Source organism: Asparagus officinalis, chromosome 1, assembly GCF_001876935.1.
Source record: "Asparagus officinalis chromosome 1, Aspof.V1, whole genome shotgun sequence".
In the NCBI taxonomy this organism is placed as follows: Eukaryota; Viridiplantae; Streptophyta; class Magnoliopsida; order Asparagales; family Asparagaceae; genus Asparagus; species Asparagus officinalis.
This window is the reverse complement of record NC_033794.1, coordinates 17182218-17254295: the sequence shown is the minus strand read 5'-3', so window position 1 is coordinate 17254295 and position 72078 is coordinate 17182218. Positions and strand designations below refer to the sequence as shown.

General features: G+C 35.9%; 6 protein-coding genes across 6 annotated transcripts; 2 read left to right on the top strand and 4 right to left on the bottom strand.

Annotated features, from left to right (window-relative positions):
* LOC109831202 lies at window positions 15116–15526 on the bottom strand. The gene has a single exon (XM_020398541.1). The coding sequence runs from the start codon at window positions 15524–15526 to the stop codon at window positions 15116–15118; it is 411 nt and encodes a 136-aa protein (XP_020254130.1).
* Window positions 15560–17218, bottom strand: LOC109831194. Its single transcript, XM_020398533.1, has one exon. The coding sequence runs from the start codon at window positions 17216–17218 to the stop codon at window positions 15560–15562; it is 1659 nt and encodes a 552-aa protein (XP_020254122.1).
* Window positions 21719–25657, top strand: LOC109838152. Its single transcript, XM_020406619.1, has 5 exons — window positions 21719–22210; window positions 22713–22955; window positions 23736–24041; window positions 24361–24549; window positions 25056–25657. The coding sequence occupies exons 1-5, from the start codon at window positions 21877–21879 to the stop codon at window positions 25580–25582; spliced, it is 1599 nt and encodes a 532-aa protein (XP_020262208.1). The 5' UTR covers window positions 21719–21876; the 3' UTR covers window positions 25583–25657.
* LOC109838139 (putative uncharacterized protein DDB_G0287975) lies at window positions 26452–27297 on the bottom strand. Its single transcript, XM_020406608.1, has 3 exons — window positions 27055–27297; window positions 26747–26942; window positions 26452–26656 (listed from the first exon to the last, which is right to left on the bottom strand). The coding sequence occupies exons 1-3, from the start codon at window positions 27199–27201 to the stop codon at window positions 26613–26615; spliced, it is 387 nt and encodes a 128-aa protein (XP_020262197.1). The 5' UTR covers window positions 27202–27297; the 3' UTR covers window positions 26452–26612.
* Window positions 35073–39734, top strand: LOC109819855 (elicitor-responsive protein 3-like). The gene is made up of 6 exons (XM_020385805.1): window positions 35073–35138; window positions 35303–35429; window positions 36342–36407; window positions 38180–38309; window positions 38517–38631; window positions 39434–39734. Exons 1-6 carry the CDS (start codon window positions 35088–35090, stop codon window positions 39482–39484), a joined length of 540 nt encoding a protein of 179 aa, XP_020241394.1. The 5' UTR covers window positions 35073–35087; the 3' UTR covers window positions 39485–39734.
* On the bottom strand, window positions 40669–61190 carry LOC109819848 (methyl-CpG-binding domain-containing protein 13). Its single transcript, XM_020385796.1, has 7 exons — window positions 60872–61190; window positions 54781–54909; window positions 54569–54670; window positions 52149–52280; window positions 51936–52043; window positions 44743–44889; window positions 40669–42343 (listed from the first exon to the last, which is right to left on the bottom strand). The coding sequence occupies exons 1-7, from the start codon at window positions 60971–60973 to the stop codon at window positions 41042–41044; spliced, it is 2022 nt and encodes a 673-aa protein (XP_020241385.1). The 5' UTR covers window positions 60974–61190; the 3' UTR covers window positions 40669–41041.

The following is a 72078-nucleotide window of genomic DNA, read 5'->3' as shown; positions in this document are numbered from 1 at the left end:
AGTCCGATGGATGACATAGTTTCTGAGCCCTCCACTTCTGGTAGAGCTGCAACTGCTACCGCTACTTCAAGATCAAGAACCCCGCAGCAGAGCTACAAGAAGCCCAACAGCATTGGCAACAAGAAGCTGAAGAAAGCATTGCTGTCCAAGCTCAGAAAAGTCATGGAGGCTCCCAAAACTTTCAAGGAGCAGCAAGAAGAGGTTGCCTCGTTGGTGGATTTGTGCTTGAGGCACGTTGATCAACAGGCCGAGAATGTCCCGGCCCCAGCAGGTCCCGCCGACGATGATGACGGAGCTACTGATCATGAAGACGATCGTGAAGGATCGGATGACGCTTGAAACTTAATAACTGGGCTAGCTCTTATTAGAGAGATATTGTGAGGATTTGCGCATATTCGGTTAACGTATCTTTGGTTGATTAATTCTGTTGGACATGCAATTTGGTTAATTTGGATGAGTTCAATTGTCTGCTTTTTACTTACTTCTGCAGTTTAAACTAGTTCTGTGCGATATTAATGAGTAATTCTCTCATGGGTTCGATTACAGAGTTCAGTAAAATTGATTGGTTGTGCTCGTTATTATCATTTACTTGCCTGTTATTAAATTATGTTACTTAATGGTGACGTTCAATTTTAAACGTTATAGCTAGGTGTATTATCGTTGGATGTATGTGTGGGTCTCTCTCCGTTAGCTTTACAAACGTTCTTCGTTATGGAAAAGCAGGAAAATGTTAGTTACAAAATCTTGGTTGTGTTTTTTCTATCTTTTTTGCTCGTTATTATCACTAAGCTTCCGTGTCCTATGTATTGTGATCTCCAAGTTCCATTTATTTTTTTTACTTTATTTTTGTTTAGAGGGTTTTTGTTAGATTTAGTTGATAATCATTAATCTTTTTTTTAATTAAGAGATGAAATATAATTTTTTTAATATAATTACTAGCATTGCGGCATATACAAAATGCATGTGCAATAGATATTGAACTATTTACTCTAAATTTCATGTAAAAATTATTAAATTGCATTTAACCACCTTAAGGCTTCATCTTGTTTAAGTTTTATATCCTGAAGTTTGAATTTGCTCAAAAATAAACCTATATTTCTCGGATATTGTTTTTTTAATATAATGATGTAATATTCTTATAATTTTGAGACCCAAGAATGAAGTTATTGAAGCATGAGAAAGTTTATTTTCCATTATTAAATATCAACTAAAAGCAATGTAGATAATACATTTTCCTAATAATAAAAAAACTATAAGGCATTGTTTCGAAAAACTCAACCATTTAGAATAAAAAAGGATTTTAGATTTGATCATAGTCAATTTTTTAATTGTTATATTTTGCATTGACATATATCCAATACTTTTTAAAGAAAATATACTTACCATTTTATATTTATATTTTTTTAACATCTATAATAATATATCTTTTTGCAAGAGAAATAATTGTTTTTTTTTTTTTCATTTCCTAGTTTCTAGTACAGTCTAAGTCATGACATGAAAATAGGATTAAAACTCTCATAATTAATAACATACTAATTATGTGACTTTCAAATCTTATTCACATACCATGACTTAGAATATTCTAAAAATAAGAAAAGAAAAAAGTGATGAAAAATAGTTTTCTTATGAAATTACAATTCTACCCTCATGATTATAATAGGAATGAGAAAATGTCCACCATTCCTTAAAAAATTCACTACTCTCACTAAACCTTTTAGATATAGATAAAATAATTTATTTTCGAAATACAGTTACATTGGAAAAGAATGACATATTTTACACTCACCTTTCTACTAAATTTATAGTAAAAAAACCAAATTAGAAATCCCAAAATTGTTTTTGTTGGGGTTGAACACACAAACGATAACCCATGCCCTTCCAGATCTTGTGTCAAGAGTAAGCAAGCAAGAAATCACAGCAAATAAAAGAAAAACTTAAAGGAAAGAATAACTAAAACAGGAGAACACCCAATTTAACGAGGTTCGGCAAACGTGCCTACGTCCTCGGGAGCCACACCAAAAATTCTTTGATTAATTAAAGAATATTACAATGCTCGCAAATAGGCTTTTTTCTCTCTGAGATTTCTCTCTCAAAGTCCTCTCAAAAACCCTCTTTTTCATGTATATATTTAAACCCTAAAACGTTCAAGGTATATATAGTATCACAGCCCAAAACAATTTCCAACCCGAACTAGAAAACTAAAAAATCTGACATCGGTCGATCGATGCATTGGCGTTGGTCGACCGACCAGAAGTTGTTTTCTACAGGATCCTTCGTGCACATTATCAGTTGACTGGTACCCTTACATCGGTCGACTGATTTATCACTATCGGTTGACCGATAGCACTTGTTATGGTAATTCTCTATCTATCGAGAAACTGTCTTTATAGACCCAAAAGAGCTATGGCTTAAGCCAGCTTGGCGGTCCAAAGCCCAGCCAAGAACAAATCTATCGACCCACCAAGCGACGAGTCATCTTTACCGACACGAAGTGTGGGATTAGTCAATGCCTCATAATCGAGACGACTCCTCAAAATATTCGGCTCGACCATCTACTTGGCTACCTCCTCGGCCAAAAACTCACTCGACTATTTGGTCGGCAAATCGTAGGGACGACTCGGAAACCAATCCGTCTCTACTGAGGGGATAAGATCCAACTAAGCTCCCTTTAGATATATATCAATCAACACTACAGTATTAATCAATCCCATCAAGATCTCAACTCTGATAAATCTCAGGCATAAACAGCTTACTCTGCTCACAAGTCACTTCCCAGATATCACTAAGATATACTCTACTATGCTCGAATGACTTCCCTCCAATCGCCAGCCGACATCTGTAAGTGGAGGATGACTCAGCAACCTGTCTACTCACCCCGCCACCTCTCTCTTGTGCATAGTCAAAACCAAGGGTTAGAATCTCAGAGTGAAGGACTATAAAAGGGAGGAAGGAAGGTAAGGTGAAGGGGGGATCTTCTTCTTCTTCTTCTTTTTATTTGGACTCTATGAAGAGGTTGGACCTCCATTAAACTCTGGGGACCATTTCTCCCTCTTAGGCTACTTCGTTTTACTAATAACTCTAAAAGAGTACCCCCTTTACAAGGACCTCAATGGTCCCGGGACTCTCCCTCAAAATATCACTCAAGCTCACCAGCTGACTTGACCGTCAGAGGTATCATGGGAGAAACAAGCCCAGCCCTCTTACAGGTTCGTTCTTCTTGTTTATGCAAAAGAATCAGAAATTCTAGTCCAAGGATCAGACATAAAGTCGGAGGAAGATTCGACCCCATCTCTCATCCTCTCACTCTTCGTCATCAGCGGATAGCTCTCATCGACTGTGTGATATCAGACATCAACATCACTGAATCGGTCGAGCGGCCAGAGCGAAGTTTTTCTAACTGCTTCCTACAGTCGATTCGGTTGATCGATGCTGAGTTTTTCAGCTTTGTTGATTTTGATTCAGGTTAGGGTCTACACGCTCAAAACCAACAATCTCCCACTTAAAGACCAAACCATCATCAATGAGCTCTCCCGAACTCCCGCCATCTTCGCAAGCACCTTCTCCTACCTGAAAAATTTAGTTCTTCAATCAATATCATCTCAGTGATCCTACCAATCCTCTTAGTGTGGTTTCGCCTTCATCTCCTATGCGTGAAGGCCAAGTGAAGTTGCGCACAACTCTAATTTGTCGATGGTCACTGCTTTCTTCAATATATCCGTAGGATTTTGGCCCCTAAAATCTTCTCTAACTGTAACTTCTTGTCCTCTATCAGTGAGCATATGAAATGGTAACATGCGTCGATGTGATTCATTCTGGTATAATATACTGGATTCTTAAAAAGATGTATAGTACTCTGGCTATCATAATAAAGAACGTCATTCCCCTGCTTCAAACCCAGCTCTTCCAGGCACCCGGTTAACCAAATCATCTCCTTGCTGGCTTCAGCCACTGCGACATACTTTGCTTCAGTCGTGGACAATATTACTATCTTCTACAAACGTAAGACTTAGCTCACTGTTGTCAACGCTAAGGTATAAACATACCTCGTGGTACTTCGCCTCGTATCTGTAGCCATAAAAAATTACCTATAGATTATCGTACATAGCTCAAGATAGATAGAAGGCAATAAATATCATCACTTGAGTGGCAGAAGATCATTCACAGCTAAAGATCAACTAAAGAATGCACAAAAAGTGCATCACTCAAGTTTCGAGGCACAAGACGTATCTCAGAAGCATGAAAGAAATCAAAAGTTTCCGAGACAGTTACAACTGTCTCGGAAATTCTGAGACACTTACAACTATCTCGGAACTTCCAAAGCACTTACGACTGACTCGGAGACGTCCAAGGTACTTATAACTGTCTCGGAACTTTCGAGACACTTATAACTGTCTCAGAACTTCCGAGACACTTATAACTATCTCGGAACTTCTGAGAAACTTATAACTATCTCGGAAGATAAGCTAAACTAAGTGACGATTTTCTCGAGATTTGAGCATGCCACGTGGCTCCACAAACTGCCAGAGATCGTGTGGGAACGTAGGGAATAGTTACAAGTTAAAACCACGCCCATAACTGTAGGAATAATGGCAATTGAACATGTTAAAAAAGCAGTTACAAAACTGCCAGGAGGAAGCTGTGCTTTCGAGACAGTTGTAACTGTTTCGGAAATGAGAGTTCAAGTGTGCTTCCGAGACAGTTACAACTGTCTCAGAAATAGAAGTTTATCGACACGACTTATTTTCAACTTCTGACTTCAGTTACTGTTCCTAAGGGATATAAATACCCCCTAGGACCATTACTGACGAGGGTTGAGCATATCCAAGCAGAGAGAGCAGATTGAGCAGAGAACTTAAGCATTTTGGAGCGTTCTTCTCAAGAGAGAGAGATTCTTCATCAAATTCAAGTATAAATAACAACTTTGGGATTCCTTAAGATCTAATCTCGACTTGATCTTGAGAAGAGTGTTCATCTTACATCGATAATATATTCACTTACCTTTTTCTCACTTCTAAATAAAGATCCTAAATTACCTTCATGATTTAATCAGAATTTGTGAATCGGTGGTCCACGGGCTAGCGCACTCCCGCCACAGGAAAAGATCTCGCGCAAGCAGCGATTCAAACATCAATCCTACGTGTGTTTCTAAGGAGCTTATAATTTGATTTTTATTATAAAGAGTAGTTTTACAAAGCACAAAGCTTACTCCTTTGTATTCATTATAATCGATAAACAGTTATAATAAATTCTACAACAGAACTTGTTTCTAACGCAAACAGTATCATGATCACAGGCAAAATATGCATCCACATATCCTTGCAGTACTAATTTCCTCCTCCTGAAACACAATGGTATATCTGTAGTCCCTCTTAAGTATCGTAATATCCATTTCACGGCCTCCCAATATTGTTTCCCTAGATTGCTTGCAAACCTGCTCACAACTCCCACTGCATGCGAGATATCCAGCCTCGTGCAAACCGTCACGTACATAAGACTATCAATGGCTGATGAATATGGCACTCTGCTCATGTGCTCTTTCTCTATATCTATCTTGAGTGATTGCTCTTCATATAACTTGAATTGACTTTCAAGGGGCGTGCTGACGGGCTTGGTATTCTCCATATTGAATCTCTGAAGTACCTTCTCGATGTATTCAGCCTGACTCAACTTCAATATCCCTTCGGCTTTATCTCGACTAATTCGCATCCCACAAATTTGCTTCGTTGCACCCAGATCATTCACAGAAAAGTCTTTCGTCAACTTCTTCTTCAATTTATTTATCTCCTCTAAACACGGTCCTGCAACTAACATGTCATCAATATACAATAATAACATGATATAACTAGACTCGAACCTCTTGAAGTAGTAACAATGATATGAATTGCATCTTCTATAGCCATTACTCTGCATAAAATTATCGAACTTCTTGTACTACTGTCTCGGAGCTTGTTTTAAACCGTACAAGCTCTTCTTGAGCCTACACACAATCTCTTCCTTTCCTTCTTCTATAAAACCAACAGGTTACTTCATGTAAATTTCTTCATCCAACTAATCTGGCATTGTACCTCTTGCTTCCATCACTTCCTGCTTGACTTGATAGATCCACTTGTTATGTAAGGCTTTCTTCTGTGCAGGTAGTTAGGCTAACTCCCATGTCTTGTTCGAGTGAAGAGAATCCATCTTTTTTTCTTGCATTACCTGCTCCCACTATTGAGATTCACTAACTTGTATAGCCTCCTCATAGCACTTCATCTCCGCTATCTATCAGAAGTAAGTAATCAAGTGATGAAAGATATTTAGGATTCAGTTTGGGTACCCTGGATGGCCTCCTAAGCTCCACGCCCTGGGTAGTAGTCTCTGCACCTGGAATCTCTTCCGTTCTTTGGTCAGAACTGACACTGTCTCCCCTCATCTGGAAGCTCCTTCAAATCCATGTACTCGGATCCACCTACATTCTTAGTGTTGCTCCCATTGCTTTAGCTATCATTAGCATTATCCCTGTCTTTGTACACACATCTTTATTGAATATCACATCTCTGCTCCTGATGATTTTCATGTTCTTCTCATCCCAAAGACGATATCCAAACTCATAAATCCAGTATCCAATGAATATACACTTATGTGACTTAGCTTTTAGCTTGTCCCTGATATGGTTACTGATATGAACATATGCCATGCAACCAAATACTCATAAATATGAGAGATTAACATTTTTGCCACTCCAAACCTCTTCTGGAATCCCAAAATCCAATAGAACTGATGGCCCGTGATTAATCAGATAAGCTGCCATATGCACCGTGTCTGCTCAAAATATCTTAGGTAGACATGTATGTAAACGCATCTCCTTATGCGCTTTGTCAACGTCATGTTCATCCTCTCTGTAACGCTATTCTGTTACGGTGTCCCTAGAATAGTCCTCTCCAAACGAATCTCATTCAGAGTACAGAACTTCTCAAACTCATCCAGCTCATATTCTACACAATTATCCGATCTCAGACACTTCACCTTCAGATTTGTTTTGTTCTCTACTATGGCTTTCCACTTCTTGAAGATCCCAAACATTTCTGACTTGTGCTTCATGAAGTATACTCATACCTTCCTTGAGTGATCGTCGATAAAGGTGACACAGTATGCCGAACCGCCAAGAGAAGATACGCTAGTTGGACCCCAAACATCTGTATGAACAAGCTTTAGCTTTTGAGCTTTAGGTGGTCTTCCACTCTTCTGAAAGTTGACTTTCTTCTACTTTCCGTAGATGCAATCCTCGCAAACACCAACTTTGACTAAATCGATATCGGTTAGCTTTCCTTATGAATGTAAATCTTCATACCCTTCTCACTTATGTGTCCCAGCCTATTGTATCACAGATATGCACTCTCCTTGTTAGCTGTAATTATAAGGGTGTCACTCGTATGTGAAGTAACGTAGAGAGTTCATGTTCTGTTGCCACGGGCGACCACCATAATACCATTAGAGATCTTCCACGAATCCCCGGTGAATGTTAAAATATAACCTTCTGCTCCAAGCTGGCCCATCGAAACAAGATTCCTCTTCAGCTTTGGTACATGTCTGACATTCTTCAGATTCCATTTAGTGTCATTCATCTGAATCTGTACGTCGCCTTTTCCAATAATACTGCAAGGCTCGTTGTGTTAGGAATATTGACCCCAAGATTAGTTTATTTTGATGATAACAAATATTATATGTTATGTGTATTATGTGTTAACATTTGTTTTGTAGTATCAGAGCTATATCAATAATTATATTCAAAGAGATACTCAAGACATAGATGAATTCAAGGCAAAATGAAGCAAAGAAGAAGAAATACTTTATTGTCAAAATGTAATTTTACATTTTCTTTGTTTAGAAATTTATACAAGCCTTGATCACTCACACACATACACACACATAGTGTTATAACACACTAACACATACTTAGTGTGTTGGTTAACAATAGAAATCTCATATGTTAGCCATTAGAGTTTATAGATATTGAGTGAGTCTTAAAATATTTTATTTATACCCCTTAGAAATTAGAATCTGTAAAAACTCAAAAGATCAAAGTTATAGGTCTCTTCAAGATCTTTCCAACAAATATTAAATCACCTCATTCCGATATCGGATGAGAAAGTTACAACCAAAATACTAAAAAGAAAATTTTAGAATCTGTGAGATTTCAGTGTAGTCAACTACTATGCCTTGTAGTCGACTACTAAGCAATTTTCTGACTTCACAGAAACTGTTTAGACTCAGTGTAGTCGAATACTATGACTTATAGTCGACTACAGATATAGTTTTTCTAGATTTCAGGTTTTGAATAAGTGACTGTTTATAGCCGTTTTGTAGACGTTAATTGGGTTTAAAATTATGTTATTTCAGATGCTATAAATAGGTTTAAACATCAGGAAATAAGCACCAAGTTTTACACTTGTAAGATTCATATATTGTGCAAATTAACTCTCTAAACTTTTAGTTTTTTTATTTGTTTTTCCATAAAAGAGAGTTTCTGATATTGTCTTTGATCCTATCATTCTTAGAGCTTGTTTAGGCAATATTCAGAGAGTTAAAAAGATTGATAAGCCATTGTTATACGTTCACATCCACATCAAGGCTTATAGGATTGGAATTGTACCTAGTTTCAAAAAAAAGGTTCTCTCGGTTTATGAGAGGGGTTGATCTCTTGGTCTAGAGGTCAGTTTAACAATTGGCATGGTCTTGCCAATTGGGTTTACAATTTGCATGGTCTTGCAAATTGGCCAGGTTTACTTTTTATTTTGTAAGGTTTCAAAATCATAGTGGAAACTCTCAAGCGGGATTTGCTTGGGGACTGGATATACACCGGGGAGGTGGAACCAGTATACATGCTTGTGTTTGTGATATTTATTTTCTGAGATTGCCATTCTTTCTTTGTAATTTATAATCTATTTTGCAAACTCACCCTCTAGTGTTTAAGTGTAAAGCTTCCGCAGATTTTTATAAGAGCGCATTCTATTCTTAAGGGTCACGATCCTACACTTGATATACATAAGCAAAAACAGGACCCTACATTTGGTATCAGAGCAAGGTAAAAGATGGCATCAACAAATACATCACAATTTAAAGAAGGTCATTCTACAAATCGTCTAGCAATGTTCGATGGATTGAACTACAACTATTGGAAGTGTCGAACGAAGATTTACCTTCAATCAATTGGCTACGAACTTTGGAACGTTGTGTAAACAAAATATGAGAAGCCAACCACACCTTTCATGGAATGGACTACATCTCAAAGGAACAATGCAAGCTTGCATTCTAAACCAATGAATGCCTTATTTTGTGCTCTTGACAAGAATGAGTTCAATAGGGTATCAATGGCCACATCCGCATATGATATTTGGCACACACTCGAGGTAACTCATGAAGGTACAAGTAATGTTAAAGATACTAACAATAATTTTATTTGTTATGGTTGCAATAAACCAGGACATATGAAGAATGATTGTCCCCTTCTAAAATCAAAGTCAAAGTCTACAAAATTCAACAAGAAAAGGAAGGTTTTTGCGGCTACATGGGATGATAGTGATGATTCGTCTTCGGATGAAGAAATTAAAGAAAAGGAAAGCGCTCATATGTGTTTTATGGCACAAGATGAAGTAAGTGACAATGAAGAGCTTTTAGATGCTTTTAATGAATTATATGAAACATTTTTGAGATTAAAGGCTTCACATAATTTTCTTAAAGGTGAAAATAAAAGATTACTTGAAGAAATTTCTGATTCCTCTACTAATTCATGGCACAAGAAGATGAGGTATGCAATAATGAAGAATTATTAGATGCTTTCAATGAATTATATGAAATATTTTTGAGATTAAAGGCTTCACATAATTTTCTTAAAGGTGAAAATAAAAGATTACTTGAAGAAATTTCTGATTTTAATTCTTCTACTATTTCTAATTCTTAAGTAATTGAATTAAAAGAGGAAAATAAATCCTTGTTTAAAGAAAATCATATTTTGACTAATGAGAATGTTTATCTAAAATCAGAATACAATGATTTAAAAATTCACATTAATGTTTTAGATAAAGATATTTCTTCTATTAAATTAAAATATGATGATATATGTTTGAATGTTAGTAAATTCAATAAAAGTAAAGAAAATTTGAATAATTTGCTCTCATTTAAAAATCTTCAAACAATCATTTTGGTATTAGATTTGTTCCTAAATATTTTACAAAGAATGATTATGTTTTGAAGAATAATAATAAGAATATTCATGCTAAACAAAATAAGTATATATGGATTTCTAAGAATTTGAATATTCATGATAGGAATGATTATATTTTATCTTATATGTATGCGAAGTTTGCAATTCAAAAAATTACACTTATGTTAATAAATGGAAACCAAATTCCAAGTGGATTTGGATTCCTAAGGGCTAATCCTAATGATATAATATAAAAAAGGTACCAAAGTGCTTAATATTTTTATTTAAGGTACCCCGGAAAAAAAAAATTTAACTAGAATAATGTTTATTTTTATTTTTTATTTTTTTTGTTAATGACAAAGGGGGGGTTATATAGAAAATTTTAAATTTTTTACTATTGCTTTGATGCAAGGGGAGTGAAAGATTTTATTTAATGATTTTATGCAGGGGGTTAAAATTTTTATATCTTAATAACATATATTTGTCATCATCAAAAAGGGGGAAATGTTACGAATCTTGACCCCAAGATTAGTTTATTTTGATGATAACAGATATTATATGTTGTTTATATTATGTACTAAATTTGTTTTGTAGTATCAGAGCTATATCAACAATTATATTCAAAGAGATACTTAAGATATAGATGAGTTCAAGGTAAAATAAAGCAAAGAAGAAGAAATACTTTATTGTCAAAATGTAATTTTATATTTTCTTTGCTTAGAAATTTGTACAAGCCTTGATCACTCACACACATACACACACATAGTTTTAGAATACACTAACACATGCTTAGCGTGTTGGTTAACAATAGAAATCTCATATGTTAGCCATTAGAGTTTATAGATATTGAGTAAGTCTTAAAATATTTCATTTATACCCATTAGCAATTAGAATCTATAAAAACTCAAAAAATCAAAGTTGTAGGTCTCTTTAAGATCTTTCTAACAAATCTTAAATCACCTCATTCTGATATCGGATGAGAAAGTTACAGCTAAAATACTAAAAAGAAAATTTCAGAATCTGTGAGTTTTCAGTGTAGTCAACTACTATGCCTCGTAGTCGACTACTAAGCAATTTTCTGACTTCACAGAGAATGTTTAGACTCAGTGTAGTCGACTACTATGACTTGTAGTCAACTACAGATGTAGTTTTTTTAGATTTTAGGTTTTGAATAAGTGACTGTTTATAGCCGTTTTGTGGACGTTAATTGGGTTTAAAATCATGTTATTTCAGATACTATAAATAGGTTTAAACATCAGGAGACAAGCACCAAGTTTTGCACTTGTAAGATTCACATATTGTGCAAATTGACTTTCTAAACTTTTAATTTTTTGATCTGTTTTTCCATAAAAGAGAGTTTCTGATATTGCCTTTGTTCCTATCATTCTTAGAGCTTGTTTAGGCAATATTGAGAGAGTTAAAAAGATTGATAAGCCATTGTTATACGTTCACATCCACATCAAGGCTTATAGGATTGGAATTATACATTGCTTCAAAGAAAGGTTCTCTTGGTTTATGAGATGGGTTGATCTCTTGGTCTAGAGGTCAGTTTAACAATTATCATGGTCTTACCAATTAGGTTTACAATTTGCATGGTCTTGTAAATTGGTCAGGTTTGTTTTTTATTTTGTAAGGTTTTAAAATTATAATGGAAACTCTCAAGCGGGATTTGCTTAGGGACTGGATGTACACCAGGGAGGTGAAACCAGTATACATGCTTGTGTTTGTGATATTTATTTTCTGAGATTGTCATTCTTTCTTTGTAATTTATAATCTACTTTGCAAACTAACCCTCTAGTGTTTAAGTGTAAAGCTTTCGCAAATTTTCATAAGAGCGCACTCTATTCTTAAGGGTCACGATCCTATTGTTCACTGAAATCCGCAAGTGCATGGATATCGTTGTAGCGATGCAAGGTCGTATCCTCAGGGACTTCGTTGTTAATTACTGATTTTCACTGTTTTGTGACTATCTAAACCAATTGTGTTAAAAAGTATGATTTTTGATTATCAATATCAAACACGCTAGCTAGTATCAATGACGAATTCACTCAATTAAAAGGATCTAGGATTGAACTTCGGTTTCAACTCTGGTTCGAATCAATAAACTAATCAATTGCTATCGAATCTCTCAATACATTAAGAACGACCAACCTATGATAACTATTAGTCTCTTTCGACGACTAAAAGTCGTGCCTAATTCAGCCTAACAACCTATTTTCATAGTGTTAAACCAAATTAAAGTTCTTGTTAATCTCTCATGTTCTCAAGAATAATTAACCTACTTTCATGATCAATTAATTCTTGTTCAATTACTATTTTCCGGCGTCAATCTAACCTTTCAGTTCAAATCAACATCCTAAAAGAATTAAATCAGTGGCCAATTGAATTAACCCTAGGCAATTAGATACTAGTAATTGAATAATGCAAATCGAACAGTCAATAACAACAACAATCAGTTCATTAATTCATAACCACAGCCGAACCTTGTTCAATCCCAGATAAGACAATTACTCACACATAATTGAAATAGAAAACATGATAACAATATATAAGATCATAATCATAAACTAAAAATTGAGATAGATCAGAAAGATAAACCGTAGTGTTGAAGTTGCACACAATTCTCCACAAACAGCAGGTTCCAAATCAAAAGAAAACCTAATCTAAACACGCCTGTGTTGTTGAACATTGGGTGACTGTGTAGCCACTTTCCTTGCATTCCTTGACTCCTTCTTGACTCCGAATCCGCGCTAAGCTCCAGTAATTCCTACACAATATATAAATAGAGAAGTAAACAAGAACTAGGGAGCTTAACATGGACAAAATGCAAGGAAATACATCAAATAACAATGAATCTGTAGGTGAAACATAGTCAAAATATAGATAATATTCATGTTTATCAACTCCCCCATGCTTGAACTATTGCTTGTCTTCAAGCAAAACAGATGGAAACACACACATGAGAGGGTACAGATTCAAAGAAAATAGAAATTAAGCACAAAGGTATCCACTATTCTCTAGTTCACATGCAACATTATTCCACTCAACTCAATGTCAAAATAGAAATCTTGTCTCAAGTTCAAAGTTGAAGAAAATGTATCTGTAGGCGTTCATGTACAGTAGTGCAAGTGACTCGACTCATAAACGTTGGAAAAAGAAATGGCATGACAAAGTTAAAATTTTTTAGTTGATTGCCCAAAACTCCTCGTGACAGACACATATCTCATCACAATGGGTCATACTCTTCCTGCTTAAGGTCTCAAAGGAGCACTCGGTTTCCTTGCATTTTATTTATTTATTCAATTTTTTTTTGAAAATCCCGTCATAGTTAACACCTACTGACGTGACAGCCATACTTCTGAGGGTGCGGTGCTAGGTACTCGGTGCAACAGACTTTAGGACTTTTTTTTTATACAAGGCCGAGTGTTTCTCCAGTAACCTAAAAGTATTCCAAGTCACCAAAGAAGCTTAGGTTTTAATTAGATGGGTTGAGCCAAAATCCATTCCTATCTCTCCAATGTTTAGAGTTAAGTATTCGACAAAGTGGAACTCGAACAGATAACATCCTAACCAACTGAACATGAAACAAAGATTTTTTTTGTTTTACAATGGGGCATGTGAAATAAATGATGCACGTGTTAGAAGAGTTTTCAAATAGTGGTACTCTTTTTCTTTTCTTTTTTTCTTTTTCTTTTAAAAGCTAAATGAAAAATCCCAACACATAAAACAAGCACTCAAAAACACCAAAGCATACATGAAACATCATCCCAACAAACCAACTCACTCCCCCATGCTTGAATTGCACATTGTCCCAAATGTGTAAATAACTGAAAAAAAAAAGAAAAGGGACGTACTGCTCATTGTGGTGGTGGAGGAGGTGGATAGACATGAAGTAGTGACCATTGGTGCATATGTTGCTTCTGGTCATTCATTGTTCCAAGTGTATTGCCAAAATTGTCCAAGCGGGTGTCCATGATGAGAACAGATCTGGAAGTTTCAGATGTTGAATGAAAGAATTTGGTCTATGAATGTTGGCGTTGCTCTGGGCGTAACGACAAGGGCGGTGTCTTGGCGCTGGAGGCACGCCTGGCGATTTGGTGGTGTTGGATGTGATGAATGAGAGAGAGGCGGAAGTGTTGAGTGGTGGAATTAAAGTTGGGGAGGGAAGTGGTTTTGGGGAAGTTGTGAGTCGGCGATTTTGATGGTGAAGGATGAAAGAGGACGGTGGTTTAGGATGGTGAAGGGAAGGGATGCGGCTGTTTGCTCGAAGAGGTGGGGTGGTCAGTCGGTGGTGGTTTGTAAGGGGGGGTGTAGAATTGGCAGAAAGTTCGGGTTTCAGCAGAATTGGGTGGCGGTCGACCGGCCCGGTCGACCGCATTCGTGCACAGGAGTTATTGGGCTTCAGGATTGGTGGCGGTCGACCGAGTAGACTCTGGAAATGAGATGAAGACTGTCCCGACTGCTACACGGCTGTGTTGGTGGACACGGCCTAGCTGTGTTGGTGGACACGGCCGAGCCGTGTAAACTGTGTATTCACTATTTTTCCTTCTGTCCTCTTTAGCCTTGAACTCTCTGTTACCTATTTTCCTTTTGTCATTCACCTACACACTAGTTCACGGAAACTTGATTACATGTCATGAAAACTAATAATTTAAAAAAAACTAAAAGTAAAAATAAAATGAAAGAGAAACTTGGGTTGCCTCCCAAGAAGCGCTTGTTTATGGTCATGAGCTTGACCCCTTCAATGCTCACAATGAAAACTTGGGTTGCCTCCCAAGAAGCGCTTGTTTATGGTCATGAGCTTGACCCCTTCAATGCTCACAATGATGATGAATCGGGAAGGGTAAAAGTACCCAACTTCTCGATCAGAGTTCCTGTGAAATAATGCTTTAATCGATGTCCATTGACCTTGAAGGTTCCCGTGGCTTCACTCTATACTTCGACAGCCCCAAATGGGTATACTTTACGCACTTGGAATGGTCCAGACCACCTCGAACGAAGTTTTCCCAGAAAAAGCTTGAGTCGAGAATTAAACAAAAGTACCAGGTCCCCTTCTGTAAACTCTTTACGGAGGATATGTTGATCATGCCACTTCTTTGTTCTTTCTTTGTAAATCTTGGCATTCTCATACGCATCCAATCTCAATTCATCAAGTTCATTTGGTTGAAGCTTTCTCTGTTCCCCTGATTCTTTCAACTCTAAATGAATGCTCTTGATAGCCCAATGTGCCTTATGTTCCACTTCAACTGGTGGAGATGGACTGGTTCTAGACTTCTTCTGCTGCTTTTTGACACGACTGTGTCTACGGACACACCATGGCCGTGTAGAATCATTATTCAGCATCTTCCCAGGTGCAGTTTTCTCTTCACAAACCTGTTATGGGCTGTTTCTGCTGCTTTTTGACATAGCTGTGTTTACAGACACAACCTGGTCATTCAGCCCCCTTGCAATTTCGACCACTATATCAGGTTCCTTGCTGTAGGTGGTTTTGGTGTAGTTGGGGCTTTCATCAAGCATTGTAATATAGGAAGTTATTTCCTGATCATCATCATCTGGTACCCCATTCTTTACTAAACATTTCTCAAGTGGATCACTTGAGATATTTCTGGTAAAATCTTCTCTAGCCACCATGTCAATCGTGTCAATCCTGCAACAAGTATCATCAATTAGTGGAAACTTCGTAGTAGAAAACAAATCAAAATTCACCTGTTCATCCCCTATATTGAGAGAGAGCTTTCCATTCTTCATATCAATTATCGCACCAGCGGTAGCAAGGAAAGGTCTTCCCAATATAATGGGGATTTGAGAATCCTCCTTAATTTCAAGAATAACAAAATCAACCGGGATGTAGAATTTACCAACCTGGATAGGTACATCCTCTAATATACCTACCGGACGTTTAACCGATCGATCCGCCAATTGGAGGGAGATAGTAGTAGGCTTCAAGTCTCCCATCTGTAACTTGTTACATATAGACAATGGCATAAGACTGACACTAGCACCGAGATCACATAGAGCACGATTAATTGACATATCACCAATTGTGCAAGGGATTGAAAATGAGCCAGGATCTTTAAGCTTAGGTGGTAGCTTATTTTGTATGATGTCACTACACTCTTGGGTCAAGGCTACAGTCTCATATTCCTCTAATCGCCTCTTATTTGATAGAATCTCCTTTAAGAATTTGGCATAGGATGGCATTTGGGAAATGGCTTCAACAAATGGGATGTTAATATGCAATTTTTTAAGGATTTCTATGAATTTCCCAAACTGTTTTTCCAACTTAGCTTTAACTTGCCTTTGAGGGAAGGGTAGTGGAGGCTTATAAGGTGCAGGTGCTACATATCTCTCAACCTTCTCCCCTTTCTCACCAATATGCTCTTTCTCACTTGTCACCAACTTCTCACTCTCATCACCCACATCCCTATGATCACTCCTCATCATTGGTGTCTCTAGCTCTTTTCCACTCCTAAGTGTAATGGCATTGATAGATTCCTTGGGGTTGGTTTCAGGTTGTTCAGGAAACATACCCAAGGACCTAGAAGAAGAGTTAAATTGTTGGGCTAGTTGAGTGACCTGATTCTCTAGCATTTTGTTGTGGGTGGCTAAGGAGTCAACTTTAGAGGCTAGGTTCTTAATGGCATCATTCATGATCCTATTCTGATTTCTAAATTCTTCATTTTGCTTATTCTGGGATGTCACGAAATTTTCCATCAAGCTTTCTAAGTTGGACTTTTGGGGACTAGGGTAAGGGAGTCTAGGGGTTTGAAAACCTGGAGGTCGAAAATTTGAGTGAGGAATCGGGTTCAGGGGTGGATTTTTATAGGATAAATTAGGATTATTTCTCCACCCCGGGTTGTATGTATTGAAAAAAGGGTCCCCTTTCTGATTAAAATTATTCATATAATTAACATGTTCAGATAATGGTGCATCAGGGGAAGAGGAGTTTCCAATCTGACATTCCACAGCAGAATGTCCAATGATACCACATATTTCACAGTTAGTAGAGTTAGATGCTACTGAATTCATGCTCATCTTGTCAAAGCATCTACTCTAGAAGCAATATGGTCTAATGCATCTACATCATACCTCCCGCTCTTTTTGGGTAAAGAGCGCTCACCTGACCATTGGAAATGGTTCTGTGCCATATCTTCTATGAGTTGTTTTGCATCTCGTACACTTTTGTTCATCAATGCACCACCCGCTGCAGCATCTACGGTCATCCTTGTGTTGTAGAGAAGATCGTTGTAGAAAGTGTGAATTATGAGCCAATCCTCCAACCCGTGATGTGGACACATCCTTAGAAGATCCTTGTACCTCTCCCATGCATCATACAATGACTCCCCTTCTTTTTGAGTGAAGGTTGTTATCTGATTTCTCAATTGGGTTGTTTTGCTCGGAGGGAAGTACTTAGCAAGGAACGCTTCTGAGAGTTGGTCCCATGTAGTGATGGAGCCCGGTGGAAGTGATTGTAGCCAAGCCCTTGCCTTGTCTCTTAATGAGAAGGGAAACAACCTTAGTTTGATTGCATCATCCGACACTCCATTCATCTTTAAGGTGTCACAATACTCCAGAAAGATTGAAATGTGGAGGTTTGGGTCTTCGGTTGGAGTGCCTCCAAATTGGTTTTGCTGAACCATGGAGAGGAGCGAAGGCTTGAGTTCAAAATTGTTGGCAGCAACATTAGGCTTCAAGATGCTAGATTGGGAGCTATGGGTGGTTGGTGATGCAAACTCAAGGATCGGTCTTGATTGCATTGGTTTTCTAGGTCTCCCATGGTGTTTTTGCTTTTCAAATTATCCTTTGTTTCTCGTGCCTTCTTCCTAATATGACGCAAGGTCCTTTCAATCTCGGGATCACACTCGATTGGTTCTCCAAGTCGTAAGGATCTGGGCATACAAGGGTGCCTGCACTAAAAAAAAGAATAAGTCAAACGAAAAGAGAGGAAAAATAAAAACAAAATAAATGAAAGAAAATGTCTAGTCTAGTCAAACAATGAAAAAGTCAATATTAACAATGCCGAAGTCCCCGACAACGGCGTCAAAAACTTGTTCACTCAAATCCGCAATTAATCAATTGTTATCGAATCTCTTAATGCATTAAGAACGACTAACCTATGATAACTATTAGTCTCTTTCGACAACTAAAAGTCGTGCCTAATTCAGCCTAAGCAACCTATTTTCATGGTGCTAAACCAAATTAAACCCATTAAGTTCTTGTTAATCCCTCATGTTCTCAAGAATAATTAACCTACTTTCGTGATCAATTAATTCTTGTTCAATTACTATTTTCCGGCGTCAATCTAACCTTTCAGTTCAAATCAACATCCTAAAAGAATTAAATCAGTGGCCAATTGAATTAACCCTAGGCAATTAGATACTAGTAATTGAATAATGCAAATTGAACAGTTAATAACAACAACAATCAGTTCATTAATTCATAACCATGGCCGAACCTAGTTCAATCCCAGATAAGACAATTACTCACACATAATTGAAATATAACGCATGATAACAATATATAAGATCATAATCATAAACTAAAAAATGAGATAGATCAGAAAGATAAACCGTAGTGTTGAAGTTGCACACAATTCTCCACAAACAGCAGGTTCCAAATCAAAAGAAAACCTAATCTAAGAGTTTTTAGAGAGAAGAAGAGAAGAAGAAGAAAGAAAAATCAAGATCTCCAGCCTCTGGTCCCTGGTCAGGTGCTTCAGGGCGTCTCCCTTTTAATTCTGGGAACAACGTGTTGAAAGATAACTTCAAATATTGCTCCAGATCGCATGATAACTGACTGCTGTTAACCAACATGGCTGTGCAGATCGATACGACCAAGCCGTGTTTAATTCTGTTTCGCTCTGCTTTCTGGGCTTTTCTTCTGTAATCAACACGCCTGTGTTGTTGAACACTGGGTGACCGTGTAGCCACTTTCCTTGCATTCCTTGACTCCTTCTTGACTCCGAATCCGCGCTAAGCTCCAGTAATTCCTACACAATATATAAATAGAGCAGTAAACAAGAACTAGGGAGCTTAACATGGCCAAAATGCAAGAAAATACATCAAATAACAATGAATCCGTAGGTGAAACATAGTCAAAATATAGATAATATTCATGTTTATCACCTATACTTGATATACATAAGCAAAAACAGGACCCTACACGTTGTCCCCCAAATATACTTTTCCAAAGTCCCATGCTACATAGTTTTGAAGAAGCTTCCTATTAGCAGTGGCGTAGAATGAGGCTCCTGAATCAATAACCCATGAGTTGGAGTCGCTATCCATAGCAAGGATCAATGCATCTTGCACGATATGAGCCTCCTGCTCATTCACATCCTTCTTTAGCGCTTTGTAGACTGAAGACATGTGGCCCTCATGACCGCAGTTCCAACACTTTCCTTTGATAGGCCTAACATTTGAGTTCGACCTCTTCTTTTCTGATTTTGATCGATTCTTGTTCTGGTTACCCTTCTTCTGGCTTCGACTCTCTGCTCGAGATTTAGGGCTGAACCTAAACCTTCTGATTCATACGACTTCCTTCTAACCTCCTTGGATAGAATCATACTAATAAGCTCGCTCAGCTTTAACTTCTTCTTCCCTGCTGAGTTGCTAATTGTTGTCACGCAACCAGCCCAACTATCTGGCAATTGCGGTAGAATCAATAGGACATGCACTTCGTCATCAAACGTGATGTCGACGGAGATAAATTGATCAATGATTGTGTTAAACTCGCTGAGATGCAACGTGAAGGAGTATCCTTTTGTTATTTTGAGGTTGAAAAGTGTCTTGACGAGATGCATCTTATTTGCGGTTGACGGTTACTCGTACATCTTCGTGAGCGCTTTCATAAGCTTCACCGTCGTCTTCTCCTTCAAAATATTATGGGTGACTAATTTAGGGAGCGACAACTGAATCTGCCCTAGGACCTTCTGATCCAGTATCTCTCAGTCCTCGTCAGATTCCTCTTTCTTCTTTCCCTTAGCTTTGCCAATCAACGGACAGTAAAGATCCTTCTGGTATAGATAGTCCTCTATCTGCGACTTTCAGTAGGCAAAGGCTGATCTGTTAAACTTCTCAATCTTTGATTTGTTCTCTTCTGCCATCTCTTTCAAAACACAAACTTTTTCCGAACGAAGCTCTAATACCAATTATTAGGGTTGAACACACAAACGATAACCCGTGTCCTTCCGGATCTTATGTCAAGAATAAGCAAGTAAGAAATCACAGCAAATAAAAAAAAACTTGCAGCAAAGAACAACTAAAACAGGAGAACACCGGATTTTATAACGAGGTTCGGCAAACGTGTCTTTGTCCTCGGGAGCCACACCATGAATTATTTGATTAATTGAAGAAGATTACAATGCTTGCAAATAGGCTTTTCTCTCTCTGAGATTTCTCTCTCAAAGTCCTCTCAAAACCCCTCTTTTCCGTGTATATATTTAAACCCTAAAACGTTCAAGGTATATATAGTATCCCAGCCCAAAACAATTTCCAACCCGAACTGGGAAACTAGAAAATCCGACATCGGTCGACCGATGCATTGGCGTCGGTCGACCGACCAGAAGTTGTTTTCTGCAGGATTCTTCGTGCATATTATCAGTCGACTGGTACCCTTGCATCAGTCGACTGATTTATCACTATCGGTCGACTGATAGCACTGAATCGGTCGACCGACCAGCGCGAAGTTTTTCTAACTATTTCCTGCAGTCGATTCGGTTGACCGGTCCATGCCCTTCACTCGACCGATGCTGAGTTTTTCAGCTTTGCTAATTTTGATCCAGGTTTGGATCTACACTCTCGAAACCAACAGTTTTATATAGCTAGCAGTCTTCTTATTCCTCCATTTCCTTTTACGTGTAAGAAAACGTGGCCCCTTCCTTCAATCTTCTTTCTGATAATCAAGAACCCAAACGTAGGTGACTAGTTAGTTTAGCATTAATCGAGAATTAATTGCTGACAATTACCCATATGATCAACAAAATTACTTGGACTGGATATATGATGATTCTTTAAACATAGGACTTACAACAAACATACCATGATTCTTTCCCTTTAAATCCATTACTCTTTCAAACTCTTTCCAATAAATTAAGAATTATATTCACACACAACGTTTAAATGGAAAAAAGTAGTAATAATGCTTGCAGTGTATAGTAGTTTATCAACCAACTTAAGGAGTGATGAAAGAGAGTAAATCCCTTTTACACTTTTTCCAAACATACAAAAATAAATAATAATAATAATAATAATAATAATAATAAAGAAAAGAAACACAGAGTGAATGAAATAGATCAAGCAGTCTTAATTTATCAAACATAAAAATAAATGGCTAAATAATACATTAAGTAGAAGATTTAATCCATCTACAAGAATTATCTTCTTGTTTTCATATTATCTTTATAATTAATACAAACAACTCATTTTACTTCATATTTCGTATGTGATCATTAATTAAATCTCTCTCCTTTGCTTCTTATTTAACCTGTTGCCAAACAACAAGTTAAGCCTATAACTCATTAACAAGTATATATACTTCTATTTACCAGCTGACCACCTATTTTGTGTAGACCCATTTCTCAGAGAGAAGCATTTCGTCTTTATACCTCAATAACTTAGACAAAAACAAAGCTTCATTCAGAAAGGCAATACAGAGCAACAACGAACTGGGATCTTCGAGCTGCAGAGGAGAAAATGGCAAGAGAGCAAAAAGAGAGGAGAGAGAAGGAAGCAGCCAAGAAAAATGAAAGGGATCAGAGGACCGCTGCCAGAGTCCAAGCTGAGGCTGCTCGCCATCAAGAATCATCGAGCAGTAGTCCGTCAGTTTACAGACACCGAAATGTGAATCCGCCTCCTCGTGAAGATAACTTCATCCCTTTGGAGATGAAGACTAGCTGCAGGATCGAACTGACCGCGTGGAAGATGGATGAAGTTATGGATGAGGCTGCTACTCTGGAGAAACAGATCAAGCTTGTAAACTTAGCGGAGGTTATAGTGACTTACTTGTACCACAGAAAGACTCGAAAGGGTAAAGACTTCTTGAAAGAAAGACGCTATTCAATTGTCTAGGATGTTTTGCTGAATAACAATTGATGTTCTTGACAATTTCGCTTTTTTCCTGAATTTTTGCTCCTTTTTGTTACGATTTTCTTTAAGTTCTGATATATTTTTTTGATCAGTGAACGATGTAGACTTGTTCATCACGTAAAATTTGATGATTTTCTCCATAAAATCTCTTCTCAATTTGATTATGTTTAAATTCTTTAGGTTATCACATTAGTTCTTGATTTATTGTTATTATTGTTTGTTTAGATAATTTCCTGATTTCTTAGCATTTTTGTATTATTTCTTGTGTGTTCGCATTCCATTGTCCAAACTCCTGCAAGTTTTCTTGAGCTTTCTTTTCATCAGGAAAGGATTAGTCTGAAACTGGTGATAAAAGTTGATTAAATTTTCGGTCAAAATTTTCTTTTCATCTATGATTTTCTGTTATTTCTGACATTCACTAATTGATCCCTCTCCGCATGAAGATAACTTCATCCCTTTCGGACTATTTTCAAAATTGGCAAAGGCACTGCGTGATGTACTTGAGAATGATGCTGCTGCCTACGAAATTGTTTTTAAATTGATGGAGGCACCAACTCAAGAAAGTTGTCATGAGAGTGAGGATGGTGATGATGGTGGTGATGATGATGATGATGATGATGATGATGATGATGATGGGGATGATCTTGATAAGAAGAAAGATGGTGAAGACATCCTGAAAAGAAAAGGTAGCTAGTATTCAGTTATCTTAGATTCTTTTCATGCTGTTGATTATTTTCAGTGTTTTTCTTGAAATAGTGTTCTCTTTTGTTGCAATTAAGTTCTTGATCAGTTTATAGTGTAAACTTGTTCTTGAACATAAAATGTGATTACTGTGAAGTTTTTCTCTATAGAATCTCGTCTGATCAATTAGATTATCTTTATATTCTTAGATTTTCACATTAGTTCTTGATTTTTTTTTTGTTCAAATAATTTCCTGATTTCTTGGCATTTTTGCACAGTTTCTGGTGTGTTTGCACTCCATTATCTGAACTTTTGCAAGTGTTTTAAACTTTCTTTTCATTAGGAAAGGATTAATCTTATCTTATGGTAAAAGTTGAGTTGATTTTTTGCTTGTGAAATTTTCTCATATCTATGTTTTTCTGTTACTTCTGACATCGGCCATAAATCGATCTTAATCAGGAACCTTAAAGCCTAGTCTTGAGATGCCAGAATTCACTTTGCCCGAATCAATGATTGAATATAAAACCAGGACAAATCTTACTGAAGGAGATGTTAATTTAACCTTCTCTTCCTTACGAAAGGGTCAAGTATTTCCGATCTTCTTCATGATCCAGGTGTTTATCTGAGTAATGATTTGTGTCTACAATTTCACATTTAAAATATCAAATCTTATCGAAATGGCGAGAAAAACACAATGAACGTCATGGCAACTTCAGATTTAGTGGCTTTATGCTGCAACTTATTTTTCATCCATTGACTAATCTGATCATATTTTTTTCTTTCAGAATCAGCAACTAAAAATATAATCAGGAGAGATCAACCACCATCTTCGCCCTCTGGAGTTCCAACTCGGAAAATTGCTGAGCTTGCTGAGCGGGAGGCAAAGGGAAATAGGCATGAGAGTAGTGGCGATAAAAAGGCCTTCCTGAAACCATCATCTTCAGCCTCTGTGACTTCAACTAAGCATATTGTTGACAGAAATAGAGATGACAACAATGGCTTCAATAAGGTTCACAAAAAATATTATGCTGAAGCAGTTAAGGGCACAGAAAGGCCGAGGACTGAGAAAGAAGGCGGTTATACTAATAAAGGTATTAGCAGTGAGCTGAAAAGATATATCTGAATTTACAAGGATTAAATAGTTTGTTATATTTCGAAATCGATCTTAACAAGCTGTTAAAGAACATGTTTATAGAGATTGTTAAGTAGATTAAACAGCTGCAGTGTACGTACTAGTTACTACTTTGTTTATGTAATTTTTAGCATATAAATTATGAATTGGTTTTGACTGTTTCATGTTTGTTTTAAGACAGCATGTACACAAACCCTGTATAAGTTTATTAATCTGTGATGCTTTTATTGCAAATTTTCTATGACATTTAGAGATTGATCTTGATCCTTACACCTCAGGAACCACCAAGCCTCCTTTTCGACTGCCAGAATCGCCATTTCAATCACTATCAAGGAGATGCATACCGAGGAGGTATCTACCTCAATGTTCCAATTCAGAACCTTTAACTGGACATTCATCTGGGTCTGATGACCAAGAGGTCAAAACTGGAGAAATTGGGATGAGTAATAATAGAAAGAGAACTGAAGGTGATGATCAAATTTTTTTCTCCTTTAGGAAGTAATGATCAAATGTTTTTTGTTAATTTTTTTCCCCTTTGGGAAATGATCAGTTATCTTTGTTGGATTATCTTAAGATTCACTAATTGCTTCTTATCTTGATGATTTCCATGTTTTTTTCCCCTGCTATACTCATTAGGGTATATTACACATAACCCCCTTTAGCTATACTTTCAGTTGCACTAAACCCCCTTCAGCTCATTTATAACACCTAGTCCCCTTGAATTCATGAGGGAGAGGGATGTTACATGCAATTTACCTTTCTGAAAATGACATTACAAGGATGGTAAGTTCTAGTAAATGAGTTGAGAGGGTTTACGCAACTGGAGGTATAGATGAGGGGGGTTAACTGCAATTCACCCTTCTTGTGTTATACTAGAATCTTTTCAATAGTGTTTACATATTCATATTCCATGTTTCAAGCATTCTTCAAGTGGACATAAAATGCAATGACTAACATAAACTTCTCTTTGTAGAAGTTTGTCCCCATTCAAGGATTGATCATGATCTCGACAGGTCAAGGACCAGCAAGCCTACTCTTCATTCATCCAAATATTCAATCAGAGGCATACTCAGCAGAAACCAACCTCGATCTTCAACCTCTAGAACTTGGACTAGGCACACCGCTTGGCCTAATAATCGAGGAAAGGAGAAGAAATGGATAGACGACAGATACGGAAATAATTTCTACAAATCTAAAGGTTTCAGATCATCGGAATCTTTGGACAAAACAATCACTGACAGGTTTTGGACCAAAGAGAGAAGCCTGAAACAGCTGCCTTCAGCTTCTGGAACTTCGAGAGGCGACTACGCCTCTGAGGGAATGCAGAGAATAGGAAACAGAAAAAAAATTGATACGAGCCCGGTCTTGAAGCATTTAGGGCTACAACAGTCGAGTACTTACGAAGAGAAGAAAGAAGAAAAAGAGAAGCATTGTGGTGGTGAGAGAAGTGAGAGAGAAGATGGTGATAGTGATGAAGGTGATAATGGGGGAGTGAGCTAAAAGATGCACTTGAAATTGTTCTTTTTCCTTCCCCGTTGTTTAATTTCTGTGAATGATGTATACAGATTAATTAGTTAGATCCATTAAAGCGAAAATTTAAAGGATTTTCAAATGCTAGTAATCAATAAATTAAATGATTAAAGAGAGTTAATCCTTTTAGGTGCTCCAAATGCAGAAAACTCACACTGAGTGACATAGATTAGGCCATCAATTTATCAAATATAAGAATAAATGACGCAGGCACTACCAGAACTGGACGACTCAAGAGGCCGACCAATCGTGGGCCGACAACTGTCACTTATGATTAGTGTGTAACATCTCCCAAAAGTTGTTGCTTTGTGTCTCGTACAAAAAGCTCTCTCCATATGAGCACCAAGCATGCAGAGACTGAAGAAAATTTTCTTCATTGATTGATTATTGCTTAGTGCCTAATTACATTTATTTATTGATACTAGGAGACTTAATATAGAAAGTCTCAGTACTACGTAGGGGAATAAGGAGGATACATTCATTGCCAAATGTAGACAAGCTGGCAAATTTTTCCCCTACAAATTTTAAATGGCACTTGCATCCGCCTGATTACAGCTTAGCAAACCGAACATGAGAAAGCAAAATGCCTTAGGTACCCCAAAATAAGGGACCCTTAGTGGGACAGGTGAGGTGTCGCCTCCCTATCCCGTGATGCACTATTCATGAACAGTGCAGCACAGGACAGAAAGGCAACACCTCACCTGTCCCATGCAGAATCCCCTATTTGGGGTCCGTGCCAGTAGCAACACCCCATGAAATATAAGTTTGGTTGAAGCGTACATTTGTTAACTCCATTTCCATCTAACCAAACAATTAGTTTATGCTCCACACAAGAAAAAGAAGGAAAAAAAACCTGAATTATCCAACTCTTCACAAAATATATCACATAAAATTGCCATAAACTTCAGGTTTTCATGACAAAAACTTTGAGTAGCTAAACTTCATATTAGTTGGCGAATAATAACTAACGTATATTAACAATCCAAACTCCGCCAAAAATTCAAGTCGATTGCAGCACAGGTTTCTTCTCCTTGATTTGTGGTTCTGCAAATCAAAACAACAACAATTTATTTAATAATCTCAAAAAAAAAAATGCTAAAATTAACATTAATGCTGGAAGTAAATATAATATACTTGATATGAGAGCTTTAGGCCGGTTCTTGAACAGAATCCTGTGCCGAATAATTCCGACAACTTCCAATTCTGCCCTCGAACAATCCACCGAATCACCGTCCGAAACCTTCCTCTTCTTCAGAACCAGCACCGGCTTCTTTAGGGGCATTTTCGTCCCTGACAACTCATGGTAGCCGACGGTGAACGTATAGCTCCCCTGAAACAACCGGTCCAAATTAACCCCAATCAGAATAACTTTATAGATCAGACTGTAAAAAATTTATCGCATTAATTAAAAAAATGATCAGCTGGGACAGGGTTGGGCTTGCCTGAGGAGTGCAGCAGAGCCGTCCGATCTCAAGGTTCTGGATCCGGTCGCCGACGGAAGGCTGAGATTCGACGACGCCCTGAAGCTCGACGATGGCCCACTCAGGGCAGGTCTCCGCGTCGCAACCGCACTTGACTCGAATTTGCATTTTGATGTTTGATCGGCTTAATTTCCCGCAATTGGATTTGGAGGATTTCCCCTTTTTTTTTTAAGAGAGAGAGGGGGCGAGGGTGAGATCTTAGAAAGCGCGGGAAAACACTGAATTTTCCCGCCATCTGGTATTGATTTGTTTGTTTTGTTGCCCTTTTTGCTAATAGGCCCTTGTGATTTATCGTATGACAAAATAGTGTCTGCTCTCGTTTAGGATAATTTCCTTTTGGGCTATGAATTCTCATGTAGTTTCAGTGAATTACAATAAGCTTTTTCTTAACTTTTTAGTTAATTACTATGAACTATTATATAAATTGTGTTTACTTTTTACTATTGTTTTCTAAGCGACTTATTGACCAAATGCTGCTAACTCTCTAATTATCTTTGATTAAAAAATAAATAAATGAATAAATGTTGTTATTTATATGTTTATTCAGTATTCAATGTCGCTGGTATTGTGTTGTGAAATGTCATGTAACTACTATCGTATACAGTTGTAATATTTAATTCAATTTAGAATTTTTCTATCGCAAAAAAACTAAAAATCAAGCGCATACAAAAACTGAAGGGAAAAAAAAAAGCTCTCATAGGTTTTATACGTGTATTGCGAGCCTTGGGCTGCTTCACAAAGCTCTAAGATGGCCACCCTACAAATTAATTATTCAAAAATTTAGAGGCCCAACGTGTATAGGCCCAAATGTACAGTTGAGCTACCACCATGGGCTACTTGCAGAGAGACCTTTATACTATCGCTAAACTGTAGGCATTACCCCTACAATTCTATTATCGCAGACAGATCCCTGAGTAAATATTTTTTGCTCTTTTACCGTCAGAGGAAGAGAAACTTGTTCTTTTGAGCAATATAAATCAATTGAGTGTACAAGAGTCAAAAAAAATTCACTTAGAGGGTTTATCTGCAACAATAAAAGTACACAGGGTCTTTCCACAATTTGGTGATAGTATTTGACAAGTTAAGATATGATGTAGGACGCTTAACTGATAATTTCATGGGGGATGTAGACAATCACGAGCTAAATACAGATTTTACGTATTATTGACCTCCTCAAAGAAATGATCATATTTTTCAACCCAGAAGACGGATTCTAACATATTATATATGTAAATCACCTATCTCGACGAGACGGAGCCAATTAGTTTGTTAGATTTTTAAAATCTCATCAGTTATACCCAGTTTTGGCTGAAATCTGAAAATAATCAGCCTTTGGTTTATTTTTAGTAATAAAGTTGGTGTTTATTTAGATTAGGAAATAAATTTAATTTTAGAGTCAATTTAGATTAGGAAACAAATTCAATTTTGATTCATGATTTGTTTCCTTTATTATAGGGAATCTTTTTAGGATAGAATTTGATACTTTCTATTTTTTGTAATTCTAGTCTTACTAGGTGTCTTATTTGTTTTTCTTTTTAAGAAGAGACATGTAACCCAAAAAACAACAACTTGTTTTATCAATAAAATTTCTCTTTCAATATTTTCTTCGTGCAGTTGGAGATTGTTCTTTATGGATTCAGAGAACGTCCCCTTGGTGGATTTCGAGGTTTTTACATCTGTGTTGCGTCAATTGGTATCAGTACCTTGTTCCTCTGATCCGATGGCAAGTGATGAAGCCCCTATTTCTCGAACTGAGTTCAACGTGCTGAAGACCGGTGTTAATTAGATAAAGACTGCCATAGAGTGACTTGCGTCAGCAGTGGAGCATCTGAACACGAGAGGAGTTCGAAATCGTGTTGATGGTCTCCAGCGACGTGATTCGACTCCACATGATGAATTTAACAGTGACAATGACCCTAAGCAAGACCTTGGAGTTGGAAAGAGCACTAAAGAAGCAATAAAGAAAGAAGAATCACCTCCAGAGCATAATATCTTACGCACGATGTGCACTGTGATGCAGAATATTTGTGATGTTATTATTAATAATCACAGTAGAAAGAATCTTATCTCTCGACGTATGGTGAATAAGTTAGGTTTGAAGACAGTAAAATACCCACCTCTCTACAAGATCAACTGGATTCACAAGGGCAATGATGTGCAGAACGATGATATGTGTCGTGTACCTTTTTCTATCGGTCATAGGAATTTTGATGATGTGTTGTGTGATGTGGTCGAGATGGATACGTGTCATATGTTTTTAGGTAAGCCATGACAATTCGATATTGGAGCTACCCACAGAAGTAGAGACAATGTTTATATCTTCAAGAAAGATGGAAGCTGAATTGTACTTCTGCCTCTTACAGAAAAGAAGCCATCTAAGATAAAAGCTACTAAGGAGAAGAAATATTTGGTGGCAAACAACAAGGCTTTAGCAGAAAACTTGAAGCAATCTGAAGAGGTCTATGACTTGGTTGTAACTAAAAAAGAAGAACCTGCCCCTACCGAAATTTCTCCTAAGGTGCAAACAATCGTTACGCATGAGATTTATTATGGTGATATGATAGTGAAGATGGATGATATGCATGATATTCTCAAAGGGGTTGAGAGTGATATTACATATATTGATGTTGTCCCGATGGAGGAGAATGATAAATTAGAGAGTGAGACAATTGATGATATGTGTGAATTGCTTTGTGGAGAGCTAGAGACAAAGGAGATGAAAGAATTGTGTAAAGAGCATGACGCGGGATTTTCTTCCCTAGAAGCAAAGTTTGTGAATAATTTTAAAAAGAATTTGATAATACTTCAAGCACTAGAATACGAGAAGCAACATGGGACATATTTTGTGGAGTTTTTAAAGTCAATTGCACATCCACATGTCGCCAATAAAATACACATGATGTCGGAAAAGAATAATATATGAATTTGATTCAGAAGAAGCCCTACCCGAGAACGTAAAAGAACAAATGGAGAAAATCAATGCTAAGTATAAGGCGGATGCTGATCGATGCAGGTTAAGCAAGATATTTATCGATGAAGTTACTATTCAAGCAAATATAAGCTCGAGGTCGAGCTTCTTTTAACAATGGGAGACTGATGTAGGACGCTTAACTGATAATTTCATGGGGGATGTAGACAATCACGAGCTAAATACAGATTTTACGTATTATTGACCTCCTCAAAGAAATGATCATATTTTTCAACCCAGAAGGCGGATTCTAACATATTATATATGTAAATCACCTATCTCGACGAGACGGAGCCAATTCGTTTGTTAGATTTTTAAAATCTCATCAGTTATACCCAGTTTTGACTGAAATCTGAAAATAATCAGCCTTTGGTTTATTTTTAGTAATAAAGTTGGAGTTTATTTAGATTAGGAAATAAATTCAATTTTAGAGTCAATTTAGATTAGGAAAAAAATTTAATTTTAATTCATGATTTGCTTCCTTTATTATAGGGAGTTTTTCTATGATAGAATTTGATACTTTTTTTTAATTCTAGTCTTACTAGGAGTCTTATTTATTTTTTATTTAAGAAGAGACATGTAACCCAAAAAATTAACAACTTGTTTTATCAATAAAATTTCTCTTTCAATATTTTCTTCGTGGATTCGGAGATTGTTCTTTGTGGATTCAGAGAACCCCCTTGGTGGATTCCGAGGTTTTACTTCCGCGTTGTGTCAAGATACTAGTTTAATTTAGTTTAATCTCATTTAAAAAATAATGAGAATGCACTTAATATGCCCCCAAATATAATATTTCTGACCCCGTCCCTGCTCTTGAGGTATCAAGATTTTCAAATTTCTATTGTGGTTGTTGGTAGATGGAATCAAAGTTTAAACCCCCTGCTCGCAGCTTAACAAAGATTACTGCAGCACCTTGTGTCTAAATTTGCACAAGTCATTAGCTACAGCCTACAGTAACATAATGCAATTGTAACATCATAATATTTTCGACTACAATTATAATATCTGTATTTGCTGTCAATTAACCAATCTCTTGAAGTCTCAACTCATTTAGATGATTACAACATCATTTTTTTTACTTTGAAAAATTACATTTATGTTACAAGCTCAAACATGCATCCAGGCCCTCCAGGACCTTCACTTGCCACGGGTGCAGACCGTAACAGAACAAATGAAAAACAGATTCTAAACTATTAAATGCAATTTACAGAATTTCAAAATTGCAAATTCCAAACTATTGCATGCATCTATTTTCATGGGTTATTTTCATATATACCTCTTAAATTATGGGTCATATATACCTCTTAAATTATGGGTATTTGTAAAAATATCCTCTAACTCTTAGTGTTGGCAAAATTATCTCTCAAATCATCAACTTTGTGAAAAATATCCTTAAAATAAAAAACTGATCAACTTAGTGCTAAAAATTTAACTATTTTGTTGATATTTTTTTTATATAGCGATTATAAATTAGCTTATCAAAGTTGTTGATTAATTGCTTTGAGAGTAATTTTTTCCAAAATTAATGATTTGAAGGTTAGTTTTGCAAATACTGAGATTTAGAGGGTATTTTTACCAATATTCATGATTAACTAGTATATATATGCAAATAAAATAAGTCGAGAGAAGTAGGGGTGGTAAATGATCATATCGAATCGAATACTAAGGAATTCATATTTGTATCTGTTTAAAATTATCGAATTCGATTGTGAACGCTAATATTCATATCCGGAGGTTTTCAAATTTGAACTTGAATACGTGATATTTGATAAATATTGATGAATATTCGCTAACATTTATCAAATGTCAAAGTACATTTATTCGGCTAAAGGATTTGATTTTTAAATAGTATTTAAACTCATAAATGAAAGTTATTCTTTTGTAATATACTAGTTTTTACACACGTGCAATGCACGTGATTTAATACCATGATTAAGTATTTTTTGCAGTTTGTGCTCATTTTTTTCTTTAAACTCTTACATCTCGATTATTTTTTTATGTTTGTTTAAATGGGATACACCCAATTTAAATTTTCATGTTGATATTTGAATTGACAAAAAAAATAATTTAAAAATAATTTGAATTTTCATATTATTTTTGACCGATATGAAACTAAGCTTTATTTGAGAAAGTATAGCATTGCAAAGTAAAAAATATTAAAATAGTGTTATACAAGGAAGGTGAATATTTAAAACCAATATAGCAAAATGATTGATTTAAAGTATGTTAAAACGATGCAAAAGAAAATATGAAGTTTATTCCTAATCATTGATAAACTTCATAAAAAATATAAATTAAAGATTAATGCTAACTCTAGTATACTTTTATATGATAAAAACATCCACATAAGAATATAAAAGTACTGAAAAAATTTTATGAAACTCCCTTCTAAAGATTCCTAATTTCACTCAAAATAATTAAACTATTCTATAAAATATTCATAAAATATTGTTTTGATTTCTTCTATTTTATTTTTTATTAAGTTAAGATCAATTATTCTTCAGGTTTATCATTTATCATTTCTCGGATAATTCTAGAGTATTGTCTTCATCATCTACATCAATTATGACATCAGGCTAATTTTGTATTTTTTATGCTATTATCTTTCCTAGGCTCGTTAATTTTTTATCATCTCATTTAACTTTACAAAGAAGTCAAATGTACTTATGATGTTCAACACAAACTGCTCAAAATATAGACTTTGATTTTTTTTCTATTTCAATGAGAATAAATATTAATTTCATATATATAAAATTCTTTGTGTTCCTAATTTATTACTTAAATAAATTAGAAGCTATCTCTTTATTTTCCTCTAAAATGAATTCTTCTGATGTGCATCCAATAAGAATTTCTGTTATTTCAATAATATTACCTTTGCTCTATCCCTGTCATTTTCCATAAAGATCTAAACTAAATACCTGCATTATTCATTACCAATTTCTCTTAGATTATAATATTAATATTTAATTTGAAGAACACAGTATGGAATTTATGAATACTTACTAATTTTTCTTATGTCTTCCATGGAGATTTTTTCTTTGATTAGGATAAAGTTATTAAATTATTTTTTAATGTAACTCATTCAGTGCTTCATTAATAGATATGTCTTATGTTAATGCCAATTCAAGTGATTCATTGACGTTTTCTGAATTTTAGATTTATTTCCATCACTTTCCCATTTGCAATGGAAATAACTCAATTCTTTTAAAGTTATCTCTAAATATTCTAATAGTTTCTCCATATGTAATTCCTTGTATTCTTTTACCCTATAAATATTATTAACGTCAAAGATTAAAGTTTCTAAATTAAAATCAATTAATGCTAAGGTATAATATTATAGTGTTTTATCATTTCTATGGATTTAAACATCTATCAATTAATGTTACGAATGTATTTTGGCTACCCCAACTTATTACTAAAATTATATGAAATTACTTTAATTTATATAGTGCCGATAATTTTTAATCTATAATATTTTTAAAAATTTTATCCATTAACCGGATGTTTTTAATCAATTCTTATTGTTTTTGTTTACCAGTATCAACTTAGACTATTCTTAGATGCTGAAAATGGATAGTAAATCCCTAAATTAGAAATTTTAATATATATATATATATATATGAAAAATACCAAACAATTATACTTTTCTTTGCCAAGTTTTAAAATTTTAGCCCATTTTTGTGGTTTTGAACTTTGAGGGTGTGATTTATAATTTTTAAAATTTTGAAAGAGTTTTTAAAAAAATTAATTTTTAAGTTTGGTAGTTATAAATTCTATGTTTCATGTGTTAATGGTAATTTTTTAAATGTTAGTATATTTCTTGTAACTCTAAAATTTTGAGAGTGTCTTTTGTAATTATTAAAACTATAGATTAATTTTGAAAAATATTAAATTTTAGCGGTCTACCAATCGATGAATTTGATGTGTGATAGTTAAAAAATTTTAAAATTTAGAGTTTTTTTTACGATTTTTAAATTTTGAAGGAGTTTTTTAAAAATTTTGAGGTCAATTTTGGCAAATTTTAATTTTTAGGTGTCTAAAAGTAATATCTTGAATTCATCTTATTTTATTTACAAATTTTAGAATTTTAGGGTGGCTTTTTATAATTTGAACTTTTGAAGGCGTTTCTATAATTTTTGAGATATTGAGGGTGTTAATTAAAAATTTTAAATTTAAATATCAAAAATTTTAGGTGTATCATGGTAATCTCTTGAATTCATCTATGTTGTTTGTAAGTTTTAAAATTTTAGAATTTTAATGTGTTTGTCTATAATTTAAACTTTTGAGGGTGTTTATATAATTTTTGAGACATTGAGGTGTTAACTGTAAATTTTAAATTCTTTGCAAACTGATGTTAATTTTTTGATTTCATGTTTTTTATTTTAAGTTTTGAGACATTTGGATGAGTTTTATAATTTTAAACTTTTCAGGGTCTTTTCTGCAATTTTAAAACTTTGTATGGTTTTTTTTTGCAAAACTTCATGTATTATAATATGTTATCTACTTGTAATTTCTTTATCTTAACAAACTAATATCATTTTTATGTTTTATATATTTTATTAATATTAGTTTTTTAAATTGTTAAGCTAAACATGGTTCACATAGGATTAGGATAAGATATGATTATGATTAGGATAGATTAAGATATAAATAAAATATTTTAAAATCAATACATAAAACTTAAATAGATATGATAAGTGAGTTAAAAAAAATACGACAGTATAAATACAATAATACAAATAATAAGTGATCAAAATTTAAATTAATATTTAATAGAAAATCGAATCGAATATACGTCCAGCTCAATTCTATTTGTTAATAAACTCGAATACAAAAATATATTTATTTAGCGGCTAATGAACTAGGGAGTCAAATATATCTCAATCGAACAGTTATCTATCTATTTGCTAATTATTTAGTTCATTTCCACCAATAGAGGAGTCATCATATGCGGCCCCCAACTAAAGAAAATGATACCTTGTTGTCATCTTAAAGCACGAGGAAGGAGAAGACTAAACACCCGCTAATGGCGGAAAGACAACAAAACATTTTCAGCTGTTTCAACAAGGATCGTAACGTACCCCCCCCCCCCCCACCCCCCCAAAACAATAATTTGTTATTATTATTACTTCCCTAATTCTTCAAACTGTTCATTAATTAATTAATTAATTAGAATCATGCATTATTTGGTGACCGCTTCATCTCCCTCATTATTATTATTATTATAATATATAATAATAGGAGGAGACTTTAGGTTTTTCCTTCGATCGATCGATCGATCGGAATCGAAGCGGAGAGGCGATGGTTCGCGGAACGCTTCAGGTCCTTCTCGTCGGAGCCAAAGGCCTCGAGGACGCCGACTTTTTCGGTGACTAATTTCTTGATGATTTTTTGTTGAAACTTGAATTGAATTGATAATCTGGGTTCTTGATTTGAATTTGACGGGTTTTTTTTTTTGTTGATGATTTAGTTGGTAATTCCTTTCATTGATTTCATCTGCCTTTTGTAGAACTTCTTAGTCGTGTGTAGTCTTCTATGCTGATCATCGGCACAAAATTTATGGCGCGGAAATCTTGAGAAATTTCTTTTCTTGAGGGTTTAATTATATTGTTTTGGTTATTTTTAGGGTTTTTGTATAAATGTTAAGCTTGACAGGGGATTGGTGAAAATATTCTTGAGATTTGATTCCCTTCCTCTCTCACGCAGAGACGCATGCACTTGAATTGAAACTATACTCTTATAGATCCACTTCTTTGTGTGCGTGTGGAAATCCGTTTTAAGGAATGAAGGTAGAATGTCGAATTAGTCTAAATGATCAACTGAAGTATTAATTGGGTTAGCACCAATATAAGCTAGAAATCGTGAAACATCAAAATGTACACTTATACCGTTATGCGTGTTTTAAGATACACCGATCACGGTGAGCTGAACAGGATTAGCCTAACTCATGCTCCAAGAGGGCTCTTTAGTTGTATCGTGGGAAACCGTTAATTTTTGCAGCCACTTGATGCACGAGTATTACGTGCTCAATGTAGTATATTGATTGTCTTTTAAGAAATGGGATTAAATTGAACAAAGTTATTCTCCATCCGAGTAAGGTATTTTCCAAGGATCTATTCCCTTTTGGCATAAAATTTTTTTAGTTAAATATTTTAAATGGTGGCTTACTTTTGAAGTCCTGTGTTTGGAAGCAAAATGCATGTATTTTCCCTTGCCTTCGCTACTCATGCCCGTTGCTTCGTATCATGTTTAATAAGTTGTTATTGCGTTGACCAAGCAGGAGGTATGGATCCTTATGCTATCCTTACTTGCCGTACACAAGAACAGAGGAGCAGTACTGCTACAGGTATACCATCTGCGCCCTGCATTATCATAACATGAAATACTCTTAGATAAACTCTTCTCTTTTAGATTCACCGTTGGTTTGACAGTTTTACTTAATTATATATTTAAAAGTGTGTTTCTGTTTAAATTTCTGAATTGTAACTAGTAATTTATCATTGGGTAGAAGTTTGTAGTAATACTCTGTCAGTGCAATTCTATCATATAATTGAGCTAGTGCAGTTGTTTTTATTTTTCTCTAGAAGCAGTGTGGTAGTTTCTCATTGTATAGGCCTTTGTCCTTGATTGACAGCCACATGATGAAACTTAGGATTATGATTAAAAAAATAGAAAGATGATTATTTAAGAGGGAAATAAAGGTAAGAGATGGAAAATTCCTAGGCACTAAAAAGTATAAACTGAAATACGAATTGCAATTTCTACAAGTTTTTCATTAGAGTTTCATCCAGGAAAAGGAAATGGGTTTTTGACGTACCAGTTATCACTAGGGAAAATAATTTTGACCATTGTAATAAGCTCAGATGGATGTTTCCGAGTCCTCTTTGATCATGTTAGTTACTGCTTGAACTCATATTAGCTTTAACTTTGTCACATGGTGTATGTTTAAATTCGGCCAGCCAACTGATTGAGCAACTTGACATTTGGCTTAAGGAACATGGTTTTACGAATAAGCTGATATGGAATTGATCTTATATTATTATTTGTTCTTTGTTTCATAATAGAAATGATATTACTTGATAGCTTAATTATTTGTAAGAGGACAAGCTTGTTGACTTCGATAATGAATATCAATATGGATTTGGGAGTTTATGTACCTCTGAAAGTAGAGTACAGCATCTTTCTTACCTTGAATTTGCATCCAAGTAGATTGTGGAGAAAAGTAATGCACTGCTTCCAAAACAAACTTAGTGGTGAATGAAGTATTAAACCTCTTTATAGATTTTAAACAAAATGTGTAGTCAAGTCCCTTAATATGGTTCTTAAGTTTGAAGTAAGAAAATGATAATCTGTTTGCATGTGTCCTACATGAATGATTCTTGATGGAAGTGTTATATATATTTTTCTTTTCTGGCCAAGTGACCTACTGATGAGCCTGAACATGCACAATTCTCAATGAAAGTGTTATATGTGTGTTTTCCCCTCACGGACCTACTGATGAGTCTAAGCAGTTGTTGCCTATTGTTTGCTGCATAATTTGGTTACTTAGTAGGAGTATGTTGATTGCCTTCTCTGTCGCTCGCTCGCTCTGTTCAACATATTCTTTTAATGGATCAAGTTGACATGTGGATGATTGAAGCTCTACAGAGTAATTTCTGTATGCTTGAGTTATTCCTGTTTAGTTTCAGTTTTAATGGAAAGAGTAACTAGACTAGTTTAGTAGTCATGGTTACTTACTTGAATTATGTTTTTTAGTTAGTGATAAGTTGTAGCCCATCATCTGCCATAACATGAGACCATCTGTAGTACTTGAAGTAGACCTTTGGCTATTGTGTGTGATTATGGTTGACAAATCCCCATTACAGGATGGTGCAGAATTACTGGAAATGAGAAATATGGAATAGTCTAGTCTATTCATAGCACTCGATGAGAAAAACTGAATTAATCGTACATGACATGGTTTATATTTTATCTGGTGGGCATTGTTGCTACTTGCTAGTGCACAAAGTCCAAAAATTTCATTGAGCAAGGCATCTACAAAATGATATTTGCTATCAGTTCTCTATTCCGCAATATTAGCTTCAATTTTAAATGCGGTATCATTAAGTAATTATGTAGGGAAAGGGTGTAATCCTGAATGGAATGAGACCTTCGTGTTCACTGTATCTGATAACGTTCCAGAGATAACTATCAAGCTCATGGACAGTGACACTCTTTCAGAGGATGATCTTGTAGGGAAGCAATGTAAGTTTTTCATTGCATGAGGTTCAATCAGCTTTAGAATGACATGGTGAAAACAGAATTGCTGTATAAACTGATAAGTAGTTACTTGAGTAACTGAGTTGGCACTGCTTAGAGAAACTTTTATTTCATACATATATCATCCGTTTTGTCAAATGGGTCCATATAATGTTTCGAGCTGGAGCTTTAAACTTGTTTCCTTGTGTTTTTGCAGGATTTGCTTAGAACCATTGTTTATGGAAGGAAGTCTCCCTCCAACAGTATACAACGTGGTTAAGGATCAGGAATATCGCGGAGAAATCAAAGTTGCACTTACTTTCACTCCTGCGGTATACTACTGTACCGGATGAAACTTTTAATGCACTTCTAAATAGTAAAGGGTTTTTGAGAGATTATCCCCAGTCTCATGTATTTTGAAAAAGAAGTTCCTCAAAGTTTGATATCATTAAATATGTCCCCCTAAATAAATTAGTTACTCAAATTAGGATATATAATGTTTCTTAAACAAATTACGCTGTTAAACCAACCTTTTTCAAGCAAAACATCGACAACTTCCTAAACACTCAAAGGTCGGTTGTAAACTATATTTCTCCTGCTTCCTTGAGAACTCTGATTGAAAATTCTGTACTATTATTAGTCAATACCCAACAATAAGCTAGAATTAATGTGCACTGGTTCCAGCTGGAATTGATGTGCACTGGATATGCATACTTTTTATATGAAGAATTATGATGATTTCTCCTAAAGTTAGCTGAAAAGAATCAGAAAGGTTGGTAGGGGCAGTGGGCTTAACCTGTTAATACTCTCATTCACAAGCAACATAATATTGAACCTTAGTCTATAATGATGTAAAATTTGGAACTTGATAGATCACATGGCACATGAACCCTTGACGTGCAGTAAAGCCATGATAAATATCTATTCTCTAGGCATGAATCATCAGAAAATGCATCTTTTTCACTTTCTTTCATTTATCGCCTTAGATCCTCATTTATTAATTTTTTCACCTTAAAAGGTTTTTTGAGTCCAAATCAGTGGAGAAACATGCATGACTGATAAAAATATCAGAAAAACTGTTGTCTGCTTATGCAAGTACATTGTCTCATACTCTCCTTGCTGGCAAACTAACAGGAGGACAAAGGTGAGGGAGAGGACTATGGTGGATGGGGAGAATCGTCTTGAGCAAACAGAAGTCTCTCTTGGAACATCATTTGATTGAACATGGAAGTGTAGCTTAATTTAGTCTTTGAACCCTTGTGTGATGTTATCAGATGCTTGATCTAGTTGCGTCGTCATGTTTCATATCTTTTTGTTGAATGGATATTTGCTTATTTGACTTGTGGGTCCAACTGTGGCTTATTGGTACTAAGCTGACAGCCATTAGTAATTTACAACCAATTAATTTTAGGCTGGGAGGTCTATGTTTGGCTTAGCAGTGTGTTTCTTATGTTTGTATGAGGTTGTTTACCTATTACATGAAGTTCCTTGTTCTAAAGAACCTTCAATTTTGTTCTATTCTGCTGGTGCATTGTTCGTGATAAGTTCTTTTGATGCCTGCATTTAAAGTGTATGCCTTCTCTCATCTCCGTATTTTCTCATATAACCTTGTTATCGGGGATTACTATAACTATGACTGTTACCATCCCTCTCTCAACTTTTCTCGTAAATATTATCTGCATTCTCTTATTCATATGCTTTCAGCAAGTCAGTCTTCTTGAAATATCATCTATAAGCTTTTAAAATATCCTGAAAACTGAGCAGGCTTGGTGAAAAAAATAAGAACCATGGATGAAGTGTCCAACATGAATTTTCTTTAGTATTAATTGTTTTCTTTGGTTTTATATTGCCACATTGATTTTGAGAAGATGAACTCTCATGATGTTTTCAATTAGATTAAAATGATGCTTTCTAACTGATGTAAATGGCCTTCCAAGTATCAGCTCGTCTCATTGCTTCCCATGTCAAGCTCCAAATATACATGTGCTAATGAACATTTAGCGGTGGCAAAGTTTTGCCCCTAATTTAACATCATTTTACTACTTAGCACAATCTGCTCTATTAAATTTTCTTGTTAATGAACATTTAGCGGTGGCAAAGTTTTGCCCCTCATTTAATTTAACATCATTTTACTACTTAGCACGATCTGCTCTATTAGATTTTACAAGAAAATTATACACAATCCTTCACTTAGAAGGCACATGATCCTCTTACATGTGCAACATTTACAGAAATTGGAAAAAAAGGCAAGTAAATAAGAAACAACACTACCTGCATTTTTTTACAATCCAAAATAACAAGAAAAGAAAAATCTTTAAAATGAGACTAAAAAGGAAAAAGTGAATTAACGATTAGAAACCATATGCATGGCAAATCCACAAAAATTAACCTTCCATTTTAAACTAACCATAAACAGTTCAACAACTAAACAATTTCCCCAAGAGTCTCCCAACTGAAATTAGACAAAATTACAGCAAAAAGGGGTAAATTGCTCTACTATACTTCATAACAAACTAAAAGCTGGGTATATACCTTCTGACTGTCCAAACCCTCTAAAACTCTAACCCTGGATGCCTCTGCATTTGAAGGCATCATAAACTTAACCATAAACACTTCAACAAGAAAACTATTTCCCCAAGAGTCTCCCAACTGAAATTAGACAAAATATAACCAAATTAAAAAGGGGCAAATTGCTCTTCTATACTTCACAACAAAGGTTTATCTTCTCAATGACGAAACCCTCTAACCTCTAACTCTGGATGCCTCTGCATTTGATTTTGAAGGCATTCCATTCTCCAATGAACATGACTTACCCTCATCATTATTAACAGAAAAATGCAGCTCTTTTGGTAGCTCTTCAGGGCCAACTAGCTTTCCAGTGTCCAAACCTTGGTTATTAGAAGTCGAGGGCATTATTGACGCTTCTGCTGTGCTTCGCTGCTTCTGGAAGTACTCTTCAATGGCAAGCCCTTCATCCAACAGTGGGATCTCACCCATAAGAGTTTTAACAGCAAACTCTATGCATGGATCATCCCAAGCATTAACAAAAGGTAAAGCGAACGAAGAAGTTTGTTCTGTTTGCGGAACTTCTTCTCTGTGAGAAGCTTCTTCTACAGTGTTTATTGTTCCAGGCTCTGTTGAAGGTATCAAAACCTGCTGCTCTCTTTGAGAAGCTGCTTCTATAGTGTTTGTTGTTTCAGGCTCAGCTGAAGGAACTGGCTCTTTGGTTTCATTATTATGGTCTCTATTGGATATTACTAACTCAGTTGTAGGAGTGGGGTCCAACCCCGCCAACCTTTTTGATGATCGTCGAGGCACGGCAATTGATGCTCCTTTGCTTTTTCTCAGCTTCCTTTCTTTAGTAACTGGTGTTATTTCGTTGGCCCGCTGAGAATGATTCTCCAGACCTTGGTTATTAAATGGTGTGCTTTGCTGGTGTACTAACTCAATGGTTTCAGGCCTTGTTGGTTCCTTTTTCTTCTCTGATTTGGACTTTTTATTAAATGGTGTGCTTTGCTTTGGTTTTTCTTCTTCTTGTGTTTCATTGATCTCTATTGACCCATTTACTGGCTTTTCGAGTAACTCCTCACTCTCTTTTTCATTTTCAGGTCTGGGCCTCTTATTAGGTGGTCTGCCCCGCTTTGGTTTTTCTTCTTGTTGTGATTTGTTGGTCTCTGTTGTCCCCTTTTCATTTGATTTTGAGGACTCATTTGGCGGCTTTCCGAGTAATTCCTCACTCTTCTTTTCGTTCTGAAGTTTTGATCTGTTTCTGGTTAGTCTGCTTTGCTTAGGTTTTTCTTCTCCTTGTGATTTGATCTCTATCATCCCATTTTCATGTGATGGCCTTTCGAGTAATTCCCCCCTCTGCTTGTCATTCTCAGGTTTGAAGCTGTTCCTTGTTGATCTGGTTTGTTTTGGTTTTTCTTCTCCATGCGATTCGTTGATCTCAATTGTGCTCTCTCCATTTGATGCTGAGGCCTCTTCTTTAGAAAGGCAGTGCACTGTACGTGCCTGTGATTTCACTTCTTTGGCTGGAACAGAAGGCTGTGATGAAAACATTGAATGAAAAATTAAATTGGAGCAAAAGGCAACAATAAACACCTTGTGAAACATAAAATCAATATTGCGCTGACTAAACATTGGCACCTAAGTTACACCAACAAGGGTGCAGGTACGGGTGCAGTACTAGTGCAGGACATGGTAAATATAAAGGTAGGGTACGGGAAAAACGCTATCTACCAATACTAATATACAAAAATTAATATAATTTACACGAGACCCATATTGTTTTTTCATTCACATGGTATGAAAATTAAAATTCCAACAACAATTTTATGTTTATTTGTTTCTTTTCTTATATAGATTGTCAATTAGAAAAAAAAATTGCTCCTGTTTGAACTTGATACCCAAAAGCCTTTATCTTTAACAGTAATAAGATGCTGCACAATGGAGTGCACCTGTATCTGTATAGATATACCTATCTGTAACATACACTGGAGCCACCTCTAAAATTTTACATATGCCAGTGAAGGTACAACATTAAAATAAATTTATCATAAATTCAGATACAACATTATCTTGAATTTAACTAAACTAATAAGGCACGATGGTAGAAAAAAATATCAGGTGGTACGCTAAAAATTTCATTCTAAAATATATGTGCAGGCACGAGCACCTTTCTAGTGATTCCCAATCAAATAACATGACTACATACATGACAGCTACAAAACAAAGTTATAATATGCTGAGAGGTAAGCGTGCTAAGATGTACTAAATTAATAGAGATAATAAATATAAATGTTTGGAAAATTACACTTAAATACCCTACTATTGTCCGATATTGCACCAGAACACCCTAACCTATGTTGCATATATACAGGTAGAGGTGCGGGTAGGGGACATGACAAATTTGTAAAATGTAAGGTAGGGGGACACAACTATACAAATATTTATCTACACATATTATATATTGGATTTAATAATTTATATGAGAACAAGAATGATAATTAAAATTCCAATAAAAATTTTTTGTTTCTTTTATTATATAAATTATAAATTGAAAATCACTAGTTTTTGAACTAGACATCCAAGCGACCCTTCAAATCATATAATTCAAAAGCTGACCTAGATCCAATGAGTTTCAAGCAGTGGATGTGTAGGATATACGTCCCAAAAATGTATGACAAGTGTTTTAAATTAAAAAATGAATTGTATAATTGAGTACATGCCCGATTAAATGTATGCATAAATGCAAGGAGTCTCCAAGGAGTCTAGATATGGGTACGGGTACATATCGAGTACCGGTACGGCTTCAGGTTAGAAGTACCCGGGTAACATAGACCCTAACTTTAAAACCCTACATTTGAAGTTTCTAAAAAGTTGCACTTTGGTACCTTAATTAGGGTATTAAAGAGCAACTTTTTGAAACTCTAGGGTATTTAAGTGCAGGGTTTTAAATTTAGGGTATTTGAAGCAATATTGAGGAAACAATAGGGTATTTAAGTGTAATTTACCCTAAATGTTTACCTATACTAGAGAGATTTTAGGTATACTAGCTAAATTGCACGCGCATAATGTACGTGACAATAGAAATTAATATAAAATATTCCATAAAAATAACAATTTAATATAAAATATTCTATAAAAATAAGTAATATTGACCGACATATTTAGAAATATAAATATCATGATTTTATTGGAGTTATAAATGTAGAAAATATTTCCTTAAATTCAATTTTCTATAATTCGTCTTAATGACCTTAACTATTACAACTATTTTTAGATTTTTGTATTTCAATAATTAATATTAATTTAAGTATTTTAGCACTTTTAATCTCATTTTTATTTCTACTTTTATTTTTATTTTTTATTTTTTATTTTTTCTATCAAACCTAGGCCCCCCCCACAAGGGAGCGACATGGCTTTGCCATACTTCTAGGCCACCCCCCTCAACTTTTATTTATATAATCTATAATATCGGAGATCTAATTTGTAGATTAGTTGTAAATTTTATGTTCTGCAAACTTAGTTGAAAAGGAATTATAAGTTTTATTTTTCTTTATTTTTGAGAAAGAGAGAGAAGTGAGTAGATGCATTTAATGAGGATGAAATGAACAAAACATCTTTTCCATCCAAATTACCAATCTACCCTTAACAAATAATATTTTTTCCCAGAAAGACGACTATGGAAAAGAGGAACTTTTCACCATTCCTACATAGTTTTTTGCTCTCATTTTGTTCTTCAAGAGTAGTATAGATAATTTACAAGTAAAGCTAAAAGAGATCAATAACAAAAGAGTAACATTGTACGCTTTTATGCAACCGACAAATAATCAAATAAGTACAGCTAAAAGATATCAATAGCAAAAGAGCAACATCGTAACCTTTTATGTGACCGACAAATAATGAAACAAGTAGCTAGATAAGCAGAAATGTAAACTTACAGGGGATTTCTTTTCTAAGGAATACAATCCCTTTGCACTGCTTTTCCTAGGTCCAATTGCATATTTACCGGGCTTCCCAGTTTTCACATATTGCTTGGCCTCCTTAAAGGAGCGAAATACATACCCGCTGATTGGATCGGTGTAATACTGTAACAAACATGTATATTAGTTCAACCGTATCTTGGATAAAGCTATAACTTAAAGTCATACTATGAAGACACAAAGAAAGATGTAGAGTAAATGTAAGGTGCATATGCAACTATCGAACAAGATAATTCCTGAGAAATAGTAATAGATATAAAGGGTAAATAAAGAAAATTAATCAAGAAATTGAGATAAGCATATGATAGTCAGAAATGGTAGAAGAAAGTCTTGTGCATATGTGCACCTACTTACTAGATGTTAGCATCCAAAAGCTTCTGATGTATGCAAAGCATTGATGCAAAGCATTGATTAAACTTATGATATGCCAAACAATAATGTATAATTTATGAATTTGCAAGAAGTAACTTCATCTGCCAAAAAAGTACATCTATACTTCCAAGTGGAGCAAACGTGAAATTAGATCAGATTCTCGACCTAACATAAGAACGACTACTCAAAGTAAGAGCTACTCCAACAAAGATTCTGCTAGATATTAATAAAAGGGGAAGAAGATTAAAGGAAGTGTTATATGCATTAAAGGATAATATGCAACATATATTCAAATGGGGCTTGGGCTTCGAACTTATCTATTAACTATCTCCAAGAGGTCAGGGAGCTAGATTTTTTTTCCATAAGCATGTAGTGAAATCTCTAAAGTGCTTGATCTTTTTCAATGTTTCCTTATTTGATTTTTAACATAACACTCAATTGGATGTTTGGTCATAAGATTACCTTATAAGTTATAATTTCATGATATCTCTATCTTCTATGGATCAAAGTTATTTTGATTTATCTAATGAAATAAGGGATGAACATGATTTCAATTTTAATTGTATATCTAATCTCGAGCAAGAATATTACTTGCTTGGTCAAGCATGTGCCTCGCACATGCCTGACATATTTCCATGTGATTGCCCATTTACATCCTTCAAAATTCACATGCCATTTAAATTGGATCTTTAGATGTTCATAAAAACAAAGCACTTCTTGGATGGATTAGAGTACTTACTTTAGAGGGACTAACATGCATAGAAATAGAGAACACAAACTACTAAATTTCATTTCTTATGGATTAGAAATGTTGTAAAAGAACTTAAAAGGAATACCATGGCAAGTACGCTACCAGCTAGCAAAAGAACATGGCTGCTACTCGAAATCAATTTGAAAATAGTAGGCATGTGTATTTATATCTATGGATAACCAAAACCAACATACTTGATACTAACAATTTTTCATCTCTGTAGGAACCATTTTCAACATAAGCTTTTGGAAATTAGCTAAATGATTCATCAACATAACCATGTACATAGTACATAGTACATGCTAGTGCACATACAAAAACCGAAATAAGTGGTTATATCGTGGGTTGTATGTGTGACCTTCGTGTGTAAGTACATATTATGTTTTAAGTTAGTGCTTTTACTTCAACTAAGCATGCCAGTTTGCACGTTGTATGCATGTGTGAGCGCAAATCAATATCGAAAATAACAATAACTCGTAACTTGCTCGCCTTTCATAATGTAAAATGCAAAAAATTGTAACGCCTAACATAGGTTATGTAGTTTATTATTCATTTAATGTTAAATAGCACAAACATTCAAAATATTTTAATAAATAGGATCATCACGATTTTTAAACACAACATCACAACTATCAGACATATCATCACAAACTCTCAACAAAAATAAGTCATATGCATTTATTCTTAACAGTCATTCGGTCATTAATACATTTGAAACATAACACCAAGAAAAACACTACAGTAAGTCTCAAGTTCTAATAAATCATATGAAAAAATACAGTACCCATGTAAACCCATCACTCTATTCAATAACTCTAAAGCAACTAAATGAAGCTTAAATCATACACCTCTAGAATGATGTTTGCATCCTCAGGCTCGATATAATCCTCAGCGCCTACATATTCAACGGCTATCCCCTTACCTTTTTGATGTTGTGAGAATAACATTAGCTTAAATCTCTCAGACTCATTCAAATAATATCGGAACTTTCTAAAAATTTTACAAGAACTATGCTCTTCGTTTCTTTGCCGATAGTCTTTCTTGTCTTCTTCATAATAACTAGATTATTAATCGCAACAACATTGACATACTCCCAATCTCCATAACATTGGAGCCAAGTCGGATCGTTTGGGTGACAAGTCTCCTCCTCTACTATCCACTCATCATCGGTAGGCATCTTCTCTAACAAGATTGAATTCATTTTTCGCACCTTCCTTCGCATGTTTCTCCTATAATTTAGTGTTGCGCATGACATAGACAAGAGAACAAAGGTTTTCCTGCTCCAGATGATATCTCTTCTTTTAGTTGACCTTCATAAATGAATGACAACTTACAAGCTTTTGTGATATTAAGCTAACTTTTAAAATTAAAGTTTTTCTTACTTGCTCGAAAAATGCTCCAATTGTAGTTGCATCCGGATGCACCAGCGAGGGGAACAAATTACAAATTGCTATAGTGTACGTATCCTCGCCAACTTTCTCACCAAGAAGCTATATATTTAGATATTGAAATTAACATTACAAAACACCAAAATTGTTCAATTAAACTTTAAAATAAAAATTGCATAAATTAATACATGGACTAGACTACAGAAAGCAGGTCCTCTGAGCTAACTCAGATCCAAACTTTCATGTCCTCTTCTTATAAGAACTATTTCAACATCAGCTTGTGCTCTCTAGCTAATGTCAGGATCATTCATGCTATGCTCTCAGTGAGTCTTTTCTTTGCCTTCAGATGTTTGCTAAAATCCTTTCCTATAGAATATTTGGAATTAAGATAGTAAATAGCTGCATTAGTCGATGTCACAACCCCACAATCTCTATATATTAGATTACAAGCCATTTAGCTTTTTTTATCCCACAAAACACCTTCTTCGCAATCTTCTCCTTGCATTGTGCATCATCTCATCGAAAAATGGCATAGAGGCAACATAAACTAGTAGAATAGTAATGGTGAAGAGGCAACATAAACTAGTAGAATAGTAATGGTGAAAAAAATTGTTTCACTCCAAAATGATCTAGATTAAAGGATTGTTCTCGCCTTCACTTCATTCAGCTTCTTTGCTCAGCTTCCACTGAGGAACTCATCAAAAGAGAACATGTTCTTTAAAATAAACCTCTATAATGCTAGGAAGGAAGTGGCGAAGCGAGTAATGCGGGCCTCAATAGATCCTTCCCACTTATGTACTTCTTCATCAAACTCAAGAGCCAACAATGATTACGTATAAATTATAACACCTGTATTGCTGTTTATGAGTATAATGATATATGATATATCTTCATCTTCTCAATATCCTCCAACATAAGAGTTCTATACAATGTGTTGCATATGATGTCCAATAAATCAACTTGTATCCATAGTTTCGCTCAAGCATTTCACACCAAATGCATGATTATCAATGATGATTTATTAAGCATTTTGCTCCCCAATCTCCTTCACTATGTTGTCAAGACAATGAAAAGGAAAGTTGATGATCTTAATAAATACAGTGGCATAAATCAACTTATAGAAAAAGTCTATTTTGACAAGTTCACAAAAAAGTTAAACAAGCTCTTATTTTTCTTGTCTAACAACTCATCCGACATAAGAGGAACTCGTATTTTTTCTAAGCCTCCTTATGGGTTGCCTTTGTTGTATCTATCCCTTTCATCTCATTCTTCAATACCCATGTCCTTATATCATAAGGAAAAGTTGCTTCGACATAGACCTAACTTCCCAAACTTTCCAATATCATATGTTATCTCTCTCCAAACTTCATAACATCCTCCAACATCTCTCTCTAATATCCTCCATAACTTAATAACATCCTCCATCATCTTCCAGACTTGTGTCCTAATATCATAGAAAGAAGGTTGCTTCAACAACTTGTGTCCTAATATCATAGAAAGAAGGTTGCTTCAACATGGACCATAACTTCCCAATATCCTTTACTCTCCCTCTTCCAACTTCATAATATCCTCTACCATCTCTCTCGAAGATATCTCGAAGATATTGAATGAGAACACTTCAACAACAAATATACATTGACCGGTCTTCCTTGCCACGACCTTGCATTCTACTTCTTTGTTTATTGACCTTAAAGATTGACAAATTGCTCAAATGGACTAAATGAACGACTCATGGGCAGGCTATTGCTCTCATGTACATGTACTATCACTTAGCTTGCAATATTTTCTATTCTTAGATCTTCCATCCTCCTAATGTACCAAGCCAATGTGGCTTACCGTTATTTCTTTAAGAGAATCCACATAAGATATTTTCACAATCTTTGTAACTTTATCATGTTTATTAATCTCTTTCCGACTAGTCACCAAGTGATGTTTTAGCCTTGTTACACCCATTGCCATGTAATGATTACCACACTTTCAATAAAGATATTAGAGGTTCTCTTCCTTCAAATGTCATACTCTCCCAAATGATCTAACATTTTTAGATATAATTTTAAACAAATTCGAACAAAACCACAATTCAAATTATCTATTTACAAAAAAATGAACAATATCAAAAAAATCCAGTTATCAATTTATCAATAGAATTGGCATGAATCAGTGATGGCGAACATAATTTCATATATCAATTCTAATTAACTTCACAAAATCAATCAAAATCAAGCATAAAACAGTAATAATTAACAAGAAAAAAATGATATTGTAACTCAACCTCGAATTTCAATCATAATTAACTAAGAATGTGATATAATTAATCCAAAATGACAATACTAACTTCACTGGAGTCCTCAGTTGTTGCCTAAAGTCAACAATCTTTGTTAGCCAACAAATCTCTTTTTTACTGACGTCCGATCGTGTCGATGTTATCGACAAGAAATATGGCATTTAACATCATGAAGGACGCAAAATCAAGTCATCATCATCGTTGTTTTTCCTTAATGTCGTCCCCATCTACAATGATGTTGATCCTTCTCTTTGTGAGCTTCTAGTCTTCATCGTCCTCATCATCAGCTTTGTCGGTGTCGGCTTTGATTGCCTCGTTGGCATTGATTTTCACAGAGCTAGGGTTTGCAAGGGAGTGAGGGCAGACGAAATGCACAAGGGATTGAGATTGCAGATTGATCGGTTTTTTAAGGGCGAGAAAGGGATTTTACGATTAAAACAACAGGGAAAAGTCTTTTCGTAAAGCATAATAACATGTGTTACGGAAAGAGCTTTGTAACACAGTGTTTTCTATTATCGTAACGTGATACCCTAAATAATCACACGTCTTATATATGTTGGTATATAGATATGTTTAAATAATTATGTCACAAGAATAAGCGCAACATTGGCTCAGTCACTTTTAGCAGTAGTTACGCCCAGAAACATGTACTCAAGGAGTCCCAAAGCTTATATCACTTCAAGAAGCTCGCAGACTCGAAGCATACTAAATAGTATTAGAGGAGTTATCCAGTACGAAGTGTGGAACTAAGTGTTATGTGGGCTAAGTGATACATCGTGTGAGCGTAGTGAGAACCGCCTATAGAACCCGTAGGAACCATCTCTAGAATCTATATCATCTGGTGCTGATGCTAGATGGACCAATCTGTCATATCCCGATAAGGACATCACCTATTAAAGGTGTGGTGATTGTGATGCCCCAAATAATCCCACATATCATATTTGCCTAGATATAGAAGGGTTTAAATAGTTGCCATGGGAGCAAGTGCAACATTAGCTAGGCATCTTTGGCAAAAACATGTTGCACTTAGTGCGTCCCAGAGCTTACCTCACGCAAGCGGGCTCAGGCGTGACATCTAAAGCATGTTATTCATTAAAAAAATATTGTGTCACAAAACCTCGACATATTTCCCATATGATCTGTAATGTGAAACCCAAATTTCGTGAAGAAACGCGTTATTGTGTTATAAAACACGTTGATTTTTACATTAGTGCAAATGCGGCAAGAATACATCGGCATTGCCAACGAATGATTAGTCCGCAATTGACACCTAGCAGAACTTGCATGCATGTACATTAGTACATTTGATGAATTGTATAACAATATTGCATGTGACTGCTCATAATCACTAGGTCAATTCAATTCATATCTCATATAATATTATTTTGACAGATTTAGAGTACTTAAGAGTTCAAGTTGTTTTGATATTCTGCTTAATTAATCCATCATAGATTTATTCAGTAACTTTATTTGGATCAAGAATTAAGTTTTGATTATACAGTAAAACATTCCCAATTTAGTGAATCTAGACTCATAGGCTCATAGCAACACCCTCCAATCAATACCGCAACCAAGTCCCAGTTATGTGGTTAAATGTTCCTAGTACAGTGAGACAATGAATCTAGATAATCACTCTCATTAATCCTTGTATGTTTTATGACAGAAATAAAAAATGCGTCTCCTTTCATGCATAATCCTCCAAATATACCTGTTTTTTTCTAACGACACATAGTTTGTTGAATTCTAACATACTGATAATGTTGAACTAAGTATAGCCTTAAATGTGTGTCAAACACGAAATACAACAGATCCAAGTTCATATTTGAATAAATGTGAGTACTGGTGTACATGCATGCATGTGGGAATTGGTGGGTTATGTATATAGAACATTGCCTCCCTCCAAAATCAGCATGTTGACTTATATAAAACTTCCACTTCCAGTGCAACTCTTGACTGACTAATTTAAGAGGTAGCATTATATACTTCCACAGATTTTTACCTTGCCAACTAGGGATTTGCTTACATGGGATGGCAACGTTCTTTGGAACTTTTGCACAAAAATCAAAGGAAAATCATTAATGGTAGAACTAGCTACTTTCTTTGGCGTAGCCAAAAAAGATATTGTCATCAATGGTGGTGTGTACATTAGTAGTGAAAAATATACGTTAAGAATATGAAGGTACCTGCAATAGAAATCAAATGACATTCTTTAAAACTAACAAAATTTGTAAAGTCATGACTAAAGAACAAATTTGGAATTTATCAAGTGAATTGTTAAACTAATTTCCCTTATAAATTATTTAAGAAACTGAAATTATAAAGCAAGAAAGAAAACAGAGGTTGTAACGAATAATACCGGGTCTTTTTTTATTCCCGTACTCCTGCTCTTAGATTTTCTGAACACTGTTTCTTTAATCCAACCATGAGGCAACCCATCCGGGGAATACTCAATTTGAGAAATGACCTAGTGATAAAAATGAATAATCAGAAATTTCCATCTCATAAGGAGTACGTGAACATAATAAACAATAAAAAGAAATGAATGCAGAAGATTTGACTAAGTGCAGACATTATCTGGCGTGTTTGCTTTAAAGCGGTTTTTCTCTCCGGATGTAGGAGTACATGGGTCTCTTGACTTGAGAAACCGAAGTGCCTCTGCCTTAGAATAGAATCGGGATCCAGAAAAGGGATCAAAGTAACTCTGCAAGAAAGGAAAAAAGGAAAGAAGCACCAGTGGTCAAACGCACTGTACTGGAGTCTCAACATATTTCAAGGGAGAAGTGAGCAAACTAGTAGAGTAGAAGTTGTCACATATATATATATATATATTTTTTTGGTAACGAGGGAACCCCGGTTAGCACTCCAGCGCCCCACTTTTGGGTCTGGCGGAGACCACAGGTCGAGTCCCCCCGATCCCCCCACAACTGCAAGGAGCTTCGCCCAAATATTAGGGGCTCATCCCCACGTGCCAGGACCAACGCGACCCACTTGCACAGGGCGAGCAGTGTGTGGACCAAGACGACCCAACCGGACCCCTATCTACCAGGCTGGGGTACCAACAAGGTAAAACCCCGGTCTCTACCCCACCCTTAGAGCGTGGACAACAGGTGAATCGCTGACGGGAATCGAACTCGAGACTAGCATGGGCACGAGGCCCTAGGAGCCGAGTCGCTCCCCATGGGGCTGCTAGCCACGAGGCCACCCGCGGGTGGTAAGTTGTCACATATTTACGCCTTCTAACTGCCTGCACATTCTCGTCACTAAAATATGATTATATGCACATTTATCATGTAGATTATAATCTTACGAACTTCAAAGTGAAATGTCAACGTGGCTTGACAGGAAAAACATTGGGAAAACAAGTTCATAAAATGGATTAATGCTAAAAAATGTCTATAAAATGTCTATAAATTCAAACTCAGAGCTTTATCATTTTAATGCATAGACAACAACAGTAAAGTCTTTATTCAAATTTTATGTGATCAACAACATGTTTCTTTTTTCCCATTCAGCTTTACTAAAGGCGACTGCCAGTGCCAGACATCGGATATGGGTGTCAGGTGTGTGAATGTCAAACATGCAACTATCAACTGTCAGAAACGAGTTTTTAGAAAGTAGGATACAGGATCATGTCTACTTGCATGTATATTTATTAACATACATATAATCATCCCATAGTCAGTGGAGCAACAGCCTCTCTTTAAATATGCTTGTTACACTTACATAGTCAATCCCATCCTTAACTGAGGCACTGAGCAATAAGCTTTCTGTAACACTTTCTTCAGATGCCATGCCATAATAAAGAAGCGTAATGGATAACACTGGAGAAGAAAACATCACACTGCTTAAAACTCTTTGTGTCAATTCTTCCGTTATGGATCCTGTTGCAAACAATACTCTAGCTTTTTTTCTTTACAAGAGCCATGTCTAAGTAATGGGATATAGCCACATATGTATCCAAGTGTCGTTCGTAACAGAGTGACCGACACAGCAACACAGCAAAGTTTTGTAGGAAAAAAGGAGGTTTCCAGCTAACACTAGCAAACACCAAACACCTTTCACCTGAATAACTTCCGATACATATAAAGTCTTACAAGCAATTCAGAAAATTCTCTTTATTATTCCCTTTCTGATTCTTTTTCTTAACTTTTCTTTCATTGTGCAAGTTTGTATGATTTAACTTTTCTAGAAAAAACAAGCCAGTAGCTAGTTTTAGCATAAGCCTCCCAATAATTCAGTTAAGTTTGAACATCTTAAGGCCTGCTTCTCCCATTTACAGGATTTATGCAAATGTTGCCTTACTAGTTTCAGTCCACTGTTTCACAAAAAATTGATTTCCTTTCCTGCAAATCCAAAAATTGGTTGCTTAGTGTATCAGGTGCATTAATAAATGAAGACCTACAAGGAGGAAAAAAATTGATTCCAAATCCTTCATACAAGTAAATAAAGCATCCAGAATTGATTTGATGAAAAGTAAGCTAACAAAGCACTAAGAATAGGTTGATATTATAGAATTACCTTTGACTTCCGCCAAATATAACATAACCAATCTGTACCAGATTAACTTTGATATGCTGCCTCGATTTCTTTTATAGAAAAGAAAAACAATAACTAAGATGCCTTCTATATGCTAGATTCTGCCCACTGAGTATTAATTAAAATGCAAAATCAAGCAAACTGTTTATTGCAGCGCAAATGTGTGAATGTTTGACTGATGAAAGGATTTCTAAGTGAGCCATTAATGATGGAATTGCAGTTAAATCCTAAACAACACTTATGTTAACTTTCTATTAGAAGTTGAAGGTGGTCTCGTGTCATCTTGCCTTTTCTGAAAGGAACTCTCGTCTAAGATAACCTATTTCCAATTTGAAATATACGAAAAATAAGTATGATGAATGACGAAAACTAACAATGGCCTCCGGAAATAAAGATATATACATTAGTCTGGTTATCAGCTAAAATTAAATAAATAGAAAGATCAAGTAATACCTTATACTTCTGTCCCGCTTTATCACCAGTCTGTCGAGCTCTAATTTCCAGAATCCATCCATGTGGTAACCATTCTGGTGAATTTCTCACCTGCGGCGCCACCTAAGATATAATAGAGTGCTTAAATTTGAGATAGATAAACAGAGAGAGAAGAGAGAAAAGAGAGAGAAGAGAGAGAGAGAGAGAGCACAATTTTATGGGATAAAGCTTACATCCATCTCGTTATGTTTAGAAATGGGTGCTGCATCAGATGTATGACCATCAACCTTTGTAACTCCATGATGATGCAAAACCTCTTGCTTTGAATAAAACGTGTGTTCAGGCACAGGAGATATATAACACTACAAAATAAAAAAATACAGACTGTTTAGAAGTGCTGCTCTCACACTACTGAAATAAAAATGTGTGTTCACATGCAGGAGAAGTGTAACATTACAAGATAAAAACATATACACACTGTTTAGAAGTGCCGCTGTCACACTACTGAAATATTTGAAAGATTTCTGTTTACTATGACATACTTAATATCCAGAGTGTTCACTAAAGTTCATCAGGACTAAGTCATGTAAATCTTTTTGTACACAAACATAAGCTATTTAAAATTAAAAATTTAGTGTACTCACAAAAAGAGTACAATATGTAGTCATCTTTATTAAACATGATAGATTACAATAATTTAGTCTAAAAATCACTTATACCACAATCATGGGTATTAAAGAGCTTGAACAGTCTATTTTGCTAGTTACAACATATACTTCGTGAAGGTAACACATCGACACTTCTATCATGAAGCCGTAACTGTACTCAACACATCTTGTACCCATATCCACCCGTACCAAGACCAATGCTTCTTATACACTCATTGAATATAGGCATACATTCATTGAGACGTTTAAGTATCAACGTGTACCCAAGACCAACAGTTCTTAGACACTGAATATAGGCATACATTTATTCAGACGTGTACTCAATGATACAATACATGTTTTAACTCAAAACACCAACCATATGCTCCTTGACCTCATGTCCACTTTCTGAAACTTCTTGGACAAGAGCTGGTTTCGATTTAGCCCACATATTTCAAAGCTACGATTTAAAAGGGTCGTTTGCATATCTCATCCAGAACTATGATTCCGGCCCATAAGTTAACCATGTCCCTTCAACCATGTCCCCGTACCCTACCCTTAAAAAAATTTCCATGTCTCATACATGTATCTATACTCGTACCCATATCCATGCAATTTAGGACATTGGCCTTCAATGTTCAAAAATGCAATCTTTAGGAATTTTTGCATAAATGCAACGGGGTTACAACACAATATTCTTTTAGAACCAACAACATCCTAAAATACAACGAGTGCCAAGCATGTGTCGTGAAGGTACGAAGTAAGAGACATGCTGGGCATGAGTAAGTCCTTTGCTTTGAAGTGTATACACTCCCGAACACTTGAAAATGGCAAGCCTATGGTGAACAAAAAGAGAAGAGTTTTGCAATTTATGAATAGGGTTCATTTAAGGTAGATATCTCACATAAGACGATCATCGCGTGAGGAACTAAGTCTTTCTTCAAAAAGATCGGAATGGCTATAGACAAGGTTCTATGAATATTTGACCCATTTTTTTAAAAAACAGTATAAATGTGAGGCACCCTATCTTAGGTAGGAAAAAACTTCAAAGAGAATTGTGGACAAAAGAGAATTGGGAGATCTACGAGAAGGGGAGAATGATAGATAGGATTGTCTCATGTAAATTGAGCACAAAGATAAATTTAGTAAGGAGACATTGGAAGGAACTTGAACCATATGATTCCAAATTAAGATGGAACAATAAAACATCATATTTCTTACCAAAATAGGTAATAATGACTATTGTGTCAGACTTAGCAGTCATGTAGGTTCCTATAAATCGTGTGAGAATGTCCACTATCCTGATAAGCATATTTATGAGGTCATCCGATCATAAAATCTACTAGAAGGCTTCTTACCCCCCCCCCCCCCAAATAAAAAAAAAAACTTCTCTTTTCCTATGTTTTCAGTTTCTTCCATCTTTGCGGATTGGATGGTTGTATGGCTCTATGCTTCCATTTGCAATGAAATAAGCCTGCAAAGACCAAAGTGAAGTTTGATGGTGTCAGAAGAGTGATGGATCTAGATAACCCACCAAAATGCCTAGTCACCCATACATAGAGGAGGATTCTACGAGTGTTAGCATTCCAAGTGTTCCATGGATGTCAGTTTAACCAAGTCAGGGTTACTAAGGCATGGTTAGTCCACACATAGTGCAAGGTCCAACAGATGTTGGTAGCCTGTCATTGTATCCGTAGTTACGAGTTTAGACCAAAGTCAATGAATACATTGATGATGTATAACATCTAAAATTGCTATTTGAGAATATATTGTTTTACATGGATGATTTAGCTATACTCACAAATAAAGGGGAAAGTTGGGAATTCATATGTGCGTATAATCTCACATATTAGTAAGTATGATAGATTTAAATATAAAATCGTGCCCGGTACCTAAAATATTAAGCTTTGGTTAATTCACTTCTCAACATATGTTTAAGACCCATTTAATTCCCCAAGAGGCTTGATTACCCTAGGTGATTCCTCATGGTACTTAAATCAATTCATAGTACCTAAAGTTCTTCTTAAGAAAAATCCAAAATAAGTTTCTCTTTCAAATTGATTCAAAATGAATAAAATAAATGTGAATGTGTGATCAGTAACGTAAATTTGCACACCCAAGAGTCAGCAACCATCAGCACCATCACAAAATATACACCTACACTACTCAATAAAAAATATAGTGGGGGTCATATTTGGAGGAATAGGTAAGTAGTTCTTCAATTTGTCAAAGATTAGATTGTCATTTTAGTAAAGGTTGAGGGCAATTTGGTCATTTATCAACATATGATTGATGTGGATTCCATCCCCCCCCCCCCAGAAGGTTACATTACTTTCAATTTTCAATTCCTCCATTTCTTTTTCAAATTTCCATCCCCCCCCCCCAGAAGGTTACATTACTTTCAATTTTCAATTCCTCCATTTCTTTTTCAAATTTTAAATTTCGCTCTCCTCTCTAGAAGGTTCCATTACTTTCATTCCTCCATCGCCTATGTTACCCGGGTACTTCATCATTGAAGCCGTACCCGTACCCGACACGTTCCCGTACCCAAACTACATGGGCACTTCTTGAATATATGCATGCATTTATTACAACATGTACTCAATACGATATATGTGTTAATTTAAAACACTTGTCAAAGACTTCCTGGACGTAGAGCTTACACTTTACATCCGTCTTTTGAAACTAATGGGATACGGGTCGGGTTCGTTTCAGTCCATACCCAAGTTCAAAACTACATAGTTAATGGGTCGTTTAGATGTCTAATAAAAAATGAGTAGTTTACAATTCACGATAATCAATATGATAAAATAAACTCAAAAATGTGATCGAAATTATATATATATAGTCGTGTCCCCGTACCCAACATTTTACAGTTTTGTCGTGTCCCCTACCCGTACTCGCACCCGTACCAGTACTCGTGCCCGTTTCTATGCAACTTAGTTCATCGCCTTCTTAAATTTAAAATTTCATGCATGACCTTTGTAAAGATCATATAATCTGAAAAATAAAGATGCAACACAATGTAAGATAGGTAATGGCATATTATAAATAATTCTCAATAAACTATTATATGAATTTTAAGCGTGATCTTGTTCCTCTCATTAAAATGAAGGATACAATAATAACTTTTTAGACGCATAGAAGATATACATACGTTTTAATAAATTTTTATTATTTTGATCATGTGCGTTATGGACTTTTTTTTTTGACTAGAAGTACTCAAATACACATTAACCATAATTAACATGCAATATCAAGAACTATTTAGACAAAAGTTTAATATAACTTGCACATGCATTTGCAGATGACGTGCCAATATACTAGTCGGATAATAATACAAAAACATCCAAATTGTTAAATTTTTTTTCCAGAATCATGATTTACCACATGCATGCATAGGCTTGCTTTTACCAACAAGTAATTATCAAAAGTGTTGTTCACAATCAATCTTTATGAACATTGATCTTCATGAAAATAAATCAAGGATACGTCAGGAAAGCAAGCTTTGTAATAATTTGATAAAATGAACTAATCACGTTATTTTGATTGAAAATGCATTTACATTGTGTCATACTGCATATAACAAACTAGAGTTTGACAATGCTACATGCTTTGTTGCTTCAGATAGGATTCTCTGCAGTTTAAGAATCTAGACTTTCATATGGTTACCAGGATTTCATAAGCCTGGTTTACAATAATAAAAAAGAAAGAAATGAAGATAACCCCTTCATTGTCGCTTGCTTCAATTGAATTAACTTTTTCCCGAAGCGCATCTCAGCAATGCCTTTCCCTTGTAGAAAATTCAAATACTCAGAGAATCCAAGAAAAAGGATTGCTCCAAGACAGTGAATATCACAAGCAATAATAGAAAGTATATGGTTTATATAAATCGAAAGCAAACCAATCTTATTAGAATCTTTCATGGAAACATGAAACTTATGTTTATCAAGTTAGGAGTATCTATGTAGCAACAAATAAAAATGTCATATATAACTATTACATAGGTCGTCCAAGGTTCCCAACTATTTCTTGGGACTTACTCAATATGGTGAATACGCAGCTAATCTGAACACAGCATTAAGAATTATTGTGGGTATCTCAGAAAATTTTCTTTGAACTTCTAAATTTTCCCATCATACATGTCACATGGTTCACATGATTGTTTTGTTGTTTCATACATAAATGTGAACCTGCAGTTTTTTGTTCGGGGAGGAGGGATGGGAACAGCAAAGCTCATTCAAGCCATTAAAAGAGCTGAATATCTTTACTTTCTTCTTTACCTAATTTACCAACGAGATCATATCTCAAATTCATATAACTATATGCATTCCATCTCTTGCACTATTTGTGTCAAATGTAAATATGTCAGATTAGAAACTAAACATCAAGTAAAAACAAAGGGCCAGGTCAATTTATGAGTTTGCTGATATCTCATAAATACTTGAAGTAGTTCTTGAATAAAAGAAATGAACAACTTTGTTACGTCGACATTCTACAAATTGCAAGAAAACATTCATTCTAGAATCTAGCACACCTCTAAGACTCCAAACAAACACTTCTCCCGACAAAAAGGAACAATCATTTAAATTCAACTATTAAAAGAGAACTATTATGAACCAGAAGCCAACCTTTTCTTTTTTTTCCTTTTTTTATTTTTATTTTTTTGTGAGTGGAAGGAAATATCTAGTTGTTGGATGCAAGTACCTCCTGAGAATTCAGAAACATAAAGCCATGCACAACATGAACCTAATAAGAAGATTGTACCTTTCCTCTTCCTGATGATCTAACATCAAGATCACATAGAAACACTCTAATGACAACAGGTTGTCCATTATATGTACTTCCGAGAAACAATTAAAAATATTAACTAGAGGTAAAACTCCAAATCGTTCTCTGTTAAGGAAACCATCAATAGAGTTAAACATTAAAATATTTCTATAAACAATCCCTCCCGCAAAGCTAAATTTTATTGCCAAACATGAAAGAAAAAAAAAACAGTTTTTCCTTTCTCATCCGGACGAAATAATTCTTTTACAATCACAATTTCTTAACCAAAAATTTGGCAGTAATTATCAGCAAATCAGAATCACCACCAAAGGTCAATTTTCTTCATTCACCAGTCACCAACACTTCATCCACACACCTCCCCTCCCAAAACAAGACCAAAATAAACTTGGGTTTTGTCATATTAGACCCCAAATTCTTTCTTAATTGTCTATTTGGCCTCAAAAAATTCATATTTCTAACTTACACCTAGATTCAAAGGCCTCCCTCATCTAAACTCAAAATACTTTTATTAAAGAGACCATCTCATGAAACATTTTTATAAACATTCCCTCTCAAAATGCTGACTTTTATTCCCAAACGTTTAAAGAATCATTTTTCTAAGCCAAACAGAATATAATCTTTTGATAAGCAAGTTTCTTAACCAAAGATTAACAGCAATCAGCGACCAAAAATTAACATCAAAGATCAACTGCATCATTCACCATTCACCAACACTTATCCACTCCAATCGAGGGCTTCAGCTATACTGAAAAAGTGACAATTAACAATCTATCAAAAGTTTTCTCACCCTCTTTTTGACCAAATGAAGAAACCCTATCCAATCTAAAACAAATCAGGAAACTGAATCCTACTCAAAATAACAAAATGATCCAATCTTAGCCTTTACCTTAACCTTCTCCCCGTCATCCCCCTCTCTGATCTCCACCGCCCATCCCTCCGGCAACCAATCCGGGCTCTTCTCCTCCGCCGCCGTCGCCGCTGCCTTCATCTTCTTCAACTCAGCGACCTCCCTCGATCCCTTCACCAATCAAAACCGCTGAAACTTCTCGAAGAAGAATGGAGCATAAGTAACAACACGATGAGCACGCGTTCACTGAACCTGTCCTCGAATTTTTCGCGGCGGAAGAGGGATTTTTAACGCCTGGGATCGAAAAGCTAGGGTTTTTTTTTTTTTTGTATTAATTAGCTCTCGTCTAAAATCCGTTGAAAAAAAAAGGTTATTTCTCTTTTGTCTGCTTGTTTCGGCAGGCAGCAAAGCGGTGATGTATAGTGTCGTGTTTGCCCTTGGGTTTTTGAGAGTTTCCTTTTATTTTAGGGGTCTTCTGGGGTTTTTGAACTCGTAACGGATAAGCCTCTGTTGACGAAAAACTGCAGGAGATTAATTGCATTAATTTTTTAGCTAATTTCACACCCGTCACATGGAAATCTTGGGCTGCTGAACATAACCCCGCCGCACTTCAGGGATTAGTATCCTCTCCTAAGGAATAGTGCTTCCTAAGATCTCCTAATGCATCTCAATCTTTAATTTTGTGTATGAACACAAAAAACGAAGAGGTCCTATGCAATGAATGGTTAAGATGCATTAGGAGATCTTAGGAAACACTATTCCTTAGGAGAGGATCACAATCCTCACTTGAGAGAGTTTTGTGGAGCGTCACGAATTTGGAGGGTTATGTGAGACAAATATAGAACAATTTTTCAAAACAGTCCTATTTTTTTTTAATCGACCTATTTTTTTATTTACCAAAACCGACCCGTTTTTTACCACGTCAGCCTAATCACCCTCCTAAACAGTCGGGTGAACACAAAAAACGAAGAGGTCCTATGCAATGAATGGTTAAGATGCATTAGGAGATCTTAGGAAACACTATTCCTTAGGAGAGGATCACAATCCTCACTTGAGAGAGTTTTGTGGAGCGTCACGAATTTGGAGGGTTATGTGAGACAAATATAGAACAATTTTTCAAAACAGTCCTATTTTTTTTTAATCGACCTATTTTTTTATTTACCAAAACCGACCCGTTTTTTACCACGTCAGCCTAATCACCCTCCTAAACAGTCGGGATTGCCAACTCCGATTATTTAGGAGGGTGTTAAACCCTAATTAGAAGCCTTAAACCCTAAAATTTTATGTCCTAAATAGTAGGGGTTGGCAACCCCGACTGTTTAGGAGGGTGATTAGGCTGACGTGGTAAAAAACGGGTCGGTTTTAGTAAATAAAAAAATGGGTTGATTTTAAAAATAAAAAAATAAAATGGGGTTGTTTTGAAAAATTGTTCGACAAATATAGTTCAGAAGAGTTATGCGCAGCACCTTTTAAAGTTCAGGAGGGTTTTGTGAAATTACTTTTTTTTTAATTGTAATGACTCACTAAACTGTAAAAAAAATCCATACTATTTTAATTACAAAAAGAAAGTCATGTTTAATTGTCATTATAAATTATTAGCTTTTATTTAAGGCCAACAGCTTTTTTTTTTTATACGAAGATAATATGAACGTTGTGAAATTTATGGTTTAGTTAACATTGCCCTGAATCTGAATGTCCTATAAATAAATACATATTGATGGACCCATCGATAAAAAATGTTTGGAGGCTATATCAGTTTCAGCTTTTATTTCTTATAAGTAAGGTAGTATGTCGGAATCAATCCGTTGGTATAAAATCTTAATTTTTTGTCCTCTGGAAATAAAAATGATGTTCTAAATCATTGGAGGATGTACTCAACCTTTAAATTGGTCAAGACTTTCCAAAGGACCCTAATATGGCACTACTGTTAAGCTCTTTCAAGATTTTATTTTGAGATATTAAATTATCAAAGTTTTATAATTTCATAAAAAATGAAAAATAAAAAAATTGATACTTTAAGTTTATTTATTTATGCACTCTTTTATTCGTGTGATTCATTTTAGAATTATTGAATATTTATTGAATAGCACCGAATAGGATTTAACTTAAAATGTTACTTTATAAGCGAAAAGCCCATTAAGTCCTTTATACCCTAACTACAAGCTAGCCCACAAATGCTCTGAGTTCAAGGCCCGAGTAATGGGCCTGGGCCTAAGTTTAGGTCCGGGCTAATTTCTGCCCAATCTATTGTCACACCTGTCAGTACGAGCTCAGAAATCATGGTAAGAACTAACAAGGCACTCCCACCATTCGCTTTGATGGAATAAAGAGTAAAGGGTATATATGTAAAAGTTGAGTGGAGGTCTGATGTATCGGTCAAACATGATAAGGATCTCTAATGTTTGAAAATAGTTAGTGAGAGTCCATATTAATGTTGCCTATATCACCACCAAATATCCTACCAAATATCCTGATACAAACTTCCATTAAATTTTGTCGATTTCAGTTAATTTCACCATGTCATTAACGTATCAGCAAAAAAGTTAGTGAAACTCTAAGTTTGTCATGCTATATCACTGTCACATCATCAAAAGATCGATGAAATTACAAGTTTGTCATGCCACATCATTGACACGTCAACAAGACTAAACAAAAATCGTATAAAAAAACTTAAGCTGATGACGTGGATAATTCTAGAGATCTCCATTGATGACTTCTAAATATTAAGAACCCAAATGATATTTGGTAAATGGATTAGGGACCTTCACTGATGTTTTGCAGGGTGTTCATTGACAAGCTAAGGACATGTTTACAATAATAAGCTTTATTTTAATGGTAATGTGGTTACAAGTTGTTGTTTTCTTAATTTGCTGAGAGTAAATAGGAAAATTTGCCCCCTCTTTATCTCACTCTAAAAGGTAATTTAAATAACTATGTTTGTTTAAAATTTGGAAGTGAGTGAATGAATACTCTAAATAATAGATAAGGAAAAGAACTACAACAAATTTTCTGAGTTCTGCCTTTTGATAGAATGTAAATTCTATTTATTTAACTTTTAAGTTTATCTTTCCAAATGTAAAGTCTCTCTAAACTTGTAAATTAGTATGCCTACCGTCTAATAAAAATTTGAACTTAGAAAATAATCTGGAGTAAAAAAATTTCTAGCATTTCCAGAGTAAATTACAATCGCGACAAGAAAAAGAGAGGATTACAATCAATAAGAAAGTTAATTAAGATACATAATCAAAAGTTTGAGCTCTAACAACATTTAGTTGAGTAGTTGGTTGTGAAGATAATTATTTTTGCTAGGTTGTTACACAGGTTGGATTCTGTAACAGAACTTAATCTATAAACCTGTAACTAAATTTATAATTAGATTTACATTAACTGTACCGTAACTTGGTCCTAATCGTATAGGTTTGAATATGAAAGTTCAACTTTACATTAACCAGGAAGATAAAAGTATTCATGGGAGTAGTGTTAAGAGATCAGTCACTCATTCAACATTGTATTTACGTTGGACTTCGCTTCAAGTATATCCAAAATCAATGCAATGGGATAGACAGAATTTTGTGTCAGTGTTATCCTCATATAACTTAGGAAGATGCTAGAGGCACACTCCCTAACCACACCTCCAACCATACTCCTCTCTCGTTACAGTGCACTGGGGCTCACATGAGATTTTTTTTTTTAAATTCTCATGTGGGCCCCAGTGCACTGCAGCGAAAAAAAAATCTCATATGGACACCAGTGCACTGTAAAGAGAGAGGAGTGTGGTTGGGGGTGTGACTGTAACACCTCCCTATAACTTATCACGGTTATGTTTAGGATCTAAATCGATAATCTTACAATTTTATCTTCTTTATTGGTGTCCTATTCTAATTCTAGCGATGTCCTAAACAACACATATAAATAAAAGTAAGTTAAAATACATATTTAATGGTGTCACTGCTGGACATTATTACGTTGTTCTGCCATTGCTCATCACTGCTAAAGTCTTATCTAAACTACCTGCAGATATATATAATTGAATTAAAGGAATCTTGCACATCATGCAACTAGAAAATTTTCCGTGGTTAGCCTATTACAAACAGTAATATGACCTTGACAACTGCTCACAAGAGACAAGTCTTTGCGTAAGCATGCGTTTAATAAGCAGTTACTATACTCTTGTTCTCTTGCTCAAGTTCAAACCAAGCCTCAACACAAGCTAGCTTCCATCCCCTCCAAACTTCGCTAAAACTTTATTTCAAGCCATTCAAAATTACATATAAGGCAATTTATAGCATGTAGTGTACAAAATCTTGATCAATTGTGTAGAGGGTTGGGTCCTTGAGGAACCAATCTATGAGAAACTCCATGGATGGCTTTGAGATCATTGTTGGCTTGGTTTTGTGATGGAGATACCTTGGTGTAGAATGAAGTAGATGAGTCTGCAACATTCTCAGCCTTCAACCTCATCCCATTTGTAATTCTGCGGCTGTAGGCGAAATCGCCGGAGAATTGCCCGGCGATGAGCAAGAAGAGCAAGAGAAGGGACACTGATGGTAGAGAGAGACTTTGGAACTTCATGGGAAAGGGAGAGGGAGAAGGAGCATTGAGCTTGAGTGGTTGCATTTGTACATACAGGGTCAATTATATGTGTGCCAAACTGCCAAGTGGTTAATTGGATTACAAGTGGGTCCAAGCTACCCAAATTTTAGTTTATATATATATATATATATATATATGAGTTAAGTGAGATTAATAAGAATGATTGTATTCATATTTTGTATACTATATATGAAAATTTAAAATTTGAATTTCTAAGCTGAAAATTTGTTCCACCAGATATGGCTTAATACATGTTAATATAAATGAATAATGGAGGATTTTTATGAAAAGATACCATTTATATGGTTGGATTCCATAGATGAAAATTAAAATATGTTTAATTAATGTGAGTTAATAACAAACGTGTTAGGATTGTACACTTGTGTTGGTATATAAGCAAGCGGGCACGCCCATGGATGCGGGTGTGCGGTGCGAGCGTGTGGTCTGGCACGTGCACAAGCGCATGCTCCTTTTGCATGCGTTGTATTTAAATCAGCCTGAACGTTCGTAGTTATAAACGTTATAAGGTTTGAATGATAGTTATTGCAGACGTTACACACGTTACAATAACTGGCATTCAAAGCTTTGTCTAACCCTTTAGCTCACATGAACCTTGTAAAAAGGGCTTCCTATATTAATTTTAAAATATATAGAATACAAAAATGAATTCTCCTCTTGTCTTCTTTTATAATTCTATAAATTGTTAGTATTGAAGATTCTGGCGAACTGCAATTGTAGTCGAGGTGTTCAACAGAATAAAATACTTCTTTGGATTGTAGCCGTCTCATCATCAAAAATATTGTGCAGACCCAACGTTACCGTAGGTGAGACATAATTTCTTCAAGGCTAATCCTCTGTTTAGAGGGTGATTTGTCATTTCTGTAAAGTATCTTGAACTTTAAGTTAAGCTATAATAGTGTTCTTAACTCTTTGCTTTTTCTTTCATTCTTGTGTGGTTCATTCTGCTTATTTTTGGATCTATTTTTATTCTTGTTTTTCCCAACAATACATACATATGGACCATCTAGAAAAATATTTTTCAATAATTTTGAAGTGTTTCAAAGCATGTTTATATTAAAGGTAAAGACTTTATTCAATTTCATAAAAATTTAGAACTCTTAGTTTTGGCAATGTAAGATGCATGATTAGAGCATGTTAAAATCTTTTGACATATTATAATTGTTAAAGTCTAAAAGTTAACCAAGTATTAATCTCTGCTAGGAAGCCGACACATGTTCACCCCATGCTTAATCAGATCATTCCAGAAACCAGCAACTCAAGTTGTACCTGCGACCGATTCTATAATCAGACAATTTGCGTAACCAACTAAAAAGGCGGTACTTATCAGCCTACCCCCCAGATCGATCCTATGAGCACCCCCACTTGACCTATTGTTCCAGCCAATAGCTTGCGTAGCTGACTAAAAAGGCAGTGTTTGTCGACCTTCGGTCAAACAACTAGAGAGTCGGTATATCAAAAAAACCTTGTCGACAACCAACTACCTTCGCGTTAACTACTCTAACAAAGTTATCATTGCTCTAGCCTCTATACTCTTCATGACTCAGCGGATCCAATCAGCTCCAAACAACAATTGTTTTCACCATAATAAATGACTGGATGAATTATCTTTGCTAGCAACCGACACCTTTCAGCCATCTGATGAGTTAGCTACCTGTCTGGATTTGGTCAGAGTTATCTATTTGCACTTCTGATCCACTATAAAATAAAGTTATACATCTCAAGATAGGGGGCTAGTTTTTTACGCAACCTTGAAATCTTCTTCCTTATCTCACATTTTCCCACTCAAGTTCATATACTAACTCGATTGTCGGAGGAATGACAGGAAAATACAACTTCGACCCTCTTACGAGTTCTTTGTGTGTAGGAAAGAGCAGCAGACTCCTGAATCAACCATCTGAAAATGCTTGAGGATCCCAACCTAACACTAATCCTTAAATAAGTCTCTTGTTCGATAAATGACATCAACAGTTTGGCGCCCACCGTAGGGCCATCAGCCTTCTTCATGCAAGATGTCTAGTTTTGAATGCTTAGGTCGATCCGTTAACCCACTCTCTGAAGACCATGTGTAGGCTATGTCACTCAGGCCCAGTTGGAAGAATTTGCGTAGAGGATCTCTCAATCTTTTTAACAACAGTTTCTTGCATTCACCAATGAGCTCCTCAGTTGGATTCCTCCCCAGCAACTCTATTCATTATTTCCTCTGCCTCCATGTAAAACCCCAAAATTTTTATAATGAATATATATGAATTATTAGTAAGAAATAATTCCTTTGTGATAAATAATCATATATATATTAGATGAATGTGATTATCAGTATTTGGGAACCCAACAAGTGTTTATATATGAGAGAAATTGAGTGGTTTGAGCATCGTGTGGTAAATCAATCTAGGCAGGGATTTTTCTTCTGAGCGGTCGACCGTAGTGGACGCGGCGGTCGACCGCACATCAGCCTCGCACTTAGGAAATCTCTTTCCTGTTGTGCGGTCGACCGGACTGGGCGCGGCGGTCGACCGCCCAACAGGCAGAGAGTTTTCTGGGTTCGGGTCTAAACGGGTTTCGGGTCGGGTTGTGGGGTTAGTATGTATGCTAATGAACCCAAGAGAGCCTCTTTTCATCTGAAATCAGAAACCATAGCCCCCCTCTCTCCCCTCAAACCCTAGTTCTCACTTCTTGGTGATTTGGGAGGAGCTTTGAAGGGTTTTTCAGCGGATTTTTGGTGGATTCAGCGAGAGAGATCATCATCCTTCAGATCTAGGGCCTTGTTCTCATCAGAGGCGAGTAACATCTCGCCCAACTTCTTCCCTTTTATGTTTTCATGTTTAAATTTGAGTTTTAATTCGGTTTATTGGGCCTAAAATCGTATTTTTGTAGATACAATAGATCCTTATAACATATGGCATGATAATCAAATGTTTCAGATTTTAAAAACACACCAACGAACTGTATTAAAGAGATCTAGATCTGAAGATGGTTTTAAAAAGAGTAAATTTCTGTTTTCATTAAATAAACAATATTTAAACCATGTTTATATATGTTTGGGATATTGATGATAGATTTTAAATGTCTAATTTCGTTGTCTTTTGTTCTATGACTTTGTAAAAATGTTAGATTTACATTAATATAGAAATCAGTGAATTTGATTGTGATTTGAAGCTGACAGAAACCCTAACTGGGCTTCTGTCTACTTCATGGTCGACCGCGGTGGATGCGGCGGTCGACCGCTCTGTAACGTTTCCAGCAGAAAAGTTTCTGCTCTTTGAGCGGTCGACCGGCATGACCTCAGCGGTCGACCGCTGCTCAGTTTTGAGCCCAGTGAATCTCGGCTCTGTGAGCGGTCGACCGAAGTGGTCTCTGCGGTCGACCGCTGCACAGTTTTGTGCATACTGACTTTTTGTTGATCTTTTCACGTGTTCGAGTGATCACCTCACTTATCTCCCACTAGTTTACGATGTTAGTGACTTATCTACACATGGGGGTTGACTTGTGACATAAATTTAGACCCGCACATTGAAACACGTGCAAGAGTGGGATATGTATTCCTTTCCACATATGCTAGTGACAATTACACTTCTTTGTTCATAGTCCATGTGTTGAGCATACATTATTATTAATCTATGTGTTGGATACTTATCATCTTGGTCCATGTGTTGGACATGCATTCTATTCAGTCCATGTGTTGGACATGCATTACTTTTAGTCCATGTGTTGGACATTTTTGCTAAACCATGAGTATGATACACATTTGAGTTTGGAACATGATATATTGATAAAGTTGGGACATGATAGCTACCTAGGCTGGGCATGACACTCATTGTAACTTTATAACTTTGACATAACTGTGATTATTGGTAGAGATGGGATTGTTGCCTTCTCTTTATTGTTCATGTATTAGACTCCGGATTTGGTACTTAGGGATTTTCAATTTGAGATACAAGGTATATACATGAGGGTTTCCTTGTTTGGATTATTTCGCTCGACGTACCTATGCTCGTGTTGAAATTTCCTAAGTATTAAAACCCATTATTCTTAGGATAATTGATTATATATGTTGCTCGCTAGCGCTTTGATGCTCGTTGTCCCTCCCCCTTTCAGGTAACGAGCCAGGAGCCCGGAGAGTCGCAGGTTGATGGTGACACACTTTAGTGTTCAGCTATCTATTCTAGTTATGCTTTATTTTAGAGCTCTACTGTAGTTTTTGTTAGACATTCAAGGACTATTTTATAGATGTTGTAAAGGTTGTATGCCTTATTTCCTTTGCTCAGACTTGTTGCATTTGAGACTTGTTAAGAACTCCAGTTTATTCATTTCAGACATTTACTTTGTATTCCTGTATGTTGGATGATGAAATATTATTTTGATCTCTATCATTTCATCAATTATCTCTCGTATTATCTTTTACTTGCTTTTGTACCTACACCTGTTATTGACTCTACTAGAGTGATAGAATTGTGATGGTGAAACATGTTATTACACGGTGTGGTGCATGGCAAGTTTGACATTCTTGGTTTCACCTTGGACTGCAGCCTTGTGTGAACCCAGGGGCGTCACACTCCAGTAGGCCAACCCCCAGCTATCTCTCCACCTCTGACAAGCTAACTATTTGTCCCTCCTCCATCTGCGCATGCCACACAAGCTAGGCAATAAGTGGACTACGTCGAATACATGTCTCCCCCATCTCGTTAGCAAACTCACTTTGTAGCTCCTCCCCGACACTATCAGTAGTGTGTTGAAGCAAAGGGGGAGAGCCCTAGCTTTGGTCATGATGACTAAGAACACGCTACAGGGGTAGCATTGTGTGGCCCTTAGCATCCTCGTGCCGCTCCAGGACCATTGACCACAAATGTGACGTCTGGTTATGACCGGACCTTTCAACCAATCATGGAGGTCAATGGGAGGAATACTTACTTCGCTGACGAGATCATGAACGCCACCTGTAAGAAGTTTAAGATGCCTTACATGGAGAAGTATAAAGTCAAGGGAGATCTAGCTGAGCATGCTCGGAATTACTATGATATGATGACCATGCTGCAAGCATCAGATCCAATCATCTGCAGGCGTTTCCCCATCACTTTAACTGGAAGCGCCAAGCTATGGTGAAATTCCTTAGTGAAAAAGTTCATCCATAACTTTGAACAACTTAGCCAGAAGTTCGTGCATCACTTTCTGGTCGACACCAAGCAAAAATTAGCCCCCACAGCTTGATGCAGATACATCAAAAACCTGGAGAAAGCCTCAAGAACAACTTCAAGAGGTTCCAGACCAAAAGGCTAGAAGTTGACGGCCCTGGCAGTGTTATCACCATGTCTGTTGTCATGACTGGCTTGGAGAGCAACGAGCTGGCTGACTCGCTCATTAAGAAGCGAGTCACCAGCTACGAGCAATTAATGGCCAAGACTCATGAATACATGAATGTGGAAGATGTCTGAGCCTGTAAGAAGGTGGCTAGGGTGACTGAATCACCAATAACAACAACAACACCAACATCAGCAGTAGAGGCTAACCCCTGTCCAAGGAAGGAGGCGGCAAAGGATTCCCCTAGAACCGATCCTTGGCCACACAGGACCGATAGGAGGGATCATAGGAGGGTATCCCCAAGAAGCTGGCCCTCACCGCCTTCAACATCTCTTTCACAGAAGCTCTTTACATTGTCCGAAAAGAGGGGTACCTAAATTCCGCTCCTCCTCTAATGATGTCTGATCCTTAATCCCGAGATACGAGGCAGTACTGTCAATATCATCGAGATCATGGCCATCTCACTAATGATTGTTGAGTCATTTAGAGAGATATTGGGGACTTGATACAGAGAGAATACCTAAAGAAGCTTGTCCCCCAACAAGACCAAAAAGGACCCATTCCTAAGAGATCCGGCCAAAGTCCAGATCACCTTACCCCTAACAGCCTCTTAACGTCTGGCTTGTTGAGGCTAGCACCAAAGGTGTCATCAACACTATTAGCGATAGCCCTGCGGTGAGTGGAATATCAAACAACGCTCGAAAGAAATATGTTAGGTGAGCGTTGCAAATTAACTTGTGCGACAAAAAGCTGAGGGCAGACCAACCCATTTCCTTTGGAGACTTAGATTTGATAGGCTTTGAGATGCCTCATGATGGCTTCATCATCATCCCGGATGAGATCAACGGCTTTTAGGTCAAGAGTATTTTGATCGACATAGGAAGTTTAACTGATATTCTATTCACCAATGCCTTCAATTAGAAGGGCATTGATAAGTCTAAGCTGCAATCTTATCGGGGTTCACTCATTGGATTCATAGTACATTCGCTCCTGCCGGAGGGGATGATCACTCTTCCCCTCACTATTGGCGAATACCATTGGCAACCCACTGTCCAAACCCAATTTTTAGTAATGAACCTCAAGTCAGCTGTAAATGTTATTTTGGGAAGAACTAACTTCAACAGCTTGCAGGCAGTTCCATCCGCTTACCACCAGATAGTGAAATTCCTGACTCCTAAAAGAGTCAGAATTGCCGGAAGCAACCAGCGAGAAGCTAGATCCAATTATCTCTGCTCTCAATGAAGGGAAAATGAGCACCGGAGACCCTACCCATTGAGAAGACACACCTCCAGATAGAGAAAGTATTGGAGCGAGAGAGGATGACCCCCCCCCCCCCCCCC

Bases quoted from the DNA above. Each gene is read 5' to 3' on its own strand.
- LOC109831202 (XM_020398541.1), bottom strand. From the start codon at position 15,526: ATGCTGAATAATGATTCTACACGGCCATGGTGTGTCCGTAGACACAGT.
- LOC109831194 (XM_020398533.1), bottom strand. From the start codon at position 17,218: ATGAGCATGAATTCAGTAGCATCTAACTCTACTAACTGTGAAATATGT.
- LOC109838152 (XM_020406619.1), top strand. From the start codon at position 21,877: ATGGCAAGAGAGCAAAAAGAGAGGAGAGAGAAGGAAGCAGCCAAGAAA. The intron at 22,956-23,735 runs GTAGCTAGTATT...TTTTTCTTTCAG, and splicing joins AGACATCCTGAAAAGAAAAG to AATCAGCAACTAAAAATATA. The intron at 24,550-25,055 runs GTGATGATCAAA...TTCTCTTTGTAG, and splicing joins TAATAGAAAGAGAACTGAAG to AAGTTTGTCCCCATTCAAGG.
- LOC109838139 (XM_020406608.1), bottom strand. From the start codon at position 27,201: ATGCAAATTCGAGTCAAGTGCGGTTGCGACGCGGAGACCTGCCCTGAG. The intron at 26,943-27,054 runs GCAAGCCCAACC...CGGTTGTTTCAG, and splicing joins GGCTCTGCTGCACTCCTCAG to GGGAGCTATACGTTCACCGT. The intron at 26,657-26,746 runs GTATATTATATT...TTTGATTTGCAG, and splicing joins GCCTAAAGCTCTCATATCAA to AACCACAAATCAAGGAGAAG.
- LOC109819855 (XM_020385805.1), top strand. From the start codon at position 35,088: ATGGCGGAAAGACAACAAAACATTTTCAGCTGTTTCAACAAGGATCGT. The intron at 35,430-36,341 runs GTGACTAATTTC...TTGACCAAGCAG, and splicing joins CGAGGACGCCGACTTTTTCG to GAGGTATGGATCCTTATGCT. The intron at 38,310-38,516 runs GTTTTTCATTGC...GTGTTTTTGCAG, and splicing joins CTTGTAGGGAAGCAATGTAA to GATTTGCTTAGAACCATTGT.
- LOC109819848 (XM_020385796.1), bottom strand. From the start codon at position 60,973: ATGAAGGCAGCGGCGACGGCGGCGGAGGAGAAGAGCCCGGATTGGTTG. The intron at 54,671-54,780 runs GTAAGCTTTATC...ATTATATCTTAG, and splicing joins CTAAACATAACGAGATGGAT to GTGGCGCCGCAGGTGAGAAA. The intron at 52,044-52,148 runs GTCTGCACTTAG...TTTTATCACTAG, and splicing joins AAGCAAACACGCCAGATAAT to GTCATTTCTCAAATTGAGTA.